Raw genomic sequence first — 70,820 nt, forward strand, 5'->3', positions numbered from 1 at the left:
GTACCAGAAGCGCCAGGCCGCTCTGACGGTTAGAAAGGTGACCAAACAGAAAGGTGAGGCACCCCGGAGATATCAGGTGACTTCCCTCTCCTCTCCTCTCCTCTCCTCTCCTCTCCTCTCCTCTCCTCTCCTCTCCTCTCCTCTCCTCTCCTCTCCTCTCCTCTCCTCTCCTCTCCTCTCCTCTCTCCTCTCCTCTCCTCTCCTCTCCTCTCCTCTCCTCTCCTCTCCTCTCCTCTCCTCTCCTCTCCTCTCCTCTCCTCTCCTCTCCTCTCCTCTCCTCTCCTCTCCTCTCTTCTACGCTCTCCTCTCCTCTCCTCTCCTCTCCTCTCCTCTCCTCTCCTCTCCTCTCTTCTCTTCTCTTCTCTTCTCTTCTCTTCTCTTCTCTTCTCCTCTCCTCTCCTCTCCTCTCCTCTCCTCTCCTCTCCTCTCCTCTCCTCTCCTCTCCTCTCCTCTCCTCTTCTCTCTTCTCTCTTCTCTCTTCTCTCCTCTCCTCTCCTCTCCTCTCCTCTCCTCTCCTCTGCTCTCCTCTCCTCTCCTCTCTTCTCTTCTCTTCTCTTCTCTTCTCCTCTCCTCTCTTCTTCTCTCCTCTCTTCTCCTCTCCTCTGTTCTCCTCTCTCCTCTTCTCTTCTCTTCTCTTCTCCTCTCCTCTCCAACCAGCTGTCTTTTCATCACTGTTCACTCTTGCAAACACACACTGGCCGCGTGCGCACGCACACACACACACATACACACAGGCGCACATGCACACCCACCTAAAGTACATACAATTAATAAGCGCGTTTTCATCTCTCCACTAGTCAACACCTTTTTCCAAACTGTTAATTGTATTTTCCAAAAGTGAATATGGTGTCTGGAAGTCCGTAGCGCGTAACCCTATAACCCGCCATGTCCGTCTGACTCAAACCACCACTGAACATCAATGAAAAGACAGAAGGGATTTTGCATGCAGAACACGTTGAGCAGAGACACAGACAGATAGAGACGGATGTGTTTGCTGATGTTGCTGCTTCTATTGTTACGTTTCCTGACGAGCACGATGACTATCATCATAACAGATACTAATACTAATGACTATGTTATCTCTAATGCTGAGACAGGCCCAACCCTCTAGCCGTTTGTCAGAATTGTGCTGTGTGTGTGTGTGTGTGTGTGTGTGTGTGTATATTTGAAAGTGCTGTGTGTCTATATGACTGGCACGAGGTGAAGTACTCTCTTGAATTTCAGATTCATTTATAGATATCTTCTTGAGAAAGAGGGCCATGTTTTATGGACATGGTTTGAAAATGATAAAGGTATTCAATGGAGTTTCATACAGCGATAATGCAACAAGATGCCATGGCAACTGCTAAGCAATGGGAGCTTAGAGTAATGGAACTTAGAGTAACCAATGGCATTGAAGCATGCAGTTACAGATTACACTGATTCGATTAAAATAATCTTGGCACTGAGGCATTAGCAATGTCTGACATTTACCAAACTAGGTCATTTTTTCCTGTTTTGTTTCTTTTTTTTAAAATTCACTTTAAAAACAAAACACACACTGTTTTCCAAGGTGCCATGGCAGCTTTCAATATTTTTTGTTGATTATCTGTAGTTGCTGTTGGCAGTAGAGTATTTGTGATGCACAATGAGCAGCTTTCGGCTAGATAGGCTTTTTTTAATATGCTCATCCGGGCACATTCGGAGTGCTGCGCAATCGAACCCCCAGCCAGCAAAGCCAGAAGAAGGAAATACTCAGTCATGAAATCGATCGCTTTCATGTGCACACAGGACGAGTGTCCCCCAGTTCCATGTTTTGCCTGACTGGGGGTTTGTTTGAATAGCATTTTTTTTTTCTCCCTTATTTCATCATAGACCTCTCAACATAATTCATCATCTTGCATCACTGTTTGATGCTGGATCATGTAGAAATGGTGTAGTCTGCAAGAATGATATTACAGTCAAGTCTGGCATCATGTGTATGTGACTGTAAAAGCATGAGTAGGCGTTTGTTGTAGTGTCTGTTTCTAACCCTAACCCTAAAAGCATGACTAGGCGTTGTTTTTACATAGGGTTAGGGGTAGTAGTGTGTTTAGGTAGCGTTAGGGGTAGTAGTGTGTTTAGGTAGCGTTAGGGGTAGTAGTGTGTTTAGTGAGTGTTAGGGGTACAAGTGTGTTGTGTTGTAGCGTCTGTTTGGACATCATTACTGACTCTTTTCCTCTCTGCTTTGTCACTTGTATCTGCCCCCTCCCACCACCCCCACCCCACCCCCCTGCCCTGTACCCGCCGGTCCCTGGCTGCCCCCCTCCCGCGCCTGTGCCCCCCAGGTGTGAACAGGTGCGCGCCCCCCTCCTACCCGCCCCCCCAGGACCCGCTGGCGCCAGGACAGTACGAGGTGGCGGAGGACTTGGCGCAAGCGGAGGCTTTTGAATTCAGTCAGTCCAAACGGGGGCAGGGTCCGTTCTGGCACAACTTTAGTAGGTTAGCACCGTTTAAGAAATAAGAGCAACACAGACTCTCCGGCAGGACCTGTTACTTTTCTCTCAGAAGCACTGAAACATCAGACGAATGGCTCCTCGTCCCCGTGAACAAACGAAGACTAAAAACAAACAGACTCTGAAGGAAGGGAGGAAAGGCTGGTGTTATTCCGGGTGGGTTTGATTCGACTCACCCGCAGGACTGAAGACTTGGATTATAACTTACTGTATGTTACTGTTCTTAGTTAGCACTACTCCTGCTGAGACGACCTTCACCCAGATCCACCCTGGAACCTGCATCACAGACAGCCGTCTGAAGGACATCACACTGACATCGGTTTAACGTTGTTTATTTTGAACGTCATTTTCTAGGTGAACTTGATCCGTCAGTTTTCCTCACTGGCACAAACCATTCCTGATTGTGTGTGTGTGTGTGTGTGTGTGTGTGTAGATGGGACACGTTGCTGTGTGTGTGTGTGTGTGTGTGTGTGTGTGTGTGTGTGTGTGTGATGAGGTGGACTCTAACATTGACAGGCTGGGGCTGGGTGCTACTTCTGAAGCTTCTGGAAGCCCTGCTGTCAGCGTGACCTCATGACCTTGGTGTCAGGTCCAGTCTACTGTAGCTCTGATCTTGACCTCATGACCTTGGTGTCACGTCCAGTCTAGCTCCGATCAAAAACAGGTCCCAACTGTCTTTCTCTCGGCAATCTCGCTCAGCCTGAATCAGTTTTCATCCCCATTCTGTCTCTCTCTCCAGCCTCTCTCCTCAGCCTCTCTCTCTCTCTCTCTCTCTTTCTCTCTCTCCAGCCTCTCTCTCCCCAGCCTTTCTCTCTCCAGCCTCTCTCTCTCCCCAGCCTCTCTCTCTTCCCAGCCTCTCTCTCTCCAGCCTCTCTCTCCCCAGCCTCTCTCTCTCTCTCTCTCTCTCTCCAGCCTCTCTCTCTCTCTCTCTCCCCCCAGCCTCTCTCTCCCCAGCCTCTCTCCCCCCAGCCTCTCTCCCCCCTGCCTCTCTCTCCAGCCTCTCTCTCTCCAGCCTCTCTCTTCCTCCACAGCCTCTCTATCTTTCTGTTCCTTCGCAGCCTCTCTCTCTCTCTCTCTCTCCCTCTCTTTGCCCTCTAGCTCCACCTCTCTCCCTGTCATCTATTGTTCTCTCTCTCCATCGCTTGCTCCTCTCTCTCTCTCTCTCCATCCCACCCTCCTATCTCTCTCCCTGTCATCTATTGTTCTCTCTCTCCATCGCTTGCTCCTCTCTCTCTCTCTCTCCATCCCACCCTCCTATCTCTCTCTCTCTCTCCATCCCACCCTCCTCTCTCTCTCTCTCTCTCTCCATCCCTCCCTCCTCTCTCTCTCTCTACATGAGGGGGGCGTGTCTCTCACTCGGACGTCCGTCGTTGCCGGGAGGTGGCGAGTCAGGGAGCCAATCGGTATTCAGCGCCAACCCGTCGTTAACATCCACACATCAACCACCGTTGACAGGCTGTTCCACCTCAGGTCATCCAGAGGTCATGCGGGCGGGGCGCTCCAGACGGACCCAGAGTAGCCGCGCTGACAGCCGGGTAGACGCGTGGGATATTACACTCCGCCTTTAATCTGAGGCCGCACCCTTTTTTCACACGCCGGCCCCTCATTGGCTGGTTGAGTAGAGAACGACTGTTCTGAGCAACCTATAACAGCTCGTGAACTTTTTTTTTCCCCCCGCCCATGAGTAAATGGAAATCAGCCCTCATTTGGTTGAAGCCGAGCTCCAGCTCTGGATGAGGATAACGGTTTCATCCCTCTGGCGTTGAGGGAGGGAGGAGCGCGCACCACGCCAGCGTGAGGTCATACTAACATGACGGGGAGACGGTCACCTGCGCAACACGCCGTCCAGAGCCGAGCCGAAACATGTCAGAGATAAGAACACGTTACACTCTGCTAGCGTGTTCTCTCTTCATTTAGAGAGAACCCGGTTCCGGTTCTAACTTAGCGCCTTTGTGTGTGGGTTGAGCAGTTCCCCCTAGAAGCTAGCAGGTTTACCCCAGCGCAGGCCAGGGGCAGTGTCTTATCCTGGAAGACCACTGACCACTGAAGAGACTAATAGCGAAAGATTGACTACACACACACCGGGTGTATTCGTTTCACAGTTGGAATGCAAGTGCATCATGTCTTGTCCGTTATTTGCGAACTTCATTCTTTGAGCCGACAAATACAGAAGTTGATGATGAATTATTATTATATCATCGGATGGAAATGAGAACTTTGTGCAATGTGATATATCATTACATATCTCCAGTACTCAATGCAGAGTGATATATAAATCAAATATATAGTTCTATGTCATATTTGTTTGCCTTCTTACAGGCTTTGTATCTATTGGAAAGGAATATAGATTTTTTTTTTGTAACGGTGTGTAATTTATGTTGTTTTATTTCAAGTAAAGACCAATTAAAACACAGGTGATTTGGTTGCTAGTGTCTCTAGAAGTGGCACTTATGGAACAATGGTGGACGATGACCCCTTTATGTGGTCACAGTGTAGCGCAGGCTACAGGCTAGCACAGAGTGGGTCAGGCTACACAGTGTAGCGCAGGCTACAGGCTAGCACAGAGTGGGTCAGGCTAACACAGTGTAGCGCAGGCTACAGGCTAGCACAGAGTGGGTCAGGCTAACACAGTGTAGTGCAAGCTAGCACAGTGTAGCGTAGGCTACAGGCTAGCACAGTGTAGCGCAGGCTAGCACAGTGTAGCGCAGGCTAGCACAGCGCTGGTGGTTAAACCAGGAACTGATACGTGTAGCTATGGCTCCCAGGCTTTGATAACCTCAGGTCAGCTCACAGTTGTCGTCCCCAGAAAACATGCGCACACACACACACACACACACACAAATAACTCCACATCTCCTCCGCTCACACACACACACACACTCCTCCTGCCCCCATCCCACTGCGGAGAACAGAGATGCTATCTAACAGTGCCTTCCAGCATTCCACTAGTGATTATCTATTCAATTTCACAGCCAGATATGAATTAGTCATGTCTCTCCCCCTCAAGTGTGTGACGACGTTGTCCTCCCTCCGGCTCTCTCCCTCTCTCTGGGAACACGGAGCTCCGGGGACACGACCCTCCCCTCCGACACGACCCTCCCCTCCGACACAACCTGGACGCCAGAGCGCTCCGGTGGGCTGGTGGTGAGGGGGGGGGGGCTCTGTGATAGACTAGAGCTAAGACCTCCTCACCCTACACAATACACACACAGCCTACACAATACACACACACCCTACACGATACACACACACCCCACACAATACACGCACACCCTACACAATACACACACACCCTACACAATACACACACCCTACACGATACACACACACCCCACACAATACACGCACACCCTACACAATACACACACAAACACACTTCACACTTGGTCCGGTTTTTAAAACAATTTAAATAACGTATCATTTTTCTCCAAGATTATTATCCCACATATGAAATGAGAAGCAGTGCAGTACAGGATGGTGTGAAGGGATTGTGTAAAAAGGTCCTGGTGGTTTTGGCTACTTCGCTTACTTTCGCGTTTCAGAGAGAACCGACGCCACAGAGCTCACAGATAAGAGCAGCTATATGTACATAGTGTATAAAAGACAGATATCATATATTTCAATGTTGTTTATTTAGCGTTGGAGACTAACGTGGTTTCGGTCCTAGGCCTCAGCGTCATGAACTCATGCTCACGGCATCCAGCGTTCCTCATGAGACACGAGACACGGCGCTTTCCTTTCACCTGCTGTCAGCCGACACGCTCGAATCAGTCCGGAACCTTCCGTTGTTCTCTGTCACGCAAGGAAGCTTCTCCTCCATCGCTCTGTGAACCGTCACCTCGTTATGATATAGAAGGTTAGAAGGATATAGAAGGATTTGTACCCGCAGAACCCAACATGTCGTATCATTCACTCAACACTAGAGAGGAGCATAGATCAGTCATTCACTCAACACTAGAGAGGAGCATAGATCAATCGTGACGATTGAGGAGTGGAGCTCAACTCTGATTCCTGGACTGTGTGGCCAGAATGAAACCACGATCAGGAATCAGGAATTGAGAGTTGATTCCTTTGAGAGTTGATTCTTTTGAGTGAACAGAAGCTCTATGACTTCATTAACAAGGTAAACAGTGGGCTGTGGTTTTACAACGGCCCTCTCTGTCATATGTTACCTTCTAGCTAAGCTAAGGCCCACTCGGTCATGTTACCTTCTAGCTAAGCTAAGTCTCACTCCTACAGACTGAAGATAAAACGAAGATAAAAAAAAATGTCTATGGCAACAGTTAACTAAATCGGTGTTACTGTACGTTGTATGACTATACACCAATGAGAGCTCTTAGGGAGTGAGGCTATATATAAACATAATCTCCTGAACATCCACAGTATTTCATGTCAGTACATTAACTAATAGTGTGCAGCATACAGTAGAAATGGATTATTTGAAGTTCAACGATTTGACTGTCTATTTATTTCCCAGCTATATCTCCAGTATTTATGATATCATTTTATAATATTATGAATTATGTACATTGTGTGCTTACATTAACATCAACGTGTTTTGTTGTGAACTACTGTACCCAGAGTGCACTACTGTACCCAGAGGAAATCATACAATACCTCAGTCACACTACCGGGCCTGTTGCAAGGTGTCCATGGGGGTGGAAGGGAGCATGCTGTTCAGACTGGGAACGAGGGGAGCTTTTCTGGGTGTGTCCTCTGCTGGCTGTCCAGGGATCAGCTCCACCTGTATCCCCGTGCTGTCATAACCCCCATCCAGAGTGGGCTGGGGTCACACCTGTAGTCCAGATACTATAACCTCATCTTCAACTTCATAACCCTAACCCTGTCACCTAGTCCCTAACCCGGTCACCTAGTCCCTAACCCTGTCACCTATTCCCTAACCCTCTCACTAGTCCCTAACCCGGTCACCTAGTCCCTAACCCTCTCACTAGTCCCTAACCCTGTCACCTAGTCCCTAACCCGGTCACCTAGTCCCTAACCCGGTCACCTAGTCCCTAACCCTGTCACCTAGTCCCTAACCCTCTCACGAGTCCCTAACCCTGTCACGAGTCCCTAACCCTCTCATGAGTCCCTAACCCTGTCACTAGTCCCTAACCCTGTCACCTAGTCTACCCTCAGGTGTTCATGCGTGTTTTTTCAGACTAGCCTAGGTACAACGGAGTCGTCACCAGAGACACATTTGAAGTGGTTTCCAGTTCAAACACACAATAAAGGCTGAGGTCTCTAGTTTGTATCTATTTTGCATCTACTGACAATAACTTGTGTTACACAGTAACTAGGACCCCAGAACAATCACCCCTTATTCTACACATCACCATTATGCAAACCATAGTGACACTTCTTAACCGCTGGCCTTTGATTCTAGGTTTTGTTTTTTGATTTGTTGTAGAAAATTAAGAATAATGCCTCTTAAAATCCAGAAACTGTGAATGGGAGAGAGGAGCTGTACCTGCTGTACGTGCAGTAATATGTTATGGTGTGATCAGAGGCACTGGGAATATGTTGTATTTCGATGTAAAAATTTAATCATATCTGATATAACTGTACTTTTGTTTGAGAATAAAAACATCTATCTATCGAATTGTGTCTTTGGGGTGCTGTGATGTCGACAGGGGGACATTGTTGTACAGGACTTCCTGTTTAGTGACATCATATCCTGTGTTGTTCCTGTGTTTCCCCACAGTGCCTCTCTAAACGGTAATGTTCCCTTCCTCACCAATACGACCATGATTGGGTAGAGAAAAAACATGATTTCACTTGTCCAGTCATGTTAGATCAAGGAAGGAAGGAAGGGAGGAAGGAAGGAGGGAGGGAGGGAAGGAAGGAAGGAAGGAAGGAAGGAAGGAAGGAAGGAAGGAAGGAAGGAAGGAAGGAAGGAAGGAAGGAAGGAAGGAAGGAAGGAAGGAAGGAAGGAAGGAAGGAAGGAAGGAAGGAAGGAAGGGAGGGAGGGAGGGAGGGAGGGAAGGAAGGAAGGGAGGGAGGGTTCTTGGCTATAGGGCCCGAGATAGAGGACATTCTCTGGATTCAAAGGTTGTAACTCTTCATAATTTAGTATCTCCCTACACAATGACATGGTGATAGACTGGTCAATTCTAGCAGTGTCCATAATGGGTAGCTGATGTGCATTATGCATCCCCAGGCAGCTGTATGAGAGTGTGTACTGGATGTCCTCAGTGTTATGGGTTTTTCTGATTCACGGGGGCGAACCTGTTTCAGCTCAGAGAGAGACATGCCGAGATTAACATGGAGGGAAGGGGGGGGGTTAATATAATATGTATATAATACAGTATATATATATATGTATATATATATATGTATATATATATATATATATGTATATATATATATGTATATATATATATATATATATATATATATATATACAGTAAAGAGAGATAGATGTGTGTGTGTGTGTATTATATATATATAGAGAGAGAGAGATGAAGGGGGTCTAGAAAGCTCGATCTTCTCTTCCGACCAGTGGAAAGGTGTGTGCTGTGTAACAGTAATGCTCCGGTCCCGAACTGTGGACAGACCCACTGACATTACTGCATTTGTGAAACAGGCTTGAGAGAGGGAATTCAATCCAAGATGTGCTGTACCTTCCTGCCATTCAAATCAGGCTCTCACGTCTGCTTGGCATAATCAGCACTCAAGACTGTGGAGGTCAAATGACGCTGTCTGTCTCCATAACACACTCCCTGATTGCCAAGCAAAGCCAGGAGAGCAATAATCAAACGGTTATTTACTTTACAGCACTGTGGAGACTGTCAGCGTCACGGAAAACACTGGGCCTTGGAAATGTACAGTGCTACTCTGACACCTAGTGGTACGTCTTGGTAGTGCTCCTGGCGGGGGTGACAGAACTACACTCATATTTCGCCTCCATGGAGCTAGTGTAAAGCCCTTGGTACATTATTTCTAGAGACAAACTAACCCCCCAACTAAACCTCCACCCGTTTATAGTGTGTTCTAATAAACTGTTTTTATTTCAATAAAACATCTATATCTTTTCACAGACAAACGCAAGCATGTTCAGACAATGAAAACCAGACAGCATTATAGGGCTCTGCTGTAATGACTCGGTGTGGTAGAAAATGACCTGATTATGATATTCTTGTCTCTTTACTATGATAATGTTAGTTTTGTTTTGTCCTTCCATCCTCTTTTCACATTGTTTTGCTTCAGATGAGTCTCAGATGTCCTTAACAAGGACAAACACATCCTTGTTGTCTTTCATCCTTGACCACAGAGGGGACAGGACACACTTTCTTACTCCTCTTCATCCTATGGGACATGAGGCGGGACAGGACATGAGCCAGTCACAGTGTTGGAGCCAGCCGTGCCATGGATTACAAGGGACCAGTGGATTAGTGTAGGAAACCATGTTAGAGTAGTGAGTCACGTCCCTCGGGTCCATCCTCACCACCAGGCAGAGGTCAGAGGTCAGGTGAGGTGCTTCAAGTAGTTCCTCAGTATCTGAGGGATGTCCAAGCTGTCGATGGCGGCCGTTTTGTTCACCAAGGGGATGTATCTTCGTACGGCGAGACGCGTCTGGGACATCAGTGTTTTGGGACAAACTGGAAAGCAAAAGGAGATGTGCGTTGGTAGGGTTAGGATTAAGGGTAGGGGGAGGGTTATGGGTAGGGTTAAGGGTAGGGTTATGGGTAGGGGGAGGGTTATGGGTAGGGTTATGGGTAGGGGGAGGGTTATGGGTAGGGTTATGGGTAGGGGGAGGGTTATGGGTAGGGGGAGGGTTATGGGTAGGATTATGGGTAGGGGGAGGGTTATGGGTAGGGGTAGGATTATGGGTAGGGGGAGGGTTATGGGTAGGATTATGGGTAGGGGGAGGGTTATGGGTAGGATTATGGGTAGGGGGAGGGTTATGGGTAGGATTATGGGTAGGGGGAGGGTTATGGGTAGGGTTACGGGTAGGGGGAGGGTTATGGGTAGGATTATGGGTAGGGGGAGGGTTATGGGTAGGGTTACGGGTAGGGGGAGGGTTATGGGTAGGGGTAGGATTATGGGTAGGGGGAGGGTTATGGGTAGGGGTAGGATTATGGGTAGGGGGAGGGTTATGGGTAGGGGTAGGATTATGGGTAGGGGGAGGGTTATGGGTAGGGGTAGGATTATGGGTAGGGGGAGGGTTATGGGTAGGGTTACGGGTAGCGGTAGAGTTAAGGGTAGGGTTATGGGTAGGGGAAGGGTTAAGGGTAGAGGGAGGGGTAGGGGTAGGATTATGGGTAGGGGGGGGTTAAGGGTAGGGGGAGGGTATAAAGATGTGGCCCTAGTTAGGGCTAGGGGTTTGGGATTGGTGAACCCTGTCAAATTCACTCAAATGTAAAAATAAAACTCAAACCCTCTGACATGATCATATTGTACTGCATGTCACAGTGTTCACAGACCGTAATTGTGAAACCTCCTCTGAGCACGGGCCCCCAAACACCAGGGGCCCTCTGGGAGAGGTTAGAGTAGGGGGCCTCAGGGGGCTTCCGGGAGAGGCCCCCAGATAGAAAATACACCTCTTAATGTTGAAAGTCGGGTAATGTCTCCCAAAATATCTCTTGTGTTACCCTAACCCCCCACAAAGAGATTGATAAGTGAGCGGGGTCTCTCTCTGAGCATAGAGCTAGTCTCATTAGCAGTCGTGTCTCTCATTAGGAGTCGTACTCGTCTGCGCGTGTGACCGAGTGAAACGTGGAGCGTAGTGAGACTCACTCCTCAAGGGGGAGCGCCGACAGTCCCTCCTATTGGTGCAACCGTCAGCGCCTCCGCCTCCCAAGCGGGAGGAGAAACCCGGGGCCCTCACCTCTCTCCCTCAGCAGCAGCCCCAGCGCCTCCTTCTGCTTGGTGGTCTTGTCGATGATGAGTGTGGGCAGGTACACGTCGGCCCCGAAGTCGATGAGCAGCCGGACGTACGCGTCTGCGCAGCCGTAGCGCAGGCACGTCTCCAGCACTGTCTTGGGCTGCCTGACGCGCGCCAGCAGCCTCTCGTCCGTGCAGTTGTAGTCCGGGTTGGCTCCGTGGAGCAGCAGAAGCTTGAAGCCGTCCAGGTGGCCGTACACGGCCGAGATGTAGAGCGGGCCGCTGCACGCCGTGGCGGCGTTGGTTGCCCACTCGGGGGCTTTCGGCCGCACGTCGACCTCGGCGCCGGAGTGGAGGAGCTGGCGGAGGATGGGGACGTCGCCCTCGCGGGCGGCGGTCAGCACCGGGGAGCTGTTGTTGTACCGGCTGCCGTTCGGGTCCGCCCCGGCCCTCAGCAGCGCCGCCACGCAGGCCAGGTGCTTCCCGCTGACCGCCGCGAACAGAGGGGTCTGGGCCTTCACGTCCAGGCTGTCCACCTGGGGTTCACACACACACACACACACACGCGCACGCACACACACACACACACACACACACACACACACACACACACACACACACACACACACAGAGAGAACCACCCAAGGCAGCCACAAGTTAGGCAAAGCATCCCATTTTAGCTCAGTGGTCCTGCTAGAAACACTTAACTCTATATCTTATCTCAAGTGGTTCTATTCTCCAGCTAGATGTCCCATAAACTGCCCCTTATCACGTCCACCCTCGTCCAGCCTACTCAGACAGAGCCCGCACCCTGGGAGGAGCAAGCCAGCCAGCCAGCCTATCATCTTATCTCACCTCGGCTCCGTGGGCCAATAGCAGCTCCAGGCAGTGCAGGTGTCCGTGCGCGGCCGCCGTCCTCAGAGGGGTGACGGGGACGCCCCAGCCGCTGCGGACGTTGATGCACCGGCGGTAGCCGTCCTGGGACAGCAGCTGGATGAGGAGGTCCACGTCGTTGGCGTTGACGGCCTGGTTCAGGGCCTGGCTCTGCTCCCTGTCATCCTCCTCGCCCTCCTTGGGCTGAAGCAGGGAGAAGATCTTGGAGATGTCCATCAAACTCATGCTGTTGACCGGGCGCTCCTCCTGAACCATCGCTGTCCCGGGAGAACTGGCTCGCTCCGCTCAGGCGCACCCCCGATCAATCTGGAGTCACAGTCGGAATAGATGGGATGAGAATAGACGCAGAGACACAGGGAGGGATAGACAGGCTCTTTCATCTACAACGCCTTGAATGTGAGGCACACAAACACACACACACACAACTGAAACACAGATGACTCACTGAGCAAAAGACAACCGAATGAGTCATTCCTGCTCATTTTCTCTCATTTTATGATGATTGGGTGACATGAATGAGTACAGTGTGGTTTCAAAGTACCAGATATACTGGGGGAAAAGTAATCCATAGGAGCATACATATCCTCATAGATATAACAGAATGAACCACCCTCACCTAATAATGTCAAATGAAACCTTAACCCAGGAAACAATTTTTACTGTTCACATATTGGCCCAAATAGGTGAAGTTTTTTTTGCTGTTTTTTTTTTTTCTTCCCTAGAGGGTAGGATCATGTCCATCCCCCCTTTTCTCTCTGTAAAGCGCTTTGTGTTGCCTCTGTGTATGAAATGTGCTATACGAATAAAGATTGATTTGATTTGAACCCTATATTACACTGACCTAGACAAACAAGGAAATGAAGTGTAACTTTCCACTTACCTCAGTGATCAGTGATGTTCCTGCCAAATATGTCAATCGGTGGGCTCATAGTAAACATGCCCATAACTCCATGGTCAGTCACGTGGAAGAAACTGCAGAAGCCACTCTGAGCTGTGTGTCTGTGTGTGCTGCCGTATTCACAAAGACTGAAGTTCTGCAAGCCGAAAGCCACTGTGTGTGTGTGTGTGTGTGTGTGTGTGTGTGTGTGTGTGTGTGTGTGTGTGTGTGTGTGTGTGTGTGTGTGTGTCAGACCCAGCAGAGCAGAGAGGGGCCTGGTGTTGGTGGGGGGGCTAGCCAGGGTGTTGGTGGGGGGCTAATTTTAGGCCACAGATGGACCTGGCCAAACTTCCATTCTTGGAGAACTGCAGGCGGACGGTTTATAATTAGAACGAGCTGATGGGCAGTCAGTGGACTGTGGTGTCCCCCGTGTCCGGAGTAAGCATGGCAGAACTAGCCCGTATGGAGCTGTTACTGGTCAGTCAGATCACTATGATACTATTCTACCACAATAATACTACACAATACTTGAAACAGGACAGTATTACAAAATACTAATTTCAGCTTCATATTGTATAGTGTATGCAGGATACAACTCAGAATTCTCTCAATATTCCTCAGATGGATTAGTAGAGTTGGAAAACGAGACAGTTGTCATTACATGATATGTGTGTAGGTTAATAAGCATGTTATAACCACATCTCTCTGGTTTACACTGGGACAGCCTTCCTACAAACAGGCTACCTGCAGCTGTCTGTCAGAGCCACGGAGGCAGACAATCAGCTGTTCACCCCTCCCACACACACCCTCTGTCAGGCTTCACGAGACGCCTGAACACACACACACACACACACACACACACACACACACACACACACATACACACAGCCACAATGCATTCTTCACTCAGATGCCATGAGAAGACTCCACATTCGTGGGATTTGGGGTGAAGAGGCAGATTCCTCAGAAACACAGACACAACATTAATTTGAGAATATCATTACTGTTGCTGCTTAGATGTAACCCATATGTTTTGTCTTGTTATTTGCTATTCATTATATTGTATTATGTTTTTTTAGTGCTTTTAGACCACTGTACAGCACTTTGGTCAACCACCGTTGTTTTTAAATGTGCTTTATAAATTGTTTTGACTTGACTTGATCAACATGCAATTTATTTTTACTTTTTTTATTGTTAAAAGAATGCAACCATTTCACGTTCACCATTAAAATAAATCACAATTCATTCTAGTTGCTGCGTTTTCAAGCAAAATGATGTTGAGTCATCACCATGGCCTTGCTGGGTTCACTTTCTCTCCACTTGTCAGTCAGTCTATCCAGTTAGCTAACATTAGCCAGCCTATATCAAGCAAGGCCTGGATTAGACTGCAGCGTTTTTGGCGTTTTCGTCGAAAAAGACATAGGCCTACCTTTGCGCTTAGCAATTAACGTTACTACCGCGGCCAGAATGCAGGGCTGCTGCAACTCTCAGTTCTACAATAAAGACCGAAGACTTTTCTTTTTGCCGCTGCCTTTTATTAAATCAAATAATTATTCATCCATACACTGCACTGTAACTTTTATTCCTGTATTTTATTTTTCCTGCATTTGATTTTAAATGCTTTTTGCATTCATTTTATATGACCGTGTTTCTTGCACTTTGTCTTGATGCTTTTTTTGTCTCATGTAAAGCACTTTGAATTGCCTGGTTGTTGAAATGGGCTATAAAAATAAATTTGCCTTGCCTTGCCTTGCCTTGCCTAGATCTTGTTGACATGGTCATTTTAAGCTCATATGCCCCCAAAAAAGTGCGGGCATTGTATTTAATCAAGAATACTTTAATTTCAATCAGTCCTACATATATATATATATCAACTATAATCAGCCATATATATAAATATCTATATATGATATCAATCATAGCATGTAGGCAATCTGTGCGTATCTTTGTGATTAGAAGAGATGAAAGCAAGCCCAACTGTCCCCTGTTGAAAGCCCTTCCACTCGCTAGGGGGCGGTAATGGGTCCTTTTTTCTTTTCTTTTTTTTTTACAAAAACCCTTCCGAGCTTCTGGTCCTGGTTGCTAGGGTAGCTGCTGGACAAAATCAAAGATGCAATTTATCTAGCTGATGTAATTTATCGTGATTAATAGAGATTAAATCGTCATATAACGATGAATGAACAAGGTTTGTTTTATGAACTAGCTAGCCTAGCATGACAGAGATATTCTTTTAGCGCTAACGTTAGCTAGCTAGCTACTCTAGCACTAACCAGCAAGCAGTGGTGTGTGGTTGCTGTAACGTTAAGCTAGCTGGCTGCCTTGACTACAATAAGTTAGCATTAGCTTAGCTAACGTTAGTGACCAAGGTTTTGAAGAGGGGTAACGTTAGTCAGCAAAGTGCTACGTTGTACTGAACCACCATAGTTTGCTATCTATTATATCTAGGATTAAACATGTGTAACGTTAGCCAGGAAAATGTTAAGCTAGCTTGGCTAACATCTATACCCTATTCCCTCCCCAAAGGTGAGGGTTCAGAGCCCGTGGAGGAGAGAGAGGCTCTCAGAAGCTACTGCACCAAGATGATCTCACACGTCCACAGACAGGAGCGCCCCGACACCGAGGGGGAGAGGAGGAGGAGAACAGATCAACATTCAAACCCCAGCAGAAGGAAGGAGAGAGAAACTCGTCCTGGACACACCACGCCAGAGAGGGGGGAGCTGGAGAGAGAGGATGGTCACCGTCTCACCAGAGATAGGAGGAGGCGGAGGAGGGAAGGAGAGAGGAAGTCTCAAACCCCTCTCATGGACCCTGTATCCCAGCCAGTCCACCCTGTCCCCATGCAGCTCATCTCTCTGCTCAAACTCAAGACTTTCACTGAGGAGATGAGACGGGTACGATGGATGGAGATGGGTGATGGATGTTTGAATGGATGGATGGATGGATGGATGGATGGATGGATGGATGGATGGATGGATGGATGGATGGATGGATGGATGGAGATGGATGGATGGATGGATGGATGGATGGATGGATGGATGGATGGAGATGGATGAATGGATGGATGGATGGATGGATGGAGATGGATTTTGGATGGATGGATGGAGATGGGTGATGGATGTTTGAATGGATGGATGGATGGATGGATGGATGGATGGATGGATGGATGGATGGATGGATGGAGATGGATGGATGGATGGATTGATGGAGATGGATGGATGGAGATGGATTTTGGATGGATGGATGGAGATGGATGGATGGATGGATGGGTCCATTCAGATAGGTCACATTCAGTTACTCATAGGCGTTCTGTTGTGAAAAATGAGCTGACATTTTGTATATTCCTTTTCTGTGTGTGTGTGTGTGTGTGTGATTGTGTGTGTGTGTGTGTGTGTGTGTGTGTGTGTGTGTGTGTGTGTGTGTGTGTGTGTGTGTGTGTGTGTGTGTGTGTGTGTGTGCGCGCGCGCGCACACGCTCAACAGGCTGCGGGTGCAGAGTTCCACGACCCCTCAGTGTGTGGAGAGTGTGTGGAGAAGCAGGCCTCTCTGGCTTTGGACACGTTCATACGGAGGAAGAGAACCCAGCTGGATTCACACACACTAGAAGAGAGACTTCAAACACACCTCTACAACAGAGTAAGTGTTCTTCAACACACACACAGACACACACACACACACTTCCTGCAACAAAGTAAGTCCTCTTTAACAGATCGATATCCACTTTATTTAACCCCCAGGGGAAATTCCTGGAAGTAGCTCTAGCTTAACACATTGCCTCCTTTGTATTATACTTAAGTGACGGCAATCTTAGACATGTTGTAGTGTATTAAATATATAAGTGAATATATTTCTGTCAATAAAAGATCTTCCCTGTGTTCCAGGACTCTGTGTGCCTTTTAGGAGAGCTACTGCGGCATCTGCCAAAGCCCTCCGACGCCCCCCACAGGATCTGGGGGGAACTGCAAGCCAAGGAGAGAGCCACAGCCATCAGTAGAGGATCCTTAAACTGAGGATCCTTCCACCTTTATTGGCAGTATTCAGCCTGCGTCTCAATCATGTGTGACTCATGAGCCGAGGATATTGGCTGTGACTGTGGACGATGTACAGCTGTGGTATATTTATTATGTGTGACAGACTTTATTTCACTCTGCGTTGTTTTTCTGTGTCACTCGTTCCTTTGACCCATGTTATAGGGTTGTCCAGGGCGGGACGTGAACCTACAACCTTGCACTCGCAAGTCAGATTTGCTAAGAGCTACGCCAAGAGAGATATCCCGCTCAGCAGGGACACCAGCGCATCCTTTATACTAGGGGAGTGAGTGTCACTCCTCGACGGCTACTCTACGCGAACCTCCTCGTTACATGTGAAATATCTAAGTGTTTATAAAAAGACAACATTCTCAATAATAGTAAAAAAAACAAAAAACTGCAATTTATTTTTGTATTAAAGTTTCACGTACAACACTGTTCAAAACAAATACAACTGGTTTTCTTTGTCCAGTCTGTGGTCACTTACATCATGTTCCCGGTAAACACAAACAGTTTTGTGGGTTGAACAGTTTAAGCGTAAACCCACTTTCATATTATTACAAGACGGTCATATTTCAGCCATGGAAAACATTTGCATGCGCTGCAAATCAAAGTACATAAAAGTAGAAATACAGTACATGATATCGTTCTAGGGCAAGAAAAAAACAATAGCAACATGAGCTTAATTATTTTAATATTATTCTTTTTTTTTCTTCTTTCAATTATTGCGTTTACATGGCCTGGGGCCAGTAAGGCTAATACTAGGGTTATCACAATTACATTTCAACACACTTTACCACGGGTCAAAAACATGAGAAGAATGACATCAACACAAGGCATGGCTGCCGTTATAAAGAAACTCCGCCCCACATCCTCATCCTAACCATACAGGGGGGAAACGCAACATTCGGGCTGTGTTCAAATACTCCCGATGCATCCTTCCCTCTTTCCTTCCTTCCTTCCTTCCTTGGAGACATGACTGATCTGATCCGACACGGTGGGTGACAGCTGAGCAGAGGAGCGTCTGCTTACACCTAGACGATTTTACGGAAGGGATGGAGGGAGGGAGGGAAGGAAGGATGGAGGCATTTCTGGAGTATTGGTCCCGGGCTGGACCAGGGTGCTGTTAGAGTCCTCCAGCGGCCGGGCCTACTCGTCTGGCTTCCTCTTGGGCTTCTTGGGGTTGCGTGAGCGGCTCTTGGCCTTGCAGAGGGGGCAGATGGGCGCGTTGCGGTGGATCTGCTGGTGGCAGGACAGACACGCCTGCAGAGAGGGAGGGAGCACAAACACAGTCAATACTGGTCAGTACAAAACAAACACGGTCAATACTGGTCAGTACAAAACAAACACGGTCAATACTGGTCAGTACAAAACAAACACGGTCAATACTGGTCAGTACAAAACAAACACGGTCAATACAAAACAAACAGTTAATACTGGTCAATACAAAAAAAACAAACAGTCAATAAAATAAAAAAACAAACAGTCAATACTGGTCAATACAGAACAAACATCCAGTCAATACCTGTCAGTACTGGTTAATACAGAACCAGTTAACAATGGAGGTGATGAGTTATGAGAGTACTGGAGGTGTACTTTGTTAGAACTGCTTGTACTGTGTGTGTGTGGGTGGGTGTGGGTGAGTGTGTGTGTGGGTGGAGGTGTGTGTGCGGAGGTGTGGGTGGGTGGGTGGAGGTGGGTGTTTGTGCCTGGATGCGAATATGTGCGTGCACGGGTGGGGACTGACTGATATGTGTGTATGCCTGGGTGCTCGCGTGTCTAAAGGTACCAGTCTGCAGTAGCCGTGTGTGTGTGTGTGTGTGTGTGTGCGTGTGTGCGTGCGAGCACACGCGTGTCTAAGCGTGCGTACGCACCTTCATGGGCGGCGGCTGCTGTCTGAAGGTGGCGGTCTGGCGGGCGTCCTGCTTCCGGGAGACCTGCAGCTGCTGGGCGGCGGCGGCGGCGGCAGCGAGCGACTCGGGGATGGCGGGCTCATGAGGCTCCTTCTGCCACTCCGCCTTCTGCTTCTCAAAGTAACTAGTGAGACCAGGAACACACACACCAGGTTGGCTCTGCTTCTTATAGCGACTGAACGAGACGAGAGAGAATAGATGGACACCGGCACATTTATGATGATCGCAAATGAAATTTGAAATGAAAGCATGAGACTTCGTAAACACTGACAATTAATACGTTTCTCCCCTCGAAAGTAACATCAGATACAGCAACTGTGTGTGTGTGATAGTGGCTGTGTGTATGCGTGTGTTATTATGCTGTGATGTGAATTGTGGCTGTGTGTATGCGTGTGTGCTACATGCAAGTGTGTGTGTGTGTGTGTGTATTTGTGTGCGTGATAGACAGAGAAAGCCAGTGAATTGTGTCTGTGTGTGTGTACTGTATGTGTGTGCGTAAATGCGTGCGTGTTGTGTGTGTATAAGCGTGTACTGACTCCAGCGAGAGTTTCTCCTCCTCCTCGTTGAGGTTGGGCAGCCGGTGCAGCCCCAGGGTCATCCTCAGCGCGTCCACGTGCTCCTTCAGGGGCTTGTACTCGTCATGGAGCCTCCTGGTCGTCTCCAGCAGCTTGTTCAGGTCGTTCTCCGACTGCTTGATCGTGCTCTCCATCTGGGGGGGCAGGGAGGGGGTTACAGCTAGGCTAGCAAGGGTAATGCTAATGCTAATAAATGTACCCTGCTGACATGCTAGCTGAAAATAAACATCATTAGTCACCTGTCTGAGGAGTCCATCATTGGTCCACGTTACAGTACGTATGTATGTATGAATGTATGTATGTATGTATGTATATTTGAGTATTATTATACAGAATACAGAATGTATGTATGCATATTCTATATTTTATGCATGCTGTATGTTTTACTGTACTCATTAAAGTATCTATCTATGTATCTATCTAGAACTGGTCAGATGAAAGGGCACTCTCTCTGGCTATAGAAGTACAGGCAGGGATATAAAGGAAGCCTGGGGGCTCCCACTGTGGGATCCTTTAGGACGACGAATGTGGCATCTACAGGTGACCACCTGGACCAAACAGAACCGGTGCCGTATGTAGAACGTGGCTGGTGTGTCTCCTGCGTCACCCACCACGTTGATGTCGGCATGGATGAGACGCAGCTCCTCCACGTGGGCCATCTTCTCCTGCAGGAGCAGGTCCATCTCCTGCTTGTACTCCTTCAGGTGCTTCTCCTCCGACTCCAGGGCCTCAAACTCACTCTTCAGACGAGACTTGATCTTCTGCATCTGGGCGGTCTTGTTCCTGGAGATCAGTGGCACGCACACACACGCACATACACACACACACACACGCGTGCGCACACACACACACACACACACACACACACACACACACACACACACACACACACACAGGCCGTCAGTAGGGTCAACTCACTCAATCAGCATCCACGCACCAGTGAGCGGAAACTTGTCCCTAAATTAATAAAGCTTTTACTACTCATTGTAGGTTAGTCTTTATCACTGCATACATATGCAAACTACATGCACCTCAGAAACGTTGTCTGCCTTCTTGTTAATGTAGTTCTCTGATCTACATGGGCATGTCATAATTTGTCTTATTTATTTACTATAGTGGTTTTATTCGCCTGACTAACTGAGTTGCTGCAGCTGCTGCTTTCTTGTAATCACAGAAATCGACGCTATGATCATTTATTAGACATGAAATCTGCGCTGTGATCATTTATTAGACATGGAATCAGCGCTGTGATCATTTATTAGACATGAATCAGCGCTATGATCATTAGACGTGCTTAGACAGCGAGACCGGCGGCCATCTGATGACATACAGCGAGCTAGTGGCTAGCTGGCTGCTTGAACAGCTTCTGACAAGGCAACACATCTGGCAAGAGTTGGAAGCAAACATCTGGCTTGGTCATTTATTATGCATAGCTGTTGTCACATTGCCTGTTGCCGCTCAAGGCGTAAAGAACGCATAAAGAACATCAGCTGGTAGCAAACTGCTTCTCCAGAGACAATAGAGGCTAACCCAGCTAGCTCAGTCACAAAGACAGAGCTAGCGAGGCTAACTAACCACCGGAACTAAAGCACCCGGCTGACAGATTTACCAGATGTGCTTTCTGTAAATAAATACCGTCTTACCGTATTTCCAAGATGTTTTCTAGTTTGCACATGATCTCTTGTTCGTCCGCCATGGTTTCGTGAACAAAAACCTTTAAATGATTAGCTGAGCTAGCTCCAGTCCAGAGGCCAGGGTCTAATAAAAACACAATACCTAGCACGCAGGCGCAGGGGGAACAGTGGTTACGTGTACGGTGGTCTACCCTACAGCCTGCCCTAACCCATGACCCTAACCCTAACCCTAACCCTAACCCATGACCCGAACCCTAACCCTAACCCATGACCCGAACCCTAACCCTAACCCATGACCCTAACCCTAACCCTAACCCATGACCCGAACCCGAACCCTAACCCTAACCCATGACCCGAACCCTAACCCATGACCCGAACCCTAACCCTAAAAACCTACCACTATGACCAGAACCCTTAAAATCTACACCCATGACCCTAAGGGTAGAAACTAATGAAATACACAGTTTCACCTTGATCGATGTGAATGATGGTGTAAACCAGAGACAGTGTGTTATAAATGCAGTTATACCCTAAACCAGGCCTGCATCATGACATTCTGTAGAAGTAGGTTTACCAATTAATTTCAGAGGTTGCAAAGCACAATTATGGAAGGATCCTTAACAACAACAAAAAATCAGAGACACATTGGGACCCATTATATATAAATTGTTTGGATTTCTGTACATTTTGTATTTATTGTAAACGTGTATCTAGATTAGCATGTTACTTTGTTGTCTTTTGATGCGGTAACAGTGCAATTTCCCCTTGGGGATCAATAAACTACCCAAAGATACTATTTTCAAGTGAACCCCACCAAATACAATATTATACAAATACATCAATAGTTTCTCTTAAAATCATTCTAAAATAAAATAAAATAATGACTTTTAAAATTTGTTATGAAACTTTTATTTTATCAGGAAAAGTGCCATTGGGAGATTTTTTTATTTTTTTTTGGGGGGGGGGGGTACACAAAATGAAACAATCAGCATACAGAACCAGACAATACAAATAAACATCCTACTGTAGCGAACAACCTCCCGCTTCCAAACCCTTAGTAAGCTCTATTGGCAGAGATGTTAACAGGCCTTATAGAGGGTCGTTACACTGCCAGGATACATGGGACAGAGAAAGAAGGTAGGCAGTTGATTTGTTTTTATTTGTGTTTATGTTTATTGTGACACTTTCTATGAAGGTTCAGGGGTTACATATACAGTAGCATAGTCCTGGGATCAGACTGAATGCATAATCCAATTTCAAAGTTCCAAGTCACACACAAAGAAAAAAGATTCAAATCAACTGATTCCATCCATCCATATTAAGAAGCTTAGCTGTGCCTAACATTGGGCTCGAACCTATGACCCTGAGATTAACACTCTCATGCCCTACCGACCGGACACTTACAACCAAGCATCAAAGCTAAAACAGAAGTATTTAACCCAAACATTACAAGGATACCGTTTCTACCATGTGACTCATATGGCTTTTCATCAGCTCCATATGTTGTTTCCTCTCAGTTCCCGTCTCAAAGCATTTACCACAAAACCTGCAAAAATATGGTTTATCCCCCGTGTGACCTCTCATATGCCAAATCAGATGTCCGCTCTGTTTAAATCTCATATCACAACATGTACAGCAGTATGGCCTTTCTCCGGTGTGAATCCTTAGATGCATTTTCATTTCAGCATTAGTCTTAAAGCATTTTCCACACTCACTACAAGGGTATCGTTTGTCCCTGGTGTGATTCTTGTAATGCACTTTCAGATGCTGAACAGTAGTATATATTTTGCCACAAAATTATTAGTTATTAGTTCTCCCCTGCCTGTACAGGGTTCTCCCCTGCCTGAACACTGTTCTCCCCAGCCTGAACACGGTTCTCCTCTGCCTGAACACTGGCATGGTTTTCCGACTGTGTTGTGCCACGATTTTGGGAGCCATGCACTTTCACTCTACATTTGTGCCTTTTCAAATCGCTATTATCAAGAAAGCATTTGCCACAAGCATGACAACGGCACAGTCTCTCCTCGGTGTGCCTTCTCATATGCAAACTCAGACTCCCAAAAGGAATAGGCCTAAATCCTTTCTCACAAAATGTGCAGCCGTATGGCTTCACTCCAGTGTGGATTCTCATGTGTTTATTCTTTGCAGTGAGACTACTGAAGGATTTGTTACAAACTTTACAAACGTTTAAATCTCTAATGTGAACTGGAAGGTGATTCTTCAAACCCGTGCGGGACTCAAATCTCTCTCCACACACGCCACATAAATGTGCGTGCGTTTGTGCACGTGCATGTTTCACTAAAAATCCCGTGAGGAGAAAAGCCTGTCCACACACCTTACAACAATAGCTAGACCTTTCTTTCTTAGTCTTCAGGGCTGTGAGAAAGAGGGTGTCTGAAAGAGTGCCGTTTTCACTCGGTGCAGCGGAAAATACAAGATCATTTGAGATCCGCTCAGAAACGGCTACCTCTGTTACCTTATCCTCTACATCAGGCTCTGTTTTCGTCTGGCTAGCTGTGCTACTACTGGGTAGAGGTATGTCTGCCTCTTGGTATTGCACACCTGGTCCTACATAAATATGTGCGGAATTAGCTTTGTCTGGATCACTTTCCATACAGGGAGTCTCCAGTCCTCGAATTGGACCGAGAAGTTCCTTTCCCTGACTGATGCACGGTTCTTCATTTTCCTCTTTCAACTCCACTTTGAGCTCTGGGTTCTCCGGAGCCAGACCTGGGTTCTCCGGAGCCAGACCTGGGGTCCCCGGAGCCAGACCTGGGGTCCCCGGAGCCAGACCTGGGGTCCACTGCCGCTCCTCAGAGCTAGGGTGCTGCATGGCGTCTAGGGAGGAGAAATCATGGATGTATTACAAAGAACTGGGAGAAATGTCGAAAGGCTATCTAAGGCACGTCCCTGACATCCCACGGCTTCGAGTTCCATAATGCTTTTATACAACGGTTGCCACATTTATCCGTCAATATTTCAAAAAGAAACACAATACGAACTTTAAAATGTATTTTTAATGGAACTATTTGTTAATCTTTTGCGGATACTTCCGCCGAAAAAGGGAACGTTGCCAGGCAACGACAATGCTACAGCACATGTTTGTAAACATTGATCTGGACCATGGATGTATTAATAGAACATCTGGACACTGCCACGGCTACTAATACAATGCAAATGCAACAGAGACAATGGACCGGGTCTATACCGTTGTATAATGACAATTAGACAAACAGGCTCAGGCTACAAACCTGTCCTTTGTAACCTTATCTCGAGAACTCTTTGCCGCACACTGCGTAGCTGGTCGATCTCCTGCTTTGATCGATCAATCTCTTCCTGGTACTCTGTTATGGTTCTTTCAAACTCCCGGAATATCTCATCTGCAGCTGCTGCTAGCCGATCGTTCACAAACACTCGTATGGACTGCATTTTAAACAATGGGTTTACCAAAGCAATGAGTAAATAAAGAAAAACAACCCGGCTGAATAACTAGCAACTTCGAAGGAAGCTAGTCATGAGATCACACTAGAGATACTAGGTCCCCGTTATCGCCCCCTGCTGGGATGGAATGCAATACGCGACAGGAGTTATTATAGGCATAAAAAAACCTACACCCATGACCCTAACCTACACCCATGACCCTAACCTACACCCATGACCCTAACCTACACCCATGACCCGTCCCTGACCCATACATAAGTAGCCTAACTGGTACTCGTTTGGCTCAAACTGTAATTTGTTACATGCTCTTGTAACATTGTAATTCAAACTGTTACATTCTCATGAATGATACGGGAGATACAGCAACAACTGTGACAACTTCCTATAAAGTAGCCTACTGATAAAACAATATAACAGTTACTAATAAAAGTTGTAAATACATATTTAATAACAACATTGTTTTTTGTAAATCGTGTTGTTATTCAAAATGTAGCTAAATATATTTTTAAAGATGTATCAGTAAGTGGTTGAGACATTGAACTTGCAAATGCCAATGTAATGTTATTGAACCAATAGGCTCTTTGCACAAGCTCCACTACTTCCTGAAATGCTACAGGCATCCTTATTTCCTGTCCTATACCATTGGATGGAAGTGATTAATCAGGTGTGATCAATCACTTCCATCCAATGGTATAGGACAGGAAATAAATATGCTTGTAGAATTTCAGGAAGTAGTGGAGCTTGTGCAAAGAGCCTATTCATAATTTGATAGCATTTACCATCAAATAGCTAGAGCATCCTGCAGCAGGTCCTGTTGGGCCACGTGTTGCAGCAGGGGCCTAATCTATGCCGGGGTAGATTCCACAGCTCCCATTGGATTAGCTGAAGGAGAGAGTTCTGCGAACAATACAATGGTCCACTTTTAATTCACACTAATCCCAGTAAATATGACAAGCACTTTCATATGACTCAAGGAGAGACTCTGGCAGCTGTGGACAGACCTCCGTGGAAGAAATAGCTGAAAAAAATAAAAAATGTCGACGGTAAGTGTTGATTATCGTCACCTTTGATTTGTTTATCTGCTCCGAAGTAGCTCAAGGCGTTTGTATCCTGTGTAAAATCGGTGCAGGGTAAGCAGCTAGCCAACCGATTCAGGTTTTCGTAATGTCGCTTAATGATCATGTGAAGCTATGTGCTATTACAACAATAATATGTTGTTTAGATCTAGCCACAGTAGTATGTTGTCTTGGTTGGGCTGATCCATGTTTGTTGGATTGTTTATGATCTAAATAGAACGGAAGTTAAACAGTGTCATTGCGTTAGAGTTGGTAATTAATACATTAAACAATACCATATAAGCCCACCACACGGGGAGGATATAGTTTCATACTACAGTAAGATTGATGTTTGGTGGTTGGACTACAGTACTAAACTCTTTTCATATACAATCATGACCAGCAAAATAATTGTAAAACTCTATGCCACCAATGCAGCTTGAATTGTTCTATGTCATATGTGCTTACTACAGTGCTTACACTCACAATAGACCTATTCCTGACAGCTGTTCAGAAAGTACAGGCCTATGTCCCGTGTCTTTGTGTGACCTCTGTGATGTCATAACACCATCCCTGTGAGCACGAGGGTAATACCCCCGGAGGAGCGTTTAAGAGCTGGCTGGGTGGCTTTGTCGAGAGCCTTCTGCAAAATATGTTGAATACACCCCTGTTACACAATCTGGAACGTTTTGAATACACCTCTGTTACATAATCCTGAACGTTTTGAATACACCTCTGTTACATAATCCTGAACGTTTTGAATACACCTCTGTTACACAATCCTGAATGTACGTAGCACGGGAGGTAGAGCGGCCGGCTGGGGATCGGAAGGTACCCGGTTCGATCCCAGCTCCTGGAAGTGTGCCGAAGTGTCCTTGAGCAAGATGCTGAACCCCAAATTGCTCATGGGTGGCACGGTGGTTCGGTGCGTTAAACTGTTGCCTCACAGCAAAAAGGACCCACATGGGCTTTCTTCCAGCCCTTTCTGTGTGGAGTTTGCATGTTCTTCCTGTGTTCACTTGGGTTCCCTCCACATGGAACCTCATAAAACCATAGAAAAACATGCAGGAGAACAGATGGCTCTCCTGTCCATCCCTGACCAGGACTGGACAGAGCACTTGGATGCGGCCGCTGCTCCTGGCGGGCCTTGGAGGAACAGCACAGGATGGGTCAAAGGCAGATAACTAATTTCACCAGGACCAGGCTACCCTAATGTGTGTGTGTGTGTGTGTGTGTGTGTGTGTGTGTGTCTATGTTCCTGTCGCCTACTGCACGTGTGTTGGAGTCAAGTTCTGTGTGACAAATAAAGAATTCTACAATAGTCAGACTATTAACTTATTTACGCACCAGAGAATATGCTCCCCTTACCAAGCACTTTTGATTATAGTCCCCACCAACCACGTGTGATTGGATGATCCAGATGGTTGAACACAAGCATGTAAGAAACATTTACTGGCCTTTTACCTCCAACACAACAATGCCAATGTTTTCTAACGGACCAAATCAAGTCTTGTTGTTTCTGACTCGGTTGTGCAGCTGTTTCTCTCCTCCTGACCCCAGGATGGGTGTCCATGACGTGAACGCTCTGGGTCACTGCTGTGTCAATGTTCTCCTACATTTTCCAGGAGCTTGATCGTCTCGTTGAGAGCGGTCAGGGAAGAATTTTTACAGTTCTATATTGGCTCAAATGGATTAACTGTTTTGTTTTGCTTCCCTCTGGAAAATTAGGGGTAGGGTCGGTATTGTGCACCTTCTGTGTATGAAATATTGTGCGATTAGCACATTCTGTTGCCTTTTGTGTATGAAATGCACTACTCTATATAAATAAAGTTTGAATACCGCCACATGAATGTTCTCTGTACAGATCAACGTCCGTGTCACCACCATGGATGCTGAGCTGGAGTTCGCCATTCTACCCAGCACCACCGGCAAACAGCTGTTCGATCAGGTAAGAGGACATGAGGGATGAGCAAACAGACTGGCAGAGGCACAGACGGAGAGAGAGAGAGTGTGTAGTTGACGTTGTTATTGTTGTTGTTGTTGTTATTGTGTTCAGATTGTGAAGACCATTGGCCTGAGGGAGACCTGGTTCTTTGGTCTGCAGTACCAGGACAGTAAAGGCTTCTCCACCTGGCTCAAACTCAACAAGAGAGTGAGTAGTACACCTGTAGTATTCTCTGTACCTGTAGACCTGTACTACACCTGTACTACACCTGTAATACACCTGTAGACCTGTAGTGCACCTGTAGTACTGTACACCTAGACTGATCATCCTCACAACAACATCATAGAAACCTTGAAAAGACTTCTCTACTGTCTTTCTATAACATGTAGAGTTGGAACTCACCAAAATCAGATCAATTCAAAACACATTACAGCAATAATTGAGAGTTATCATGGACTAGTCCTTAGACTGGACTCAGTATTGACTGATTATGGCGTACATAACACAGTACTGTGGTAATGATAGAGATTAAAACCATATCTATCGTTATGTATCCATCTCATCTATATTGTTGATCATTGGTATTACAGTAGGCTCAATGCCAGACCCATTAGAGTTCTTTCGCTGATACACTATGTAAGCTACACTACTGCATGCTGCAGATCTCTCTATGGGTCTGAGACACTTCATGTAAAAATCTGTTCAAATCCTGGCAATACATTGGTAGCGGCAGAATCCTGGCGATACCAATCAGTAACAACTTTCACGATCAGGCGCTCCCACCAAAGCTGGCCCCGCCCATCTAACCTGGGCCAGCATCTCTCATTGGCTGCTAAGACATGTCAGTCTTTCAATTTTGACCCCTCGATACGCCCTCAGAACATCAGCTTGGGCGGCGAAGTGGCACAGACTCTATTACATGTACAGTATGTAGTATGCGGAGCGCAGCGATTAAACCTAATATTTGAGTGTGGAGAGAGAGTATTATTACAGTAACTGAGGTGAGGATGACCAGGGTGGTTGTCTACTGATGTATCCCTGACTGTGTTGTAGCTCTGACTGTGTTGTAGCTGTTGTATTTCTGACTGTGTTGTATTTCTGACTGTGTTGTATCTCTGACTGTGTTGTATCTCTGACTGTGTTGTATCTCTGACTTGTATCTCTGACTGTGTTGTATTTCTGACTGTTGTATCTCTGACTGTTGTATCTCTGACTGTGTTGTATCTCTGACTGTGTTGTAGCTGCTGTATCTCTGACTGTGTTGTAGCTGTGGTATCTCTGACTGTGTTGTAGCTGTGGTATCTCTGACTGTGTTGTAGCTGTGGTATCTCTGACTGTGTTGTAGCTGTGGTATCTCTGACTGTGTTGTAGCTGTGATATCTCTGACTGTGTTGTAGCTGTGGTATCTCTGACTGTGTTGTAGCTGTTGTATCTCTGACTGTGTTGTATCTCTGACTGTGTTGTAGCTGCGGTATCTCAGACTGTGTTGTATCTCTGACTGTGTTGTATCTCTGACTGTGTTGTATCTCTGACTGTGTTGTAGCTGTGGTATCTCTGACTGTGTTGTAGCTGTGGTATCTCTGACTGTGTTGTAGCTGTGGTATCTCTGACTGTGTTGGAGCTGTGGTATCTCTGACTGTGTTGTAGCTGTGGTATCTCTGACTGTGTTGTAGCTGTGGTATCTCTGACGGTGTTGTAGCTGTGGTATCTCTGACTGTGTTGTCTCCAGGTGGCCGCCCAGGACGTGAGGAGGGAGAACCCGCTGCTGATCAAGTTCAGGGCCAAGTTCTTCCCCGAGGACGTGGTGGAGGAGCTGATCCAGGAGGCCACGCAGCGCCTCTTCTTCCTGCAGGTCAGGCTGGCAGCGTCACACACATACACACACACACACACACACACACACACACACACACACACACACACACATACAGTACACGCACACACTCACACATACACGCATACACACACACACACACACACACACACACATACAGTACACGCACACACTCACACATACACGCATACACACACATACATGCACACACACATACACACGCACAGACGCAAACACTCACGCACATACTCACGCACACACACACACACATAGGCGCACATACACAAGCACACGCATAAACACGGCTGGAACCGCCATGTTCCACTGTCCCAGGTGAAAGAGGGCATCCTGAACGATGACATCTACTGCCCCCCTGAGACGGCCGTGCTGCTGGCCTCCTACGCCGTCCAGACCAAACACGGAGACTACAGGAAGGACCACCACCTTCCAGGATACCTCGCCAGGGACAAGCTGCTGCCACAGAGGTCTGACCCTAACACTGACCCTGACCCTAACACTGACCCTAACACTGACCCTGACCCTAACACTGACCCTGACACTGACCCTAACACTGACCCTGACCCTAACACTGACCCTAACACTGACCCCGACCCTGACCCTGACCCTAACACTGACCCTAACACTGACCCTAACACTGACCCTGACCCTAACACTGACCCTAACACTGACTCTGACCCTAACACTGACCCTGACCCTAACAGACAGTTTATGATGCTGATGATGGATTTAATGATTCAGATTTGTATTTGTCACATGTACAGTACAGTGTAAAATGTGCAGTAAAATTTTACTGCCGGCTCCAGGATGTACCCTAATAATTTACAAATAATTACAAATTGTGTTCCAATTTGTTCCATTCATCTTCTCTCCTCTTCCCCACTCCTCTCATCTCCTCTCCTCTTCTCTCCTCTCCACCTCTTCTCTCTGTTGATTGTGTTTCCTGGTGACGGAACCAGAGTTCTGGAGCAGCACAAGCTGAACAAGGAGCAGTGGGAGGAGAAGATCCAGGTGTGGCACCTGGAACACAAGGGAGTGCTGAGGTGGGTCAGCCACACACACACACACACACACACACACACACACACACACACACACACACACACACACACACACACAAACATGCAAGCTCACACAGTCACACTCCAGGAGAGATCAGAATCAGTCAGAGGGGGACACCAGCCTCGATGAAGAGGCTGGTGGCCGTGAGGAAGAAGCTTCCTCTGGCGTGCGGACGTGGTCCTGATGGACCGCAGCCTCCTTCCTGCCTGAGGGGAGTGGCATGAAGAGATTGAGGCCGGGGTGGGAGGAGTCGGCCGCAATCTTCCTGGCCCACTTCAGGGTCCTGGAGTTGTGCAGGACCAGGAGGGAGGGCAGGTTGCAGCCGATCACCTTCCGATGAGCTGCAGTCTGGCCCTGTCCTTGGCTGTAGCGGCAGAGTACCAGATGGTGATGGAGGAGGAGAGGATGGACTCATGATGGAGGTGTAGAAGAGCACCATCATTTCCTTTGGTAGTCAGAGTTTCTTACGCTGCCTCAGGAAATACATCCTCTGCTGTACCGACTGTGTTAGGGAGATAAACGTTGTGACCTAATGCTGCGGTAGCGTTTACATGAGAGCAACTGGACAGGAAAGTCCACACACACACACACACACACACACACACTCACACGCACACACCTTTCATCAGTTATAACCCGTTATAGAGAGAAGAGAGGTGGTTATTATCATCTAATATCTCCTGGCCAAGATTTCTCCCTCCCCAAGCACACACATGCACACACTCTCTCTCTCTCTCTCACACACACACACACACACACACACATACAATTCTCTAATGGTTTGAATACATGAATCACCTACCCTGTCTAGTTAAAGTCATTGGGGTTTACAGCTCCAGTGGTTTGTGTGTGTGTTGTGAGAGAGGATGTGATGGTGGAGTATCTGAAGATCACCCAGGACCTGACTATTGTTAATTTAATAGTTACTATTATATTTATGTTAGGGAGGACGCCATGGTGGAGTATCTGAAGATCGCCCAGGACCTGGAGATGTACGGGGTCAACTACTTCAGCATCAAGAACAAGAAGGGCTCGGAGCTGTGGCTAGGAGTGGACGCTCTGGGCCTCAACATCTACGAGAAGACAGACAAGTACCGCTCTGCGTCACACCCTAGCCCTGACCCCTGACCCCTGACTAGCTTCTCCAACACCGTCTACCGTAGTTTCTAACCTGCTCTGTCACCTGTTTCCAGGATGACCCCCAAGATCGGCTTCCCGTGGAGCGAGATCCGAAACATCTCCTTCAACGACAAGAAGTTCGTCATCAAGCCCATCGATAAGAAAGCTCCGGTACCTCAGACCCCGGCTGGCAGCATAGTAGCAACCCTGACCCAAAGCTTGACCCTAACCCCCTAACGTCTAGACGGCTAGAAAAGATCAATCTGTCCGTCGTCACTGGTGTCCTTCTGTATATACAGGATGTGTGTGTGTGTGTGTGTGTGTGTGTGTGTGTGTGTCTTTGTTATGTGTACTTGCTGTCTGAACGCTGTGGTCTCTCTGTGTGTGTGTGTGTGTGTGTGTGTGTGTGTGTGTGTGTGTGTGTGTGTGTGTATGTGTGTGTGTGTGTACTTGCTGTCTGAACGCTGTGGTCTCTCTGTGTGTGTGTGTGTGTGTGTGTGTGAATGCTGTGGTATGGGTTCCACCGCAGGACTTTGTGTTCTACGCCCCTCGCCTGCGCATCAACAAGCGCATCCTGGCACTGTGCATGGGGAACCATGACCTGTACATGAGGAGACGCAAACCAGACACCATCGAGGTGCAGCAGATGAAGGCCCAGGCCAGGGAGGAGAAGCACAAGAGACAGATGGAGAGGTGGGTGCAGAGAGAGAGAGAGAGAGTGAGAGAGAGAGAGAAAGAGAGAGTGAGAGAGAGAGAGTGAGATATATACAGTAGATAGATAGATAGATAGATAGATAGATAGATAGATAGATAGATAGATAGATAGATAGATAGATAGATAGATAGATAGATAGATAGATAGATAGATAGATAGATAGATAGATAGATAGATAGATAGATAGATAGATAGATAGGTAGGTTGACGGCTGTGTGTCGTCCTCTTGTGGTCAGAGCTCTGCTGGAGAGTGAGAAGAGGAAGCGGGAGAATGCGGAGAAGGAGACGGAGAAGATCGCCAGGGAGACCATGGAGCTGGTGGAGCGACTGCGCCAGATAGAGGAGCAGACCAAGAGAGCTCAGGATGGTCTGTGTGTCCACAAGTGTCAACAACTTCCTGTTTGTGATACTGTAGCATGTAGTCAGATGTGTGTGTGATGTGTGTCTGAGACATGTGTAAATGCATATGTGTGTGTGTTTGTGTGTGCGTGCGTGCGTGTGTGTATGTGTTTGAATGAACTGCCCACTGACGTCAGGACAGCAGAGTCGCTATTCATCTTTCTACCTCTTAAGCACCTATTGTATTCAGATTCTGCAACTCTTGCACTTTGGCTTTAGGACTAGATTATGCTAAAAAGGTGATGCACTTGTGAGTTCTGGTGAGTAGTAGTAAGTTCTGGTGAGTAGTAGTACACTGTTAAATGATTGTTTTTAATTAAAGTCGCTTTGGATAAAAGCGTCTGCTAAATGACAGACAAATGAAATGGAATGTGTTTGTGTGTGTGTGTTTGTTTGTCCTTGTGCGTGTGTATATGTGTGGGTTTGTGTGTGTGTGTGTGTGCGCGTGTGTGTTTGCGTGTATGTGTGTACAAGTGTGTGTGTGTGTGCGTGTGCGTGTGCGTGTGCGTGTGTGTGCGTGTGTGCGTGTGTGTGTGTGTGTGTGCCTGCGCATGTGTGTGCGTGCGTGCGCGCGCGTGTGTGTGTGTGTTGCAGAGCTGGAGGAGCAGACGCGCAGGGCTCTGGAGCTGGAGAGGGAGAGGACGTCGGCGCAGGAGGAGGCCGAGCGCCTGGAGAAGGACCGCAGGGCGGCGGAGGAGGCCAAGGCTGCCCTGCTACAGCAGTCAGAGAGCCAGATGAAGAACCAGGAGAACCTGGTACACACACGCACATGCACGCACACACACACACACACATACACGCACGCACATACACACACACACGCACTGTAAAACCTTTCTCTGTCTATCCGTCTGTGTGCTTGTGTGTGTGTGTGTGTGTGTGTGTGTTCAGGCCACTGAGCTGGCTGAGCTGACCTCTAAGATCTCCCAGCTGGAGGACGCCAAGAAGAAGAAGGAGGACGAGGCCAGGAAATGGCAGGGAAGGGTAAGAGTGTGTGTGTGTGTGTGTGTGTGTATGCGTCAGCGCTCTCCCATCTAACCTTATCGCTCACTGTGAGCGGTATGTGTGTGTGTATGTGTGTGTGTATGTATGTGTGTGTGTGTGTGCGTGCATGCGTGTGTGTCGGCAGGTGGTCATGGTGGAGGTTGATTTGGAGCGCACCAAAGAGGAGCTGAAGACTAAACTCATGGGTGTCCCCATCCAGGACTCCGCGCACGCCGCCCACGTGCACGACCACGACGAGACGGACGAGAGCAGTGCAGAGGCCAGCGCCGAGCTGAGCGCCCCGGGGGGTGTGGCCCACGACCGCAGCGAGGAGGACAGGACCACGGAGGCGCACAAGAACGAGAGGCTCCAGAAAAGCCTCAAGGTCAGAGCTGCGGAAGAGAAAAATATCTCTCTTATGAACAAGTACTGTACTCATGTAAACATGTTGTCCCCCACCCATTATGCATGTTCCCTTGGCTTGAGGTATCAAGCCTCCTGCTTCTCATTAGGCGTTTTTATACAGAGATCCCACTATAGAAGACCCCTCAATTTTCTGGCTTTGTTTGTTTATAATGAACCAAAGAAAGACGGCATGTCGCCGGGTGGGGGGCAATTATTTAGCCCATGTTTACTGCTCTCTATATGTTCTTAGCCAATAGACAAACATTTTCCAGGAGCTTGCTCGATCGTCTCGTTGAGAGAGGTCAGGGAAGAATTTTTACAGCTCACTTTTCTGGCCCCCGGGTGAAACAGTTTTTTTGCTTCCCTCTGGAATATGTAGGGGTGGGACCTATGCCCACCGGCCCCCATTGCTCTCTGTAAAGCGCATTGTGTTGCCTCTGTGTATGAAATGCGCAATACAAATAAAGTGATTTGATAAAAAAAAAAAAAAACTGGGCTGGTGGACACAGCAGCCCCAATAATTCACTACTCATATATATTTTAGTTTGCTCCATAAGCAAACCTTTATTTTGAATGACTTGATTCCATCGACCTGCTTCTCTGCATTTCTTGGAATCTCTCTTTGTTTTTTTGTTTGTTTTTCGTGTGTTATTTTACATCTGTAGATCCTGTTTGGACTACGGATGTTGTATTGCAGGTCTGGACCTGCATGGTGTTCATGCTAGACTCTCAAGTAACTTCCACAGATACCACAGATACCTCAAGGTTTCTGCCTGTCTGTCTGCCTACCCGTTTGTCTGTCTGTCTGCCCGTCTGTCTGTGTCTGTCTGTCTGTCTGTCGGGTTTGCATGTTTGTGGGTGTGTTTCTGTCTGCCTGTCCGTCTGTCTGTTGGGTTTGCGTGTCTGTGTGTGCGTTTCTGTCTGTGTGTCTGTCTTCCTGCATGTTTGTGCGTCTCTGTCTCTCTGTTTTGTCCACCTTCCCGTCCCCAGGTCCTGAGCTCCGAGCTCGCCGGCGCCCGGGACGAGAGCAAGAAGACGCCCAACGACCTGATCCACGCCGAGAACGTGAGGGCGGGCCGTGACAAGTACAAGACCCTCCGCCAGATCCGCCAGGGCAACACCAAGCAGCGCATCGACGAGTTTGAGTCCATGTGAGGGAGAGACGCCGGAAAGCGGAGAGAAATACAGAGATGTGCAGGGGGCTTCAACACTATATAATAACACACTATATGTTTATTATAACACAATATTCATTATTGACCTGTCGTCAAAATCTATGTATTCACATAGTGATGAGGCAGGTACAGGCTTGGCAATATGAAAGTGACCTCTCAGTTTTATGTAGGCCTATTGTGTTTCAAAGTTCATGTGCACATTGTATTACATTGTTTACATTCTGACTTTCACCCCCCACCCCATGTACCTGCATTATATACAGTTACCCCCCCCCCTCTCCATGTACCTGCATTATATAGTACTAGTTCAGTGCGTTATCTCAGTGCTATCGTGGTAGAATATAGGATCAGTAACATTCCACACAGTTAAAGATCTCAGTGCTATCTTGGTATTCTACACGACTGCACTCTGTTTAAATGCATCGTCATCATCATTATAAAGTCTCTTTAGGATTAATCAGCATGTAAAACAGTAATTCACCAAAAATCTGCAATGATCAATCAGCCCCTGGAGGTCATAGAGGTCACAGTCGATGTGAGAATGAAAGTGAGTGATTACATTAATTCATGGGAATTATGTTTTACCCTGCTTTTTTTTTTTATCTAAAAAAAAATCTGTACAATAATTACTTGATATTGCAAAACTGATTTTAGTAGCAGTAGGTCTAAAGAGCTGAAAGATGTGGGGATTGCTAATCAATATTTTGGAGTTGTGGAAATTGACTATCATTTAGGTAGATTAGGCTACTGTAGAAGCCTTTGGTGTTCAGTTAAATAAATGGTATATTAACAAATGACTTGTCTTCAATTGTGAAGTGTTGTACGAATAGACAAATAACTGATGAACAAAGTCCGCAATTTCAAAATAGTTTTTTCAAAGTCTGTTTTTTAAGAGTGTCGCCTTTTCAATAACGATTTAGAATAATTCTAAATTACCCGTAATCATAAAAATAATCTAAACCTAATTGAAGCCATAACGTCCACAGCTGAGCTCCCTGATAGCATCTAGTCGGCTAGCTACAGTGGCTGGTATATCAATATCAAAACGAAAACACAGGCCATAACTTGTTTACACAGGCCATAACTTTCTTCACAGTTTGTAAAGTGTTGTTAAATCCAAGTTTAATGCAAGTTGTGCAGTTCTTGGGACTGGTTGAATGAATCCAGCTCCAAAGCTAGTCAGTGCCTAGCTAGCCTAGTGCTAGTAACATTCATGGATTACCAAAACGTTCTGTGCTAGATCAATCAGCGTGTCTTCAAAAAGTCAGTGAAAATGTTAAGTACTGGCTATTAATGACAGGTTCACCCTCCAAACCCTGTTTTATCAAACCCAGAATGTATGAACTTCACTCAAGATAGCTAACTTTACTGTAGCACTAACAGTTACTCTGTCGTGTTTAACATTAGGCCTGTACTGGCTAACTTTATGTCTAACTTAATGCCTGGTTTAAGAACTTCACTTAGCTGCTGTTGTATGTGTGGTTGTATTTTCTGCAGATTTGTTGAAAATGTGTTGATGATTGGACTACACGTCACGGTAAGCGGGGTTGCACCTTGTATGGCAGAAGAGTTATCACTGCTGGACAGAGTCCTTGTCTGTTTTGATGTGTTAGTGGACTAAAGTTTCCCTAGCCCTTTGACAGTGTGACCCCATGCAGGCTCTGGTGTGTTGGTGGAATACCCTAGTCCTTCGATAGTGTGTTGGTGGACTACCCTAGTCCTTCGATAGTGTGTTGGTGGACTACCCTAGTCCTTCGATAGTGTGTTGGTGGACTACACTAGTCCTTCGATAGTGTGTTGGTGGACTACCCTAGTCCTTCGATAGTGTGTTGGTGGACTTCGCTAGCCCTTTGACAGTGTGTTCGTGGACTACCCTAGACAGTATTTAGGTGGACTAGCCCTTAGACAGTGTGTTGGTGGACTACCTAGCCCTTTGACAGTGTGTTGCACTTTGACAGTGATGGACTATAGCCCTTTGACAGTGTGTTGCTGGACTATAGTCATTTGACAGTGTGTTGATGGACTATAGTCCTTTAACACTGTGGCCCCATGCTCAGTCTCTATCCCGCAGTATCTGTGATTCTCCTTCCATTAATGATTGTGCTGGATGTGAAAATACACAATAATGCAGCTACACATTAATGACCCTAATGTCAGCCAATGGCCAAGCTGGCTGACTAGCTACCTCATCATGATTTATGCCTGTGTCTTGACAGCAGGGATAATATTAAATGAGAAACGTTGATCTACAAGAGAATATATATTAGAAAGCAAGACAAAATGAGCCTTACTGCATAATTCCATTTGAAATGTCACCTGATGCTTGAATTCTGTTTTCCTGTGATTTCCACCATAAATTGGTGCAGAAAAATTAATCAGAAGGTGGGGAGTTACGTGTTTAATAGTCTGAATTTCCTGGGGCGGGGGCAGACCCCCCAGGTCATATGTACCCAACCCACCCAAAATAAAAGGTCCACTTCTTTGGAAAAAGCCCCCACCCTCCCAGAAGGCTGGCTATGGGCCTAAAGCCTGATTCAATCCAGACCTGTTATATGTTAAATTATAATTAGTTCTACTCAGATTTTCACCTCCCTCTGTATTGAAATGAGGCTTTAATGAAAGTAGAATTATTGAGAACATCATTAAAATTGAAAATGGACTGCACAGGTTTTGAATAGTTTATTTCAGGACCAGAATGCCAAGGGTGGCAGATTACATTTTCATCAATGTCAAAGGCAAATTGCCCCTCAGCCCATGCTGCTGTGTCACATAGTGGCTGCACAGCATCATCAAATTAAGCTCTAGCTCTTTATTGTTTACCAAAGTCCTTGAAGTTAAGTTCTCTTCTGGTGGTTATTCCCCATACCACCACTGGGGGGCATTATCGTTCTTGTTAATTGTTTGTGGACGTCTCTACAGGCAGAGTAACCAAACGCGACATAGCCTATACCTGGAGATATCTTGCGACTGAACAGCTACACATCGAATCCATCCAGTCTGCATGAAGGTGAACCATAAAGAAAACAGGTTGTCCAGGTGGGTATGGCCTCAGAGTCAGTCAATACCTAACAGGTCCGTACACAGATCCCGGCAGCTACACAGTAGTTTTTGCCTCAGGCAGTAGCCTTTCCCACAGGCGTTTCCATCCAGTTCTGTAATAGAAGTGAGGTCCCTTGTACTTTGCCAGTGGCTTCTTGAGCTTCCTGTCTCGTCTCTCCGGCGATGACGTACCTGTATCCTGCAGGAGAGAAGAATAGGACAGTGAAGCTCAGGTTTCTGATCCCAGTCCGCCCATGCTTGGATTATGTCTGATATGTTGTGCTATTTCTGTTTTCAAATATCTGTGGAGCTTCCCCTTCCTCCATGAAAGGTCTGTCTGTCTTTCTGTTGTCATGTGTGTCCTGTCCTCCCCATCTTGCTGGTCCTACCTGTGTGTGTGTGTGTGTGTGTGGGGGGGGTGTTGAAGGGTCCCTCGTTTGGTCCGTCTCTCATGCTGGGGTCTGGTTGGGTCAGTGTATCTAGGCGGGGCTGGCTGGACAAACTGCACCCTTCTCACAGACTAGTGCCGACACAGAATGATCTGACCACACAAGAACAATAACAGAGGGGTGATAGGTAGGGCTGTAACAATATTAATATTACAAATTTTGTTATACAATTCTCTGATCATTAATTATTTTCAGTAATTAATTTTACGTTGAGTGGAAGCGCACACACATTTTTTTTGTGATTTTTGATTTGTTTTTGTGCACTTGTAAAGCATGCCCTGCAGAGAGGTTTCTAGGTACCAGAAGGGTTCTTGAGCAGTGGTGTTTATATTTTAAAAACATACAGGGAAACTACAGTAGGCCTGTATTCTTGCTACTGATGTGTTTTTTTTAGCACTTCAACAAAGGCCAATAATTTGAGTGAGTAAGAGAGAGAGAGAAAGAGAGTGCTATAACCTGAGCAGAGAGGAGGGTTGAGTCCATGGATGTATTATATAAACTGGATACAGCCACTCCATTCACTGGCCGCTATCAACAATGAAGCCCTATTGAACCGCGCCATCTTGGCAAAATTTGTAGTCATTTGACTATTTCCGGTTACTTTTGACTTGCGTAGTTGTGCTTTTCTGGCCTTCCGGTTACTTTTGACTTGCGCAGTTGAGCTTCTCTGGCCGACGCGCGTCCACGAAAAAGTTCACATTTTTTAATGAAAATGACCACAAGACAACCTCCTGTGCATAGTTGAAATGGTAGTGGGATACGGTGATAAACTGGAGTGATCATTTGACAGCAATTATTAGCCTTTTCCAGGAATGGACAGAAATGGGATATTTTTAGAATAACAGGAATTTATTCACATACAATGTAAAGGAGTTGATGTGTAGCATGAAGATGAAACGATACACTGAGTTTGGGTGTTTTCAGTCAACGTTGGCGTTGACCGCTTCCAGCTATCGAATGGCCGACTGGTGTAAGATGGATAGCCTAACGTTAGAGAGATAAATGTAGGCTATGGTTATGTTAATAAAGCTAACAATGATGTTGTAACATGCATGCAGCACTGCCGATCTGATCTGAACGATTGATTCATTATTACCATGGATCGGTATTGGGATTGATCAAGGGCGAGTGTGAAATAGCAGCCAGGAACTCAGCGGGTTTTCCGAGATGCGGTAGCCGCGGCCAGAGCTCCTGCTGGCGGGGAGTGAAGCTCTTCAACTCGCCTGTCACTGGCTCCCTGGAGGAATTTAGCCTGGCTGCAATAACGTTATCGCGAACGGAATGAATACCATCTACTAGCAAACAAAACATGTTCAATTATATTTAACTTGTTAAAACTAAGATGCCAGGATCAAAAAATAATTTCTCCAATTGATATATTTGACAAAAACAGGTTAATATGCAAGCCGGTTTTCATTGCTAAATCAAAGCGGGGAGAGCCGGGAACGCGTCTACATTTCAGAGAAATGTGAACTTTTTCGTGGACGCGCGTCGGCCAGAGAAGCTCAACTGCGCAAGTCAAAAGTAACCGGAAATAGCCAAGTGACTACAAATCTAGCCAAGATGGCGCGGTTCAATAGGCCTTCACTTTAGATTTCGATTCCTGGGGGCTTGGTTGAGTCTCAGCATTCTCCTACACCAGAGCCTCTGGTTTGGTTTAGTTACTTGCTACCTTCGCTAGTTAGCTTTTTGCTTCTAGAAGCTATCATATGCTACAGTATAGCCGCTGTCTGGAATTGGAACCGTTATGAAATACATTATAGTGCTCTGTGTGTGCTCTAAACGTTTGGTTTTTTTTCAACAAAATAACCGCGATCACGTAACAAAAAATTGCAGTTTGATGTAATATTTGTTACAGGCCTAGTGATAGGTGTGTGTGTGTGTGCACATGTCATGTAGCCTATGTGCCGTGTGTTTGTGTAGGCCTATTTGTGTTTCTGTGTACAGTATGTGTGTCCTACCTTTCGTTGCCATCGATGCCATTGGCCCCATTGCTGAGCTGAATGATAGGCCTGGCAGATCTCCCATTCACTTCCTGTAACATCACATCACCCTTCTCACACAGCCCCGCCCTGCAGCTGGAGGGGGTGTGTCCACACAGCAAGGTCAGCTCCACCCCTCCTGAGAGTGAGGGATGGAGTAGAGCGGTCAAGAAAGCAAAAACATCTACTAGACTGGGAGATGGGTTTTTTGTTTTGAAAAAGTATAATACTAATATTACTAATCATTATCGCTATGGTTTATTTGGCCTTATACCTCCAACTCTCCCATACTGTAGCTTGAACTTCATATTCAAAATGTGACTCAATCTCAACCTCAACCTGCACCATACTTATCCCCAGGCTAAACGCCTAGTTAGCCTTGGGCTATCCTTCGTCTGGGACTACTGGGCTATGCTTCATCTGGGACTAATGGGCTATGCTTCGCCTGGGACTACTGGACTATCTTTAGTCTGGGACTACTGGGCTATCCGTCAGGTTCGTCAGGACTAACAACAGTGAAAGTGCAGTGTGAATGGCCTTCTGTGTCTGTGAGAACATAACTTCTGCTAATCTATGAATGTGAAAATCGTCGTGGGTGTCTCCTCCTACCCTTCCTCTCACCTGCATTGGCCAATGGCTGCCGGACCGCCCACCTGCCACTGTAACTACAGCGCAGCAGGCGTGTGTAGGCGGACCTGAAGTCCCTGTTGAGGGCGGCGTATAGGATAGGGTTGAGGGCGGAGTTGGCGTAGCCCAGCCACAGCACCACGGGATAGGCCACCGGCGGCGGCTTCTCCTGGTCCCTCAGCCCCATGACGGTGAACAGCGTGAAGTAAGGGAGCCAGCACACCACGAACGCCCCGATCACCGCCGCCAGCGTCACCGTGGCTTTGTGCTCCCGCAACGCCACCGCCGTCACTGTGCAAGCCACCACGTTGGCGGCAGGGGTCGCGGGGCCGTTGGGGACGACGGCGGGTCGCATCTTGATGATGCGTTTGGCCTGCGCCCGTGCGATGCGCAGGATGCGGTGGTAGGTCCAACACATGACCAGCAAGGGGAGGTAGAAGGTGAGCAGGGAGTCCACCAGGGCGTAGGTGGCGTTCAGTTCAAATTTACATTCCCGCTCGTTGTCGTTGGGTCCGCGGTTCTGCACCGTGCCGTCCAACGTGTTCCACCCCAGGTGGATGGGCAGGAAAGACAAGGCCAGCGCCACCGCCCACACCGACCCCATGGCCACGCCCACCCGCCACGGCAGCACCAGCGAGGAGTACCGCAAGGGCGTGGTCACGGCCAGGTAGCGGTCCACGCTGATGGCCAATAAGGTGAGGATGGAGGCAGTGCACAGCATGACATCCAGTGAGATGTAGACGTTGCAGAAGGTGGGGCCCAGCGGCCAGTCGCTGGAGAGCTGGAGAAGGGCGGAGAAGGGCAGGACCAGAATGCCAAGCAGCAGGTCGGTGACGGCGAGGGAGACGATGAAACAGTTGGTGAGGCAGCGGAGACGCCGCGTGGCGCACACCGCCAGACACACCAGGACATTACCAAATATGGTCAGCAGGATGAGGAGGGACAGGAACACAGCCAGAATGACCAAGGACAGCTGCATTCTCACTGGTCTCCTAGAAGGTCCATCAATCACACGCCAAGCTCCAATCACCGTTGAGTCTCAGGTCTTGCCCCCTGGGTCTACTCTCCAATCACCAGCTTGGAAAACATCTCCATTGATTGCCAGAGAATGTTATGAGCCCATCGGTCACCTTTAGTCTTCTGCTAGTCCCAACTGGAAGCCCTAACCCTGCACTGCTGAGCCCCCTACCCCTCCAGCCCCCATTCCAGCATTCTCAACGTATCTCCCGCTTCTCTTCCTAAACGTATCTCCCAATCGCTTCTCTTCCTTAATGTATCTCCCAATCGCCTCTTTTCCTATACGTATCTCCCAATCGCTTCTCTTCCTTAATGTATCTCCCAATCGCCTCTTTTCCTAAACGTATCTCCCAATCGCTTCTTTTCCTTAACGTATCTCCCAATCTCTTCTCTTCCTTAACGTATCTCCCAATCTCTTCTCTTCCTAAACGTATCTCCTAATCGCTTCTCTTCCTAAACGTATCTCCCAATCGCTTCTGTTCCTAAACGTATCTCCCAATCTCTTCTCTTACTTAACGTATCTCCCAATCTCTTCTCTTACTTAACGTATCTCCCAATCGCTTCTCTTCCTAAACGTATCTCCCAATCGCTTCTCTTCCTAAACGTATCTCCCAATCGCTTCTCTTCCTTAACGTATCTCCCAATCGCTTCTCTTCCTAAACGTATCTCCCAATCGCTTCTCTTCCTAAACGTATCTCCCAATCGCTTCTCTTCCTTAATGTATCTCCCAATCGCTTCTCTTCCTAAACGTATCTCCCAATCGCTTCTCTTCCTTAATGTATCTCCCAATCGCTTCTCTTCCTAAACGTATCTCCCAATCGCTTCTTTTCCTTAACGTATCTCCCAATCGCTTCTCTTCCTTAATGTATCTCCCAATCGCTTCTCTTCCTAAACGTATCTCCCAATCGCTTCTCTTCCTTAACGTATCTCCCAATCGCTTCTCTTCCTTAACGTATCTCCCAATCGCTTCTCTTCCTAAACGTATCTCCCAATCGCTTCTCTTCCTTAACGTATCTCCCAATCGCTTCTCTTCCTAAAAGTATCTCCCAATCGCTTCTCTTCCTATACGTATCTCCCAATCGCTTCTCTTCCTTAATGTATCTCCCAATCGCTTCTCTTCCTTAATGTATCTCCCAATCTCTTTTGTTCCTAAACATATCTATCAATCGCTTCTGTTCCTAAATGTATATTCCAATCTCTTCTGCTCTTAAACGTATCTTCCAATGTCTTCTGTTCCTAAATGTATCTCCCAATCTCTTCTAAACGTATCTCTCAATCTCTTCTGCTCTTAAATGTACCTCCCAATCTCTTCTAAATGTATATTCCAATTTCTTCTGTTCCTAAACGTATCTCCCAATCTCTTCTGTTCCTAAATGTATCTCTTCTCTTATAAATGTATCTCCCAATCTCTTTTGTTCCTAAACATATCTCCCAATCTCCTCTAAACATATCTTTCAATCTCTTCTGTTCCTAAACATATCTCCCAATCTCTTCTGTTTCTAAATGTATCTTTCAGTCTGTTCAGTTCCTAAACGTATCTCCCAATCTCTTCTGCTCCTAAACTAGATCTTATTTCAGTGTGTGTCTGGAGGGTCTATTGTATCATGTCATGGATGTTGTCAGGGGGTTGTGAAGGAGTTGTCAGGGGCTGGTAGCTGGTGGCTGATCAGGCAGCAGGCATCTGTGTTTCCTGGGTCACAGCCCCACCTAGTGGACAAAAAGAGAAACAGATGTGGTTCCTGTTACTACCCAGCTCGTAAGAGCCGCAACAACACTTAGAGAGACACTTCGCCAAAGCCAGACTTAACGCAAAAAGAGGCCCATTCTTAACATAATGAATGAACGAATGGAAAGGTATCAAACACCAAGGATGAGATGTGGACTGTCTGTGAGGTCAGTAACCTGGTGAGAGGATGCGTGGATAACGGTTGGTGCAGGTGTTGTAAGGTAGCTATACAAAACAATACAATTCAGGGAAATGCAACAAGGAATAGCCAGCTGAACTACAGCGTCTTAACCTGGGCACAGGTGCACCCCCCCGCCCTTATGACCCTCCCGGACTCCGCCTACTGGATACCAACAAGACAGACACAAGACAGTACACCCCTGACCCCACCCCAAGACAGTAAAGGCTGTCAGCTGAGCTCAGAGATGATATTCGACTTTCTCTCTTAAACATTTTCCAAAAATGGTATTATATAATTTTGCATAGAAAATGATGCATACAATGGAACTGCCAGTACCAGCTCTAACCACAAGAGGGCACTATCTGCCTATTGTGAAGAACAAACACCAACAGAGCTTTCATGACCGTCTCATGAGATTCAAGTATTCAAGTAACATTAATACCCAGTCAACATGGGTGACATTTAGCGCAAACGGGGTCCTTTTATTAGGCCTACACCCTAGCCACCTGAAAACAAAACAAGAGCAATACCCTGTAGTGCTGGTCCACTTGATCAGATTCAGTGCTTGTTGTTGCAGCTGCCGACTGCCGAGAAGATGCGCTCGAATCTTACTCTCTTAAAGTAGTTAGGCCTAAGGCAGGCTATTTCCTCGCCACCAAGATAAATAGATAGATAGATGCTGTATACAGTTAAGAAAAGAATGAATGTGTCAATGTGTTTTGGCATGAAGATGGGCGGGGTTAAAGAGGCTGTGTGACGTGCGTTGCTTTGCAGTAGCCTAGGCTGCCAATCAAATCTACATTTTGATATTTTGAAGATCGATTATGCATTTTTCCCCCAAAGTTGACGACTAGTTGAAATTCGAGTATTTATTTGACAGTCCTAAAGACAGTACACCCCTAACCCCACCCCCAAGACAGCAAATGTACTGCACTTATATAGGGCTTTTTATCCAAAGTACTTTACAAGGAAGGCCTCTCATTCACCCATTCACACACACATTCACACACCAATGGCGGCAGCTGCCATGCAAGGTGCTAGCCTGCTCATTGGGAGCAATTTGAGGTTCAGTGTCTTTGCCCAACCACTTCGTCATATGGACAGGAGGAGCCGACCCTACGATCATGATCATTGGACAACGTTGTACCTCCTGAGCTACAGCCGCCCCCTGAGCTAACCCTAACCCATTTACCCCCAAAACAGTACACCAAAACACCGTCAGACGGACGGAAGGGCCATCACATTCCCCTTCTAGCATTTCACTCATTCAAATACACAATGTGGTATAATACTGTAGTATGGGGTGGGGTATAACTTAACTATTTTGCTGCTTTATACATAATGGCTGACTAGGAAACATTGAATAAGATAGACTGATAAGCTCGGGTGTGTGTGTGTTTGTGTGTGTGAGAAAGAGAACTTTTGCGTCAATGGGCATTGAGTGATGTTTGCTCTCTTGTGCCTAAATGGGTACTGGGATATTGGCCAGGCTTGGAATGTCCAGAGCTCTAATCATTCACCATGTACTTTATGTCACCCCTCACCTCAGAGAGAGAGAGAGGGAGAGAGAGGGAGGGAAAGAGAGAGAGAGGGAGGGAGAGAGAGAGAGGGAGGGAGGGAGGGAGAGAGGGACAGAGAGAGAGAGGGAGGGAGAGAGAGGGAGGGAGAGAGAGAGAGGGGGAGGGAGAGAGGGAGGGAGAGAACGGGACAAGCACAGAATGAGTTTATAAGTCAGTAATGGAGACTGTGAGTAGCCTAGAGGACCCGGTACAGTAAGAGGAAGACGAGCGGCTGTGCTCTCTGTTGTGGAGCCAGATTAGACCTGAGCAGCGTTAACTAAAGACTCTAATCTGGAGTTAGATTAGACCAGAGCAGGGTAAAGATTCTAATCTCTGGCTCTTTGTTCTTTGTTCTGGTTCTTCCAGTGCCAACTCGCCACTTGCTGCTTCTGCTACTATACTACAGTACATCCAGTTCAAATACTGATATCTCTCTCTCTCTCTCTCTCTCTCTCTCTCTCTCTCTCTCTCTCTCACACACACACACACATACACACACACACACACACACACACAGGCACAGTTTCTACTGGACCAACAGTTTATGTTTTGTCTTATGACACACCGGCGCAGACACAAACCTCTCTGCATTTCTGGTTCACCGCCGTCTCCATGGTAACTGTGTGCCAGCCTTGTTTGTTTACATTTACATGTAAGGATGTTTCAGAAGCTCCATCCAGCCAACCAATCAGAAGCTTCCATACAGCCAAGCAATAATCACACTATGACCTCTCTCTCTCTCTCTCACTCACACACACATGCACACAGACACACACACATACACACACTATGTCTCTCTCTCTCTCTCTCTCTCTCTCTCTTACACACACACACACACACCCTTAACCATGGGAGAGGAGAGAGAGCAGTCTGGAGTGAGAGCATGTGAGGTCAGCAGGTCCTTATATGGACATGCATAAGGCTTCGGCGTCCGTTTGGTCGGACCGCTGAGTGTCTGGGAACTAGACCATGTATATTTATACTAGTTCTGAATCAAAATTCCAGGAATATTCACAAACTTCCCATGGTGATTAATGGGAATTAACAGGAATAAAATGGAAAACAGAATTTATGCCCGTGAATTCCCACAAATTTCCAGTTTATTCCCATTAATACCCATTAATTCCCGTTGGGTTTGTGAATATTCCCAGAATTTTGCAAGGTTGTTCCCTAGTTCAGATACCCGTTGGAACATATGAACACCAACTAAATACTGTACATCTGCTATCACTCCAGCTTAGCCCATCCAATCATTTTATCTGCTAGTTGTGATACCCGTTGGAGCCATCAGTAATTGGCCATTTAGTCCATTATATAGCCATCTCCATCTTCCAGAACATAGTGGACCTGTTGAGGTGGCAAGTTCCATCTGAATGATAGCTTGGTTTGGCTATTGTTTGCAAGCTTGTTAGCTACTGCTATTGGGTGGACAACAGAACACACTAAAGCTGTGTTCCGAATCACATACTTCCACACTATATAGTATGCTTAAAAAGGATGTAGTATGACATCTCACCGGGAAACCGTGTCTTCCGGCTCTCCCAGCACTTCCCTGCTCTCCCCGCACAAAGGATTGTGGGTCAGAATAGTCAGAAGAGTCTGCTGGCTTGCATACTGCAAAATACGACTGGATGTAGTAGGACATCCTGGTATTTTTGCCATACTGGCATACTATGTTTTAGGTGTTGTGACACAGCAACGGTGAATGGCCAGGTGACTGGACTCTTGTAGAGAAAATTGAACAAAAGTCTCTCCAGTGGGGAGTCACGGCTCGGGAGCTGGATTTTAGGCCAGCCAGGGACGTGGAGATCCGGGGCTGAGCTTGCGTCGGGGGGTGGAAAGGTAAGCCTGTTTGGTCACTATCAGTTCTGTGTGCACAAGCAAGCCAGGTTCTGATGTACAGGTTCTGATCCGAGGGAACAGGAGGGGATTTCGGGGCGAGTGTAGGAATCAACCCTGAGACAGCGTTGCCATTCCTAGAGGGGTGAAGACTTGCCTGGTTGAACCCATACACAGGCAAAATCATTCTAGAGGAGTCAGCTGAAATGCTGGGGGCGGGGTTCTATTCAGAGCAGTATTTCTATTGGCTAGTGTATTTTATGTTAAAATTACCCAAAACGTAAATTAATATGGTAAATTGTACTGCACTTTTATCCAAAGCACTTTACAATGGCCTTTCATTCACACCTGCTTATTGGGAGCAATTTGGGGTTCAGTGTCTTGCCCAAAGACATTATGACATGTGGACAGGAGGTGGGATTCGAACCGCTGACCCTACTGTCATATTCACTCGCTCACGCACACACACACACACACACACACGCACACACACACACACACACACACACACACACACACACACACACACACACGTGTGCCATCAGGCCATAAAGTTGAGTAATTGATAGTTGGAAGTGCCTTTAGGATTTGAAGTGTGCTGTGTGTGACTGAAGTGATACAGTATTGTAAACAATATGTTGTTGGGGTTGCCTAATATGAAGAGTTTGTGTACGTTACATAAGTGGTTTTCAGTCCTCTGGAATTCAGGGGCCACTCCAGGACAAGGGAGGAGTTGGTGTTTGTCATACGACACTTTTGAAAGTGTCAACAGACAGAAATGACGTGACTGTCGACACTTTTTTGTCTTGTCTTGCACCTTTTTGTCATGTCTTGCACCTACCAAACTTTCTAATGTCCCAGACGCCGTCACTTTCGTCGCACAGCTGTGATTGGATAGCTAGATAGAAGGCACGTTCGTTGCCATGGATCAATCAGCCACGCGTCTGCAAGTTACCATGGAGGTGATCAGACACTTCGCTGAAGTTTATGTTAAATGTCGGTCAACATTTTTTTTCTGTCAACAGACATTGTCGCACGACACTTGTCGATTGAGTATAAATTAAGCTTTAGTGGCATAGAAAGACTGAGAGGAAGTGGTTGTTACAGGGATAGACAGAATCAGGATCTGTTTATTTGCCAGTTAGTGTTAGTCAGTGGTGCATAACATGGAGACAACATTGGACAGGGTGTAGGGACAAGACGGGACAAAGGCAGGACAGTGAGCAGTACAAAATATAATATCCTAAAAGGAATGTCATGTGCAGGGTTTTTACTGCATAGAGAATTACGAGGCGGCTACGTCAAATTTTGTGCCGCCTCCAGCGGGGGACGAGAGGCTGCTGGCTGTGGGGAAGAAGAAGAGGAGAGTGGTTCAGAGAGATTGTGACCGGGACAGGAAGGGTCGGGTCGAAGGGTTGAAGCTTTCTAACCCCCTTCAGGGCCCTGCAGTCATGCAGATGGCAGATTGCAGCTGATCACCGTCTCAGCAGAGCGGATCGATGTTTATTATCTAGACCGCGTGCCCTTGACATTGTCCATTCAGCCGATGTACAGTAGGAGTGATTTCATTCTCCAAATCTATGCCGGGTAAAACATACTGCTTATCAATGTTCTGCCAAAACATCTGTAGGCTACATCATCATCAATCACTTGGCGCGCATGGTTAACAAGTAAAAGTTCAACGAACAAAATGAGCAATATATGTGGATATAAACACAAAAGAGGAACTCAAAAATGAAATGAAAACAAAAATCCGGAACTACGAAAATCCGAACTTCAAAGATTAGACACATACTGTATTTTGCCATCATCATTCAGTGAGGTTTGCACGGCCAATCTGTTATTTCGCGATTTCCCTATGAGCCTGGGGAGAATGAACCTGGCTTGACCACTGCACAGCCTATACAGGGCCCGGTTGTGTGTTCTGCATCTGGACGTGGCTGTAACTTGTTCCGCCACTGGTACCATTGTCTTTGGCCGAGGAGAGGAAGTGGGGTGTTGCTGGGACATACTAAGAGACTAAGAGGAAGTCAGAGACGTGGAGGAAGTTGAACTGTCGCATGAGTTGCTTTTACTATCACAACGTATTTACGTTTCTTGCTCCATGTAAATTGGAAAATGTTTCCAGAAGGTTCACACTGGCTGATTACGTTGCTAGGCTTCTGTCTTCCAGCTGACGTCACTGTGACCTCACGTGACCTTCTGACCCCTCACTGGGGTCACATGACAGGGGTGTGTGTGTCTGCTCATTTCCTTGTGTCCTTTCCCTTTTAACGCTGCTAAGAGGAAGTCATGGTTCTTTGTAGGGATGTTAACAGTTAATCGACTATCGATTAATTGCTGATAAGAATTTACTTGAGGAAGATTTGGTTACTCGATTAATTGCTTGTTAATGGAATATAACTTTTTTTTTAATGAATTATCAACGGGAGTTGCGTGAAAATTTAATCATGATTTAAGGTCTGACTGCACATGAGGGCGCCACGCCACATAGTGAAAGCTAAATTGGGATGCTGGGAAATTTCAAGGACACAGCGGAAGAAAGACAAAAATGAAGCGAGCAAAGTACAGTCCAGCGCGGGACGTTCTTATCAATTAATCGACTGTTGTTTGTTGAGGTTAACAGTTATCGATTAATGAAATTCCTTGAAATTTGCAACCCTAGTTCTTTGTTTCACACACATCTTTGTTGGTGAATTTTGAATTTTCTTATCTATATTTATTGGTATTATTATTATTATTATTATTATTATTGTCATGCAACAGACCAAGGCAAATTCCTGGTAGGTGAATCTGAATCTAATTCTCATGAAGCAGACTCTTGATTGGATTCTGCAGCCTCTTGAATAATGAGACAATTTTAGTCTAGACTGAATACGTGAGGTGCTCAGCATATCTAACACAGTTTGTGACCATCATATCAAGCTGTGTCTGTGAAAGGAGCTGCTTCCTGTTTCACAGTGCAGATTCAGCCGGTTTGATGTGTAGCACATTTTATTCTTCTACTTCTCCTATTTTTTATCTGTGTGTGTGTGTGAGAGCGAGAGAGAGAGAGTGTGTCCTGAGGGGTTGCCTAGAAACTGCCACGTGTGGCAGGCTGCTATAGATTTATTATTAAGCATGAAAGGGAACGGAGAGAGACAGACAGACAGACAAGCAGGGAGACTGACAGAGACAGGCAGGCAGATGGATAGACAGAGAGGCAGACAGACAGATGGACATGGTCTGATCTTGACTTGGGATATAGAGGAAGACAGACAGACAGACTGATGTTGGCCTGTTTTGGTATTGACTCTGCGTTGTGTTCGTGCGAACTATGAATAAAGTTGCGACAACCCTAACACGATACCAGATGGTCTTCTGGTTCAAATGAGGATTCAACACGGGTGTAGTTCAAATCGTTACACGATCAGGTTTATTGCATCCTTTCCGCAAACAGGGTTTACAGCAAAGAGCCTCTCTCCCTCTCCTCGCTCCTGGCGACCTGCGGAACCGAGGCCCAGCTGACTCTGTACCCGTGTTCAATCATTTGAACCAGAAGACCATCTGGTATTGTGTTAAGGCCGTCGCATCTTTATTCATGGTTGGCATGAACACAACGCGTTTTGGTCTTGACTCTGCGTTGTGTTTGTGTCAACCACTAAATAAAGTTGCGACAGCCTTAACACAACCAGATTCAAGACCAAAACACCGCCAACACAGAGACATGGCAAGGAAAGGAAAATGGCAAGGGGACACACACACAAACACCCACAGATTCACTGACAAGGGGCTTAACAGGAGTACCTGTGTCGGTCACAATGGGGCCTGACACGTTACAGCAGTCTTCAGTCACCAACAGGCACCTCCACCCTGGCTTGTATTGTTATTTCGGTCTTGTTTGCATCCATTGCAAATATTGATAAAGTGCGGGCTGGTTGACTCTTGTTTCAGTAACCAGACCCTCATGTACGCATGCGGGTAGTTTCAAGTGTTAAGCAAGTGTAAACACAGGTATTGATATGGGTCACTTTAAAAGTAGATGTAAACAGGCGATCTGCGTGAAAAGAGGTGTTCCGGACAGGAACAATCCCACATTCTCCTGGATATGTACTTGATAATCGGATGTATGTATCTGGGTAGTCAGTCACTACTCACCAGAACTCACAAGTGCATCTCCTTCCAAACAAGTGAGGAAGAGCATAATCTAGTGAAGTGCAGTAGTAGCAATAACCAATGAAATGAAGTTTGATTTGTTTTGATTTTAAATATTTTCAATTAACTCAAAAAAACTCCAACCAAAAGAGGTAGGTGCAAGTACAAGAATGTCACACATCATGTTATCATTATTTAAATTTCAAAGACAAGAAACTCACCGAGGTGTTGGCGTTCTGACATATAATTCGCCATAAAGTAAGATTCTAGTTCATCTGGAAAGGCTTTTTTAAATATTTAGCATAGAGCTATTTAGTCGCAGCACATACGTGTGTAAACTTCCGCAAACTAGGTAGCCTAGCAACATAAACAATAACAATAGCTACCGTAAGTAGTTCCGCTTCCTGAATCCCCTCTGCGGTGCCCATCCACATCCATTGTATGACCAAAACGGTGGTAGAGCAATTATCAGACTTTCTCAAAAGTGCTAGTTTTGTCAACGTTTTGATCTGAACCATTGTATGATCATAAGTAACCTTAAAACAGGGCTAAACATGCATTTCCCCTTTACTACTCCTTTAATAAACCATCTAGTGCAAAAAAGTGACAAAGTGAAAATAACAAAAGAAAGGAATGTTTCGGTCTTCAGACCATCATCAGCCATAGTATCAGCTTGCTTGTAATGGGTTTAAGTAGGATGGCCGCCACAGGGAGGAGTCGGTCTGGGCGGGGCAGCACATCAATCAAACAATTAGTCAATAAAGACAATTAGCCTATATGAAACAACCTTTGTTTACAGAGCAAGCCTAGGAATACACAGAACCCATAAACGTGTTGTCTGACAGTATCTTACTGAAGAATATTCTATTTCATAGCTCCATACATGTGTTCAACAAACAGCCTGTAACAGACACACTGGAGGAAGGGCTGTGAGCTCTGGCCCTGAGAAGAGAGGGAGAAGAGTTATTACAAGAAGCATGAAAGTGACAGCTCCTCATTGAGTCCATCCGGATGTAGTGTCGATATAGAAAATCCATTTACATTCGGATTTCAAAAGTTTCAGATCGATGTCACCACCTCTGCGTGTTTTACTAATTTGCTCGATGACACAGAATGAGAGTGTTGACACAGGATGATTGGCTTCATGAAAATGTCTTGCAATAGGGGATTTGGTGTCATTTCTACGTATTTTCTGCGCTTTTATGCTCAATGACACGTGTCTTGACAGGTCTTATAGTTTTTCCTATACTGTAGTCCGCATGGACATGATAAGAGATATATCACACCACCATCCGTTGGCCTCTTTTTACACTAGTGTGTGAAGCCTCTTTATTTGTTATTTGGACTGTTCATCTGGCTTCACGCACCAAGTACAATTGTTTGTAAGCTTGAGACTTACAAACGATTGCGCAAACCTTTTGTGCCATTTTTGAGTACTTTGCTTGTAGTTTGCTGCCACCACTTTTTCCTTTTGAGTGGTCTATCATGGCTACATTTTCTGAAATTAGAGGCAGGACAGACGCAATAGCACAAACCCATACATACACTGAAGAAGACATTTAGAATATCCTTTTTCCACATGTTGAGCTACCTGACAATCCTTCCTTCAGCAGCGATGACCTCACCAAAATGCTGAAACACCTTTCTATGAAGGAAACAAGGCTGCAGCTTCATGGAACCACACTGAACGAATATGCCAGAGCTAGGCGTATTCCCAGAGGCCTAAGGATTCAGAAAGCCCCCACTCTGGGGCACAATAGTGCAGATATTTGCACCAAATGGTGTGAGATTTTGAATAAGGCCTTTTTAGATCTCATGGCCCTTATAATTGAGCACACCCAGTCTGGGCTGACTGACACTCGCAAACAGATTGAGAAGGTTCAGGACAATATCCGTTCCGCCCTTAGATGAGGAAGCCTTCAAGACCATGGAGAATGAGCTGAAAGCCACAATCTCTAAGTACAGAGAAACAACACACATGACCAAGATCAAGAAGTTCAAAAGGGACACGATGGACTACAAGGACAACAAAGTCTACCCATGGAGAACCCAGGGTTCCACTACCATCAGACAGAAGAAACAGGTTTGGTTCAATGAGCAGCTCTCCTACACTTCTGGATCCAGTGCGTCAGAATATGCATCAGACTCTGATCCGGATTTTTTGGAAGAAGGAAGCAAAGACAGTGCACAGTATCGCCCACACCGTTACCACATGCGACAAAGAACACCCGACGCGGCAGGCGGGGCTCCAAGTACAAGACGCCGGCCCCAGCAGCGACAAAGGGGTCGAAACAGGACCTACTGTAACCTTCAACCTGACTGACCGGACGCTGTCGGATGCTGAACTCCTCATACTGAATAAAGGTCTGTCTTATGTCCCCCCCACTCCTGCTAATCCCTTTCGTACCAAGGTTGAACTGTTCAAGTTCTTTCGTTCCATGAAACTAAAGTACTTTTACAACAAGGACAATGTACAGGTGTACACCCCCTGACGCTGCCCCACAACAACCTCCATTGCGTGTCAAGAGTACATTTTGTCCTCCTATTACAAATAGCTGTAGATACATTCTGTAAATTGGTTGAGAACGACATAGACAAACTATTTACAACCCAACGCAGGTACTATGAAGCAGGATAGAGAAACACACAACCCTGGGTAAGATGAGGGATATGGTCTGGAAACCTGTTGATAAGGGTGGTGGCTTGGTTCTGTTAGACAAAAAATGCTATGATGATGAGATACACTCTCAACTCTCAGATCCCTTCTATTATACCAAATTGGATAGGGATCCAACAGCAGAATTCAAACGTGAGATTGATTCATTTTTATATGAGTCATCGATTGAAGGTCACATATCTCAAACAGAGCTCAAGTTCCTGACCAAAAACCATCCCACAATACCTGTATGGTCTACCTAAAGTGCACAAATCCCAAGAGAAACCACCTTGTCGTCCCATTGTAGCCAGCAATGACAGCCTTCTAGAACCTCTATCACTTTACCTTGATAGATGTCTACGCCCCCTAGTGGTACAATTACAATCCTACCTGAAAGATACAGGAGATTTCATTAAGTGCCTTGCTAACAGACCTCCAAACTTCTTCATCTGAAGTGTATGTTATAAGTATGGATGTGAGCTCGCTGTACCCCAATGTACCAAGGACAGAGGGTTTAGAGGCCCTGAGGCACTTTCTAGAACTTAGACCCTCCCCCAATCCATCCAGAATTTCTAGTCTCTATGGCTGATCTTGTTCTGACGAAAAACTATTTTCTTTTTGGAGAGCAGTTTTACTTACAGTCACATGGTGTGGCGATGGGATCTAGCTTTGGCCCTGATTTTGCCAACTTGTATCTGGGGTATTTAGAACATTACTTTATCCTGCAGAATAACCCATTCTCAGAACATATCCTCATGTACAAGAGGTATGTTGATGACTGTTTTCTAACATGGCAGGGCCCATTAGTCATCCTACAGGAGTATGTATCATACCTAAATAACATGGCCCTACCATCAATTTCAGTGTTGAGTGGAGCACTCAGGAGGAACCATTCTAGATACCAAAGTGCACATAAAAGATAATCAGATCTCCACCACTCTCTATACGAAACCAACAGACAAAAACAGCATCTTGCATGCCACAAGCTCTCATCCCACCTCATTGAAGAAAGGTCTTCCTTTTTCTCAATTTCTGAGACTTAAAGTCTGAGACTTTACAGACATATCTGTACCAGTATGGAGGATTTTGAACTTGAGGCCCAGAAAATGTATGTGAATTTTCGTGAGAGGGCCTACCCCATTAGCTGGCTGGATACAGCCCTAGAGAAAGTCCGTCACATGGATGTCAGCCAAGCCAGGGATCGTGGTTCCAAAAAATATTCATGTGTATACCACTTCCTACTCTCCCCTTAGTGTGGACATGAAGGCCATCATTAGAAAACATTGGGATGTTCTTTCTGTTGATCCTGTCTGTAAGAAACTGTTCGCTGACCCTCCTCTCTTCTCTCACTATAGAGCGAAGAATTTAAGAGACTACCTTGTAAGGGCAGACACCACGGTCCGATCTGTCCCTGTTCAGAGCCGTTTGGACGAGATGATTGGCTGCTTTCCTTGCTGCAACTGTCCAGCATGTGAGAATTCTAAGAGAACAAACACCTTCACTAGTCATGTGACCTCTAAAACCTACAATATCAGACACATTCTCACATGCGCATCTGCTGGTGTGATATATCTCTTATCATGTCCATGCGGACTACAGTATATAAACTAAGACCTGTCAAGACACGTGTCATGAGCATAAAAGCGCTATACGTAGAAATGACACCAAATCCCCTATTGCAAGACATTTTCACGAAGCCAATCATCCTGTGTCAACACTCTCATTCTGTGTCATCGAGCAAATTAGTAAAACACGCAGAGGTGGTGACATTGATCTGAAACTTTTGAAATCCGAATGTAGAGTAAACGTCCCTCTTAAGCCCACATACTGTACTGTACCATATAAGCCCACTTGCAACTTGACTCAAATAAATAAAAAAAGCTTCATGATATTGGGCTCTGTGATGTTTCTTCCAATAAAGCTGCTTATTACTAACATGACAGTTTTCGTTGTGAGCCAATCAGATTTTCTGATCTTGAGTTATCAAAGAACATGTATGACGTGCTGACTGAGGTGAGGAGAAGCTGCAGAAAAACTTCGGCCATGGGGGTACCCTTGGTGGAGAACATTTTGAACAAAATTCAAGATGAATGTTTGGAATCAGTGATGTGTTAGAATGTTTGTTGAGATAATGATATAGTTTATTTTGAAATCAAAATATGAGTTTTTGAATGCTAGCTGACGTTACCACATGTGCTAGTGTACAGTGGCTTCATAGCATCCTTCATTGCAATGGCATAAACCATGATAGCTATGAATACTTTAATTTTTAGTAGTTTATATTGTTAAACAGTTTACTAGCCCAAATATGTGTATGTTTATCTTAGTTTTGTTAAAAATAACGTTTTGTTCAGGTGGGCTTAAATGGGACACTAGCAATAAAACCACACAGTTTGGAGTAGATATAAATCCATGTATTTAGTTACTCCACAGCATAATCAATGTTTGCTTTCATGTTATGTCAGGGAAGCATGTAAAAATGTATCTCATATCATGTTTTTTATTATGGCATGTATGTAGAATAAAATATTTAGGCTTTTATCCATAAATCACAGAATGTTCCCTTTAAGCCCACCTGTTCCAATTAAGCCCATTCCAGACTGGACATATTTCCATAAATTAAACAATGAAAACATTTAAAAGTGGTGCAAATGAATTATCCAAGCTTCAAATGAGAGATTAATCTATCAACTACAGTTTTCTAACTAAAATTCTGTCAATATATAAGAAAAATTTCTGCAAAGCGGTTTTGGTGGGCTTGAGAGGGACGTATACCATAAATTGATTTTCTATATGAAGACACTACATCCAGATGGACTCAATGAGGAGCTGTCACTTTCATGATTCTTGTAATAACTCTTCTCCCTCTCTTCTCAGGGCCAGAGCTCACAGCCCTACCTCCAGTGTGTCTATTACATGCTGCTTGTCGAACACATATGGAGCTATGAAATAGAATATTCTTCAGTAAGATGTACTGTCAGACATAGGTGTACTATTTGTAAAACAAGTTTATGGGTTCTGTATTCCTAGGCTTGCTCTGTAAACAAAGGTTGTTTCATGAAGCTAATTGTCTTTATTGACTAATTGTTTGATTGATGTGCTGCCCCGCCCGGACTGACTACTCCCTATGGCTGCCAGCCTACTTAAACCCATTACAAGCAAGCTGATACTATGGCTGATGATGGTCTGAAGACCGAAACGTTCCTTTCTTTTGTTATTTTCACTTTGTCAATTTTTTTGCACTGTGGTTTATTAAAGCCTGATTATTTTTGCGCTCGTTGGCCTCTTTTTACACTAGTGTGCAAAACCTACAAGATCAATTTGATCTGGGATAACAAAGAAAGGGATGACAAAATCTGGATCATTCTGATCCAGATGCAATGTTTTGAACTTCTGGGCCCGGGTGACAACGAGAAAACTACTAGGCAGTTGAAAACGGTGCAGTTCTCCACGTGTAGCCAATGTGATGTGCTTTTATTAAACATTGCAAAGATGCTTTCGTTTCCTCTCTCACTTCCAAAAGACTGTTTGCACTTGGCAACGAGCAACCAAATGTTTGAGCGTTTCCAATCTCTCTACTCAGAGTAGGGTCTCTGTGTGTGTGTGTGGGAGGGGGGGTGTTGCGCAACACCGAATTGGAGCAGAGGAGAGATAAGAGACGTCTCTTCTGATAATTTATAGCGAAAATATTTGCTAGATGAATATTTTAATCTTATTGCTAGTTAGAAACGGGGTTGGAAAGGTAAAAGGTGCAAGATAATAGAAAATCAATTTCCAATAGTGTTTTGATCAGACGCAGCCATCTTACTTCTTTGCCACATGTAGATGCACGTTTTGAAAGTCGACCTATTTACATTTCCGATGCTTCTCCCATACCACATAGCCATACCACAGGGGCCTCAGAGTGACGGGACAACCACTCGCCCCAAGGTAGCAGAGCTCTTTCATTCTCTCTCTCTCTCTCTCTCTCTCTCTTTCTCCGGCGGTAGAGTGGGTCGTCCAATGATCTTAGGGTCTGAATCCCAGCTCCTCCTGTCCACATGTCGAAGTGTCCTTGATTAAGACACTGAACCCCAAATTGCTCCTAATGAGCAGGCTGGCACCAGGCATTGCGCTGTTGATGTTTGAATGTGTGTGTGAATGGGAGAATGAGAGGCCATTGTAAAGAGCTTTGGACAAAAGTGCTGCAGTATATAAGTGCAGTCCATTTACTATTTACCAACACTCTCTCACACACACAAGCCACAAGAGTTCTGTACACAAATTCTTATTTAGCCCTTCATCTGTACAGTCGCTGCCCATCTTTCACCGCAGGCTCAAAACTCATCTCTTACTCATACTACCACGATGCTCCCTATTGTATTTAGTTTGCTGTCCTTGCACTTTGCCTTCAGCTCTAGATTATGCTCTTAGTCATTTGTTTTAGAAAGGAGATACACTTGCAAGTTCTGGTGATTAGTAGTACATTGGCTTTTCCTAAGTTAAATTCAATTATTGTAGGTCGCTTTGCATAAAAGCGTCAGCCAAATTACTGTAATGTAATGTAAAGAGACCAGATGGCGATAAACACACTCAAACAGGATGTTTTCAGCCATGTCTAAAAGGTTTCATGGATGGATGCGGGTGTCTGACGGTTCGTGTTTCAATATGAAAGAAACGGTGCTGCATTTGGTTTCAACTGGTCTATTGTACCAGCCTAGGACCTCATAATGGATGGAAACACACACACACACCTTTTTAGCAGTTCAAGCCATGTGACCTCTGTGTCACTGTGTACACTTCCCAGCTACTGTACTCACTTGTTTGCTGCATAGCTGAGGTTAGCGTGAACGATTGTTTGTTTTCCACGCACTTAACATCAGTTTAGAAACATAGCTGTAGCACAGGGTTAGCGTAAACAACTGCTGGTTTTCCACGCACTTAAAGGTTAAAGGTCAGTTAAGTCTGAGCCAGCCAGTCAGCCAAAATTATCTTTTATCATGAGACAAAAATGACCTCAATTACTTCCTGAAGTGTGTCAAAGCATAGCCCAGTTATTCATCCATCTCTTTAACTTTAAACTGTTAAAGGATTTGGAAACGTGTTATCAGAGTAGACCACTGTAGCATTAACAACAAATTACTGTTGGAGATTAGAAAACAGCCCCAAACTCACCTCAGAGGCAACAGAAGACCAGGCGCATGTGTGTCAGTGCGCGTAAGTGTTTGTCTGCGCTCTCCTCTGCTCTGCTCTGCTCTGCTCTGCACTGTGAAACTGGATAAGCACCGCTGCCTTGTTCATCTCGAGTGTGTGTTTTTGTGCGTGTGTGTGTGTGTGTGTGTGTGGGCTTGCACGTACGCAGCTGTGTGTGTGCTCATATTGTATTAGTCACTCCTGCTATCTTCCCCTATAATTTCTCCCTCCTTTCTTCTCTTTCTTTTGAAAGTAATTGGTTCCTTAATAATTTGAATAGGCTGCTCTCATGTCATGTTTCACGCCACTCACACAGCATGCTGCTCCATGTGATCAAAAGGCTTCAGAGCATCCTGTTTTTAGCTAATGAATGAATGTCCCGCTGTCTCTCTGCAATGACGTCTTTCCTCTCAGTTCCTCTCACACACAATCTTCACCAGTGGGGGCAGGTAGGTTGGCCAGAGAGGGGTACACTGTCCCCGACCAGCTCTGACCTGAGGGGGCGGAGTCTCGCCACCATGCCACTATCCACGCCACGGACCGCACAATTAATTCCCTGAGTGGGCTAGAGACACACGGTCTTCGCCAGTAGGTTTTAGCAACTTTTAAGTCCTCTTGACTGCCTCTAGCTTCTCCCAGACGTAGGAGCTGGTTTTAACGCTAAAACCCTTGGTGAAATACTCATATCCCAACAATTTAGGAGTAAGATTAGGAGTGACATGCCAACTCATGACATGAGTTGATTCTATCCGCAAGTTATTACCTACTATTAGCAATGTTTTGTGAATACCAGCCCAGGCCCAAATCAACGTGGACGATGCTATCATTCTACGTGCTTCACAGATTTACTCACACGTAGAGAGGCCAGGAAGCACAGTGAGAGTCTTTTTTTATTTTTTTTATTTTCCAGTGCATTCAACACATCCTCCCTCTCCAGCTTGCAGAGAAGCTCCCAGTCATGCAGGTAGACCACGACATGCTGGCCTGGATCACAGACTACCTCACCAGCAGGCCACAGTACATCCGGCTGCAGTTCTGCCTGTCCGATGTGGTGATAAGTAAAACGGGCGCCCCCCAAGGAACCGTCCTGTCACCTTTCCTGTTCACCCTCTACACCACCAACTTCAGCCGCAACTCTGGAGCGTGCCACCTGCAGACATTCTTCGGAAGACTATTGTGGGCTGCATCAGTGAATAGGAGGAGCAGTACAGAGATGTGGTCGGGAAATTTGTTAGATGATCTGAGCAGAACCAGCTCCAGCTCAACATCATCAAGACCAAGGAGCTAGTGGTGGACTTCGGAAAGAACAGGAGGCCTTCAACCCCCATCACCATCCAGGGGGAGGAGGTTGAGATGGTGGACTCATACAAGTTCCTGGGAGTGCACCTGAACAACAAACTGGACTGGACAGACAACGATGAGACCCTATAGGAAAGGACAGAGCTGACGGTTCTTCCTCAGGAGGCTCAGGTCCTTTGAGGTGAGTAGCAGTATCAGTCTGTGGTAGCCAGCACTCTGTTCTTAGCCGTGGGCCCTGGAGAGGCAACAACAGGACCGAGGAGAGCAACAAGTCTGTCTGTCTGTTAGGGATGGGACTTTCTGGCAAATCTGCTATTCGAAAATCGCTGGACAAAAATGATTGCTCGTCTGAGTGACTTTTCCGGCCAATAGGGCCTATCCTATTTCTTCATATTTTTATTAAAAAATATGAGCATATCGACATGGTCGGGATGGAGACAGGTGGGCAGTCTATTGACGATAAGTCCTGCCGTGGAAAAGACCCTCTCCGAGGGTATGACGTTGCGGGTACACTCAAGTACACATTCGACAGTTTTGCCGTTCCACACAGAACCTTTCGTTCCACACAGAACCTTTCGTTCCACACAGAACCTTTCGTTGGCTGCGTTAGCCGCTGCATGTCTGGTCCGGTCGAGTCTCACCTGACCACGCGCTGCGTAAATGACGCCTACTACTTATCCTAGGTTACCTAGGTTACAGTACTCAAACTGTCTTCCGCGCGTGCCTTTCTCTCTCGTCTCGCACAGCGAAAAACAAGGCAACTAGTTTTTTATAAGACAAGACGAACAAACGAGTATCAAATTATAAAATCGATTTTTAATAATTTAATGACTATTCGATTTTTCGAAGATCATGTCCCATCCCTACTGTCTGTATGCCTTTACTGTATATTGTACTCAATCACTAGGTAATCACCTGTCCGATCATCCTTTCTCTCTCTCTCTCTCTCTCTCTCTCTCTCTCTCCTTTTCTTGTGTTCTCTGATTCAACAGATTGTTTCTTATTTCATGTGTGTCATAAGGCTTGTGCTTCTCCCTCTTTCTCCCTTTCCCTCTCTCTCCTCTCTCTCTTCCTCTCTCTCTTTCTCTCTCTCTCCTGTTTTCTCGTCACCCGTGGCTCTGGTCGTAACCATCTCTCTCCATTCCTCCTCACTCACATACCTTTACACTCCGCCTTCTTTTCTCCTTGAGTCATGAGCATGGGCTACAAGGCTCCAGCAATCAGATCTAGCAGATAAGCTATCACACACACACACACATACACAAATATGTGCACACACATGCATAAACACGCAAAGGTGTAATGAGGGACGAATATAAGTCCATTCTGGACAACCCTCAATGAATAAACTCTCATCCACTCCATGGCGAGCTGTGGCAGATGGGGAGCACCTTCTGCCACAGGCTCATCCCACCCAGGTGCAATACAGAGCGGTTCAGACGTTCTTTTGTGCCAACGGCCATCAGACCCTATAACAGTGCCTGAGCGTTCCTGTGTGTTCCTGAGTGTTGTAGATGTATGTATGTATGTATGTATGTATGTATGTATGTATGTATGTATGTATGTATGTATGTATGTATGTATGTATGTATGTATGTATGTATGTATGTATGCATTAAAATATCCTATATTTATGCATACTGTTTGTATATATTTATTGTAATGTTATCTGTTATGTATATTATCTGTATATATTCTTTATTCTGCTGTACTTTGGCCCCACTGCTACTGTACCTTTCCACTGCTGAAACACCAAATTTCCCCTACAGGGATTATTAAAGTATCTATCTATTTATCTATCTGTGTTGCTGGGAAACTGACAGACAGAAGGACAGGACTAAGGGTAAGGGTCAGAGGTTACCTGGTGAAGTGTTTACACCTCATTAATATGGCCTCATATGGAGATAATTAGCTTTGTGGTCATTGTGTTCTCATGCCTGAAGTACCCTCATCCTTCCCAGAAGGCCACTGGTGAGCCACAGCCTATTCACATCCATCCCATAGGGGCATCTGTACGTAATAACACATAATCTCTACTGCCCTCTAGTGGATGACAGGGTGTGTGGATGACAAGACACGTCTTCGTGCTATGTTGTCACATCCTGTATGTGCAGGGTTAGGGTCAGGGTTAGTGTATGTGCAGGGGTGTAAGATAACTGAAATAACCTGCTCAAGTATAGGTACTGTTACTCACTGAACTACTCTTGTGATGCCCCAACATTTTGTACTTAGGTTGTTTTCATGTGAGGCAATGTACAGATCTGGCAACACATGTCTTGTAAAGGACAGTCGGGTAATCTATCTATCTTGTCCTCAGCGCCAAAAAATGACCCACCACTACTAAACCCCTAAAATAAAGCAGCTTAAATGAATTTTAAATCCCAAATCTATGGTGCATGAATAAACAACCTGTCATTCATCACAACTTTGTCTACCTGGGCTTTCCCTCTTCAGGGTGTAGAAAGGCTGCATGTAACTAATGGACAACACTTGTTTTTATTACAACACAATAAATAAGAATAAAAGCTCAATAGAAATGTTAAAGTAGGGAAGACGGCAGAACAATTACTCCCGATAATTCCAAACATACTCAAATAAAAAATAAAGTTACTAACTTTTAAAAATACTCAAAGAAGGACAAGTACAGTAGCTAGGACTACACAGGAAAGTTACTGTATTTTAAGGAGCATAGGTTACTTCCACCTGTGTATGTGACAAATACTTACTGTAACGAGCGCAGCTGTAATTGGTTAGATGAGAAACAGAGGGCAATGGCTAACAGGTAGCATTACCATGGCCTGAAATGTAAAAAAAGGTTTTTGAAAGGATAATTCACTTAAGAGCTTCTCTATTATAGTAGGTGTCAAAGCCGAGTGTGCTGGAGAATCCTGTTAGTGCGAAGGTCAAATTAAAAGTTAGAATTTCCTGTCTTAATCGGCTTTTCTTAATGTTCCATTTGAAACATTTTTGTATTAAATATATAAATTCCATTCTGCTGATTAAATAAAGGACTCTGGGATGTGTGGTGCAGTTGTGATTGTGTGCAGGCTCAGACCAGGCATGTGGTGGTGAAGGCCTACACCCTGGTACTCACAGACGCCACTTCCCCCTCGTACCGTGAAGAGAGGAAGAGAGGAGAGGCAGAAGAGGAAGGAAGAAGAGGGGGAGGAGCTTTCTGCTTTCATATAGAGAGCAAAAAGACGCAGACGCGAGAGGCAGAACAGATGCCCTGCGAGATAGAGAGAAAGAGAAAGAAAGACGGAGAGGAGAGTGAACAAGACGAGGCAGTCATGGCTCCCTGGATGCGCACCACTAAGGAGAGATATGGTATAGGTAAGTCTGCAACTGCAGTCACCTGCCTGGGCAGTTGTGTGTGCGTGTGTGTGTGTGTGTGCATGTGTGTGTGTTGGGGTGATGGTAGAGCCCTTCCGTATCAGCTTCAGTTCCTCCCTGACAGGATGTGGGCAGGTGTCAGCCAACAGACTTCGGTTTGATACGCTCTCTAACACTCCAGCTCTCTATTTCTACCCTACATGACATTACAGTCATTTAGCAGACGCTTTTATCGAAAGTGACTTACAATAATTGCATTTAACGTAGGTAATCAGTGTACTACTACTCCTCACCAGAACTCACAAGTGCACCGCCTTTCTAAAACAAGTGACGAAGAGAGTAATCTAGTGCTAAAGACAGTGCAAGAGTAGCAAACAGAGATAGAATAGGTGCTTAAGAGGGAGGATTGTGGTAGTACTTCTTGAAGAGGTGAGTTTTAAGCCTGCGGTGAAAGATGGGCAGTGACTGCCGTCCTGACGTCAGTGGGCAGTTCATTCCACCGCTGCGTACCTTACACTGTGATCCACACAACACTACCACTACCATGTGTCTCGTGTCTCAGGTCAAACGTTCTCCCTTATCTTAGATCAGCTGTCGATGAATAGCATGTCTTTTTTTGAACAAAGTATCCGAAATGGCGTCACCCCCCGATGTAGTAATTCACAACATGACCTGACCTGTGGTGAGAAACTGGGACAGGAAAAACAAGTGCAGCATCGAGCGCCATCTTCCACACCGCTTGAGACTGCACACACAGGAAATGGAGGAGTGAGGAAGTTAGGATGTGAGTTGTTTTGGTGTCATCAGAACTATGGAGGTGTTTATAAATGAGAACACAGCAGGCAGTGGAATGGGGAAAAAAGAAAAACAAAATCAGGTTTAGTTTTAAGTATCAAAAGGAAACCTCTCTTTCTTGCCATTTAGAAGACGAGTTATCTTGCTTTCTTTCCCTATACAGTCATGTCATGTCTCCGTCTGTGTCCCAGTGAAGTGGAATTTCATTGTTCATGTCTCCGTCTCAGTGTCCCAGTGAGGTGGACTTTCATTCGTCATGTCTCTATCTCTGTTCCAGTGAAGTGGAATTTCATTGGTCATGTCTCTGTCTGTCCCAGTGAGGTGGACTTTCATTGGTCATGTCTCTGTCTCTGTCCCAGTGAAGTGGAATTTCATTGGTCATGGGGAGAAGCAGCTGTCTCTGGAGGTTGGGGACACAGTGCACATCCAGCAGTCCTGCCATGGTGAGAGGGGGGGCTGGTCTCCTTACTTGGGTTGTGACTGGGAGACTGGGTGAGAGTGTGTGGGCTAGAGTCAAAGTTAGGGATGTACCGATTGCACTTTTCTTGGCCGATCCCAATTTTTCAGATTTTTTTAAGAGTCTGATCTGCCGATTCTGATTTTTAAAAGTTCTCTCTAAGAACTATAACTGACAGCAAATACAAACATGTAACTTTTCTTTAATGGAAAACTGAAATTTATTTTTTATGTTCATAATAAAATATTGCGTATTAACTAACTTACATTTTCTTCAAAACTCCGCAAGTGACGTGAGCTGCCTCTGCTGACCCTATACTGACTATTCCAACACGCGGGGGATACGTTAGATTGGACACCAGACTCTGATATATCATGAAAACTGTTATTTTTTCGCAATGAGTCTGGCTGCCAGGCCAAGGATACATCTCCCTCAATATTTAGAACGTGAAAGAAACATGTTACTTTCATTTAGAAAAACTAGAAAAGACGCAACTATGAAAGTGATCAACAGATAACCGCTGCATGCATTTGTAGGGTAATGTCCCACAGGCGAATCAGGCAGGTTACCTAACGTTACCTACTCTAAACTACATCAAACAACATGTAGTATTAGATGGCAGCCAAACTTTTGAGCGTGTCATTCTCTCCACTCTGAGTCTCCTCACGTGTGCTTGTGTGTGAGAGAGAGACGGGCACCGCTGAGCAGGAAGAGGCCGTAAGTCCAGTTAGGAACGGGAGGGAAAAAAGGTGCCAGATAACGTTTATAGCCTAAATAAATAGAAAATACATTTCCAATACTTGAATCGGATCTAGGAGACGGATCGGCTGGTCAGCGGTCTCAGAAACTGAGCTGAAAATCGGCATATTCTGGTCACCAGCCGATATATCGGTGCATCCCTAGTCAAAGTCCAGTGTGTGTGTGTGTGTGTGGTTCTGTATCACTTAATCCTGTGTGTGTGTGTGTGTGTGTGTTTCAGGCTGGTATAAAGGCTACCTGGTCAGGAACAAGGCCAAGCAGGTAAGACCCCTGTTTCACCCTGCAGCCTTTTCTCTCCTCCTCTATCTCTCTACCTCCATCTCAATCCCTCTCTTTCCTCTCCTCCTCCGTCTCATCCCTCCCCCCACAGGGAGCGTTCCCGGCCAGCTATGTCCAGCTGAAGGAGGTGAAGGTTGAGAAGAAAGGGTGAGTTGAGCAGGTGTATCCGTGTCATGGATCTATTCTAATAATTACTTATTACTAATAATACATAATATACATAAGCTGGTTACTTTTATTCCGAATTAGTTCACAAGTTTGCAAAGCCGGGCTCTCTGAGGGAGACAAGTTCCACCAAGAGCGATGATTCTCCTCAAACACAGCATTATAAACACTGTGGGTCCAGCCCATACATGCAACACTCCACTAACCAATTATCTGAGAGGAGGCTAGTTCTGAGGGTCTACAGCTAAACTGGCCATTAAGGTTGAAGGAGAGAGCCGGGAGGAGGGGACCTCTGGAGGGGTGGGGGGGGGTCTCCTGCCATAAAATGTCCAAGGCCTGGAGAAGGAGATATCAGGGCAAACAAACAGGAGACAGCTGTTCCACTGTATAACACACAGGGCAGTGTGGATCAAAATTCAGATTTCCTAAGACAATGTCTTGAGCAGAGAATACACTCATTTGAATGTATCTATTACAACTGCAGACAACAGGAACCTCACACTGTTACACAGTATGATGTACAGCATGGCAGTAGATCATAATGCCTGTGTGTGTGCGTGTGCGTGTGTGCGTGTGTGTGTGTGCGTGTGTGTGTGCGTGTGTGTGTGTGCGCTCGTGCGTGTGTGTGTGCGTGTGTGTGTGTATGTGCGTGCGTGCGTGCGTGTGTGTTTGTGTGTGTGCGTGTGTGCGTGCGTGTGTGCGTGTGTGTGTGTGTGTGTGTGTGTGAGATGCAGGGACCAGGAGGTGGTGGTGTTAGCAGAGATGCCCCTGGTGAAGGAGGTGACCACCACTCTCAGAGAGTGGGGGAGCATCTGGAAACAGCTCTATGTGGTAAACGCTCCACTACTCTGTGTGTGTGTGTGTGTGTGTGTGTGTGTGCGTGTGTGAGTGTGTGTGTGTCTGTGAGTTTGTGTGTGTGAGGGTGTGCGTGCACTGCAGTGTGTGTTTGTGTGTGTGTAACCTCGTTCTCTCTCTCTCTCTCTCTCTCTCTCTCTCTCTCTCTCTCTCTCTATGCAAATAAGGAGAGCATTTGTGTGTGTGACCTTTCTCTCAGTCTTTAGGTAAAAAAAGGAGTGTGTGGGTTTGTTTGTGTGCTCAGGTGTGTGTGTGTGTTTATGTGTACGTGTGTGTGTGTGTGTGTGTATTTGTGTGTGTAACCCCGCCCCTCTCTCCCTAGACCAATAAGAAGGCTCGTGTGGTTCAGGTCCAGAGGCTGATGTGGGATCTGATGGAATGGCGTTCCCAGCTCCTGTCCGGGACGCTGCCTAGTGACGAGTTCAAGGAGCTCAAGCAGAAGGTCACGTCCAAGATCGACTACGGCAACAAGTATGGCTCAAACAGAACCAGCTACAGAATCACTGTTGGTTACTCATATAATCAACATATACCACATATAACCACACCACACATAACCTTTCTACCACCGTAGCTGTGAGAATAACCCTAACCCTCCTTTTCTCCTTCTTCCCTCTTATTACTGTTTTGCTCTCCTCCTCTCCTCTCCTCTCCTCTCCTCTCCTCTCCTCTCCTCTCCTCTCCTCTCCTCTCCTCTCCTCTCCTCTCCTCTCCTCTCCTCTCCTCTCCTCTCCTCTCCTCTCCTCTCCTCTCCTGTCCTCTACTCTCCTGTCCTGTCCTCTACTCTCTTCTCCTCTTCTCTTCTCCTCTCCTCGCCTCTCCTCTCTTCTCCTATCTTCTCCTCTCCTCTCCTGTCTTCTCCTCTCGTCTGTTCTGCTCTGCAGGATTCTGGAGCTGGACCTGGTGGTTCGGGATGTGGACGGGAACATCCTGGACCCGGAGCAGGCCAGCATCATCAGCCTGTTCAGGGCCCATGAGGACGCCACCTCCAAGATCAACGAGCGAATCAAAGAAGAGCAGGTCTGGCAAAGACAGGAAGTGTGTGTGGGGGGGGTTGATAGAGTTGGAGGTGGCAAGGAGGGCAGCGGGGAGTGTGTGTGTGGGGGGGGGGGGTTGAGGAGGAAAGGTAGGGAGGAGGTGAGAGAGATGGGTGGGGGGAGAGAGAGAGGTCAGACAAGGAGAGAGTGCGAGCCAATGAACAGAGAGGCGGACAGGAGTAGACAGAGAGATACAGCAGCAGAGAGAGAGAGATACAACATTTGGGAGGAATGATTGCACTCCGGAGAATGGAAGGAGATGAGATAGGCTGGCACTCATACCGTGTATTTCAGGTCCCTGACGGCAGACTTTAGGCTCTCCAGCCTTCCCACCATCCCTCTCTGTCTCTCTCTTGGCTGCAGTCCAATGTCCAGACGGACCACTCTGGGATCTCGGCCCGCATCCAGTCCTCTCCCACCCACAGCCTCTACGTCTTCCTCCGGAACTTCGTCTGCCGCATCGGGGAGGACTCCGAACTTTTCATGTCTCTCTACGACCCCAACAAACAGGCTATCATCAGGTCTCACTCAACATCCATCAGCCTCTTCCTCTATCTCCCTCTATCCTTCTTTTTCTCTCTCTCGCTCTCTCTCCTCCTCTCCTATTTGCTCCACCCCTCCCTCCGCTGTCCTCAGTTGTCCTCCCAGTCTCCGTTACCTACCGGTGTTGAAGGGCAAACATAGAAAAAGGCAGATCTGATGTAGCAGATCTGAGTCAAAATATGTAGCAGACCTGAGTCAAAATACTATTTGGAAAAACTCACCTCTTCAAGAAGTACTACCACGATCCTCCCTCTTAAGCACCTACAGTATTGTATTTTTAGTTTGCAATTCTTGCACTTTGCCTTCAGCACTAGATTATGCTCTTAGTCTCTTGTTTTAGGAGATGTACTTATGAGTTCAGGCAAGTACATTGGCTTTTCCTACGTTAAATGCAATTGTGGAATTTTGGATAAAGCGTCAGCTAAATGACTGTAATGTAGTGTAATGTAATGGAATCATATCAATTACTGTTCCGTCATATTTTACTCGTACCTGGCACAATGGAACCACTGGTCTGTTCCCCTGGCAGACTCGAGCAAAGGCTGAAGTAGCTGAAAAGATCTCGGCCAGTATTCCGGCCCAGGTCTGACATGTAGTAGTGTGTTGGTGAGAGTTCACATGCTAATACCTGTCCAGTATCTAGAGATGCGGACAGTGCTCTCAGATAAGGACCAGCAGCATCAGATAGGGGAGCTCTGGAGCGCTGAGATCATCTTTAAAAGAAAACTTTGATTCGGCGCACAGATCTCTCACTCACTGATGTTTTGGCAGCGCAAATAAAATATTCCCTCTGAAGACGACGCTGTTGTGTCGAAAGATCAGTGACTGATCTGCGCACTGCATAAAAAAAACACATGATCCGTGAGCTCCAGTTCTCTCTTATCTATCTGATGTGTATTGAGACGCAAGTCTGACACGTCGTGTGTGTATTGAGACCATGGATGATGATTGAGACCCAGGTCTGACATGTACTGCTGCAGTAGTGAAACCTGTAATGCTTGTTCTTAGTCTCTCTGACTCCGTGCCTGTCTCTCTCTCCTCAGTGAGAACTACCTTGTGCGCTGGGGCAGTAAGGGCTTCCCCAAGGAGATCGACATGCTCAACAACCTGAAGGTGGTCTTTACAGTAAGTCTCCGCTAGAGGGCGCTGTCTGCTACATCTTCTCAAACCTCAATGTCTGGTGGATTAGAATGGCTTGATCCAACTTTCTGTCCTCCCTACAACCCCATCTCTCCCTCCATACCTGCTCTCTCCCCTCTTTTCTCTCCTCTCTTCTCTCTCTCTCTCTCCCTCTCTCTCTCTCTCTCTCTGTCCCTGTGGTGTTCAGGACCTGGGGAACAAGGATCTTAACAGAGAGAAGATCTACCTGATCTGTCAGATAGTCAGGGTGGGCCGCATGGACCTGAAGGAGAGCAACACCAAGAAGTGCACCCAGGGCCTGCGCAGGCCGTTTGGAGTGGCAGGTAGGTACCGGCTACGTCTGCCTACAGTACGTCTGTTTAAATAGTTCACCTGCAGAACGTCTCGGCTCTTTGATGTTAATCGCCG

The 70,820-nt window shown here is 46.2% G+C and overlaps 6 protein-coding genes and 1 long non-coding RNA gene across 10 annotated transcripts in view; 4 read left to right on the plus strand and 3 right to left on the minus strand.

Moving 5' to 3' along the window:
• Positions 1–2,482, plus strand: part of LOC311317671 (rho guanine nucleotide exchange factor 9-like) — a gene marked incomplete at its 3' end in the record, with an annotated part of 49,037 nt that extends 46,555 nt beyond the window's left edge. For all 3 annotated transcript variants that reach the window (XM_084448755.1, XM_084448756.1, XM_084448757.1), the window contains 2 exons: positions 1–53; positions 2,307–2,482. The exon at positions 1–53 is cut by the window's left edge and continues 16 nt beyond it. In XM_084448755.1, coding sequence (XP_084304881.1) covers positions 1–53; positions 2,307–2,482 — 229 coding nt within the window. The remainder of the gene's footprint in view (positions 54–2,306) is intronic.
• Positions 2,483–9,941: 7,459 nt separating this feature from the next.
• On the minus strand, positions 9,942–12,428 carry asb12b (ankyrin repeat and SOCS box-containing 12b; the record flags this gene model as incomplete). Its single annotated transcript, XM_084448812.1, has 3 exons — positions 12,156–12,428; positions 11,305–11,836; positions 9,942–10,075 (listed from the first exon to the last, which is right to left on the minus strand). The coding sequence occupies exons 1-3, from the start codon at positions 12,417–12,419 to the stop codon at positions 9,942–9,944; spliced, it is 930 nt and encodes a 309-aa protein (XP_084304938.1). The 5' UTR covers positions 12,420–12,428.
• Positions 12,429–15,145: 2,717 nt separating this feature from the next.
• LOC311317670 lies at positions 15,146–17,534 on the plus strand. The gene is made up of 4 exons (XR_014630760.1): positions 15,146–15,256; positions 15,595–15,962; positions 16,551–16,703; positions 16,949–17,534. It is a non-coding gene; the product is annotated as an uncharacterized lncRNA (long non-coding RNA).
• Positions 17,535–17,539: 5 nt separating this feature from the next.
• Positions 17,540–21,330, minus strand: zc4h2 (zinc finger, C4H2 domain containing). 2 transcript variants are annotated; one of them, XM_084448754.1, is made up of 5 exons: positions 21,227–21,330; positions 20,195–20,366; positions 19,545–19,717; positions 18,970–19,132; positions 17,540–18,358 (listed from the first exon to the last, which is right to left on the minus strand). In XM_084448754.1, the coding sequence occupies exons 1-5, from the start codon at positions 21,277–21,279 to the stop codon at positions 18,245–18,247; spliced, it is 675 nt and encodes a 224-aa protein (XP_084304880.1). In that variant the 5' UTR covers positions 21,280–21,330; the 3' UTR covers positions 17,540–18,244. The 2 variants fall into 2 exon arrangements, with proteins under 2 accessions (XP_084304880.1, XP_084304879.1); XM_084448753.1 differs by having other exon boundaries at positions 18,970–19,183.
• Positions 21,331–27,106: 5,776 nt separating this feature from the next.
• LOC311317906 (moesin-like) lies at positions 27,107–35,349 on the plus strand (the record flags this gene model as incomplete). The annotated part of the gene is made up of 14 exons (XM_084449054.1): positions 27,107–27,151; positions 27,578–27,661; positions 27,770–27,865; positions 29,388–29,510; positions 29,826–29,977; positions 30,470–30,553; positions 31,517–31,663; positions 31,766–31,862; positions 32,221–32,384; positions 32,643–32,773; positions 33,400–33,560; positions 33,697–33,789; positions 33,935–34,174; positions 35,185–35,349. The coding sequence occupies exons 1-14, from the start codon at positions 27,125–27,127 to the stop codon at positions 35,347–35,349; spliced, it is 1,764 nt and encodes a 587-aa protein (XP_084305180.1). The 5' UTR covers positions 27,107–27,124.
• Positions 35,350–38,825: 3,476 nt separating this feature from the next.
• On the minus strand, positions 38,826–42,445 carry hrh2a (histamine receptor H2a; the record flags this gene model as incomplete). The annotated part of the gene is made up of 3 exons (XM_084448354.1): positions 38,826–38,949; positions 40,819–40,978; positions 41,461–42,445. The coding sequence occupies 3 exons, from the start codon at positions 42,443–42,445 to the stop codon at positions 38,922–38,924; spliced, it is 1,173 nt and encodes a 390-aa protein (XP_084304480.1). The 3' UTR covers positions 38,826–38,921.
• A 21,894-nt stretch (positions 42,446–64,339) lies between these two features.
• Positions 64,340–70,820, plus strand: part of dock2 (dedicator of cytokinesis 2) — a gene marked incomplete at both ends in the record, with an annotated part of 127,702 nt that continues 121,221 nt past the window's right edge. Inside the window, 10 exons of the mRNA XM_084448624.1 lie at positions 64,340–64,382; positions 65,537–65,620; positions 66,614–66,654; positions 66,764–66,819; positions 67,572–67,668; positions 68,015–68,163; positions 68,577–68,712; positions 69,093–69,250; positions 70,316–70,397; positions 70,600–70,735. Coding sequence (XP_084304750.1) covers positions 64,340–64,382; positions 65,537–65,620; positions 66,614–66,654; positions 66,764–66,819; positions 67,572–67,668; positions 68,015–68,163; positions 68,577–68,712; positions 69,093–69,250; positions 70,316–70,397; positions 70,600–70,735 — 982 coding nt within the window. The remainder of the gene's footprint in view (positions 64,383–65,536; positions 65,621–66,613; positions 66,655–66,763; positions 66,820–67,571; positions 67,669–68,014; positions 68,164–68,576; positions 68,713–69,092; positions 69,251–70,315; positions 70,398–70,599; positions 70,736–70,820) is intronic.

This window comes from Borostomias antarcticus, assembly GCF_949987555.1.
Source record: "Borostomias antarcticus genome assembly, chromosome: 14".
Classification (NCBI taxonomy): Eukaryota; Metazoa; Chordata; class Actinopteri; order Stomiiformes; family Stomiidae; genus Borostomias; species Borostomias antarcticus.

Excerpts from the sequence above, each read along its gene's own strand:
- zc4h2 (XM_084448753.1), bottom strand. The coding sequence starts at position 21,279 with ATGGCGGACGAACAAGAGATCATGTGCAAACTAGAAAACATCTTGGAA. Across the intron at positions 20,367-21,226 it reads GAAAACATCTTGGAAATACG|GAACAAGACCGCCCAGATGC; the intron begins GTAAGACGGTAT and ends ACTGATCTCCAG. Across the intron at positions 19,718-20,194 it reads TCCATGCCGACATCAACGTG|ATGGAGAGCACGATCAAGCA; the intron begins GTGGGTGACGCA and ends CTGCCCCCCCAG.